This window comes from Aulonocara sp. 'chitande type north' Nkhata Bay, linkage group LG18 (assembly GCF_057382095.1).
Source record: "Aulonocara sp. 'chitande type north' Nkhata Bay isolate Kocher_YH1m ecotype deep benthic linkage group LG18, A_spYH_male_GT1.1, whole genome shotgun sequence".
In the NCBI taxonomy this organism is placed as follows: domain Eukaryota; kingdom Metazoa; phylum Chordata; class Actinopteri; order Cichliformes; family Cichlidae; genus Aulonocara; species Aulonocara sp. 'chitande type north' Nkhata Bay.
The window spans coordinates 35,728,045-35,800,133 of NC_141361.1; the positions used below are offsets into that span (position 1 = coordinate 35,728,045).

At 45.4% G+C, this 72,089-nt stretch overlaps 2 protein-coding genes across 7 annotated transcripts; one reads left to right on the plus strand and one right to left on the minus strand.

The window, feature by feature from the left end:
• Window positions 1-30,414: 30,414 nt before the first annotated feature.
• On the minus strand, window positions 30,415-39,447 carry LOC147309080 (uncharacterized). 5 transcript variants are annotated; one of them, XM_086271283.1, is made up of 10 exons: window positions 34,869-39,444; window positions 34,630-34,736; window positions 34,153-34,271; window positions 33,634-34,050; window positions 33,324-33,549; window positions 32,995-33,144; window positions 32,084-32,301; window positions 31,842-31,995; window positions 31,651-31,760; window positions 30,415-31,087 (listed from the first exon to the last, which is right to left on the minus strand). In XM_086271283.1, exons 1-10 carry the CDS (start codon window positions 34,997-34,999, stop codon window positions 30,776-30,778), a joined length of 1,944 nt encoding a protein of 647 aa, XP_086127409.1. In that variant the 5' UTR covers window positions 35,000-39,444; the 3' UTR covers window positions 30,415-30,775. The 5 variants fall into 5 exon arrangements, with proteins under 5 accessions (XP_086127409.1, XP_086127408.1, XP_086127410.1 ...); XM_086271282.1 differs by having other exon boundaries at window positions 31,651-31,995; window positions 32,084-32,298; window positions 34,869-39,447; XM_086271284.1 differs by having other exon boundaries at window positions 31,651-31,995; window positions 34,630-34,719; window positions 35,162-39,445.
• Window positions 33,806-39,154, plus strand: LOC147309081 (uncharacterized). Of its 2 annotated transcripts, XM_086271279.1 has the most exons (3): window positions 33,806-35,631; window positions 36,603-36,701; window positions 36,834-39,154. In XM_086271279.1, exons 1-3 carry the CDS (start codon window positions 35,251-35,253, stop codon window positions 38,958-38,960), a joined length of 2,607 nt encoding a protein of 868 aa, XP_086127405.1. In that variant the 5' UTR covers window positions 33,806-35,250; the 3' UTR covers window positions 38,961-39,154. The 2 variants fall into 2 exon arrangements, with proteins under 2 accessions (XP_086127405.1, XP_086127406.1); XM_086271280.1 differs by lacking the exon at window positions 33,806-35,631 and adding an exon at window positions 35,657-36,046 and having other exon boundaries at window positions 36,603-39,154.
• Window positions 39,448-72,089: the final 32,642 nt, after the last annotated feature.

A 72,089-nucleotide genomic window follows, 5' to 3' on the forward strand; every position in this document is an offset into this window, starting at 1 on the left:
ATAATCCGCTGGAAGTTGCTGTAGTCCTGGTTCGGATGGAAAAATGGCACCGTTTCATAAAAAGTGAAAGTGAAACTGCTTTTAGCCGAATGGTGACCGTCGAAACGCTTCTCCCGCTCGTTCTTTGCTCGATGATCCACCGCTCGAGTCTTTCCTCCAACTCGGGCCACCTCGCCTTATGTCCGCGGAAACTCAGCTGCGTTTTCTTGACCTGCCGGAGCTTGTTTTCTAGCTTCCTCCATTTGCGAACCATCAATTCGTTAATCTTAAATTCTCTCGCCGCTGCTCGATTTCCATGTTCCTCCGCGTAGCTGATGGCCTTCAGTTTAAACTGTGCTTCATAAGCGTGTCTCTTTGCCATTTTCAGGGTTGCGCCCACCCTTCACCCTTTAGCGTTCTCATGGTGTTCTCTACTACGTCCTCCTTACAACACACAGGGCGCACTGCGCTATAGGGCGCGCCATACTTTTTGAAGAAAATCTAAGACTTTTAAGTGTGCCTTATGGTCGTGAATATACGGTAAATTAAAAAGCTCTCTTTCTTGTTCCTCCATTTTAACCAGAAAATTCGTTTCACAAGGTCCAAAAGATAATTGTTTAATACAAATGTTTCAAGTTGCAGCTCAGCATCTCGGTTGATCCAAACAAAGTTTCGCATTTACTCACGAACTTTGCGTCATTTTTTCAGTCCATTCTGCGAAGATCCAATCTTCCAAGTCCAATCTTGCAAGCTTTTCCATCTTCCAAGTTGACATCCAAGCCAGTCAAAATGATTTTTTGACTTAAATGTCGCGGCCTTTTACTTTCCAAACACCAAAAAAGTCCAAGAAAAGGCCATGGGTGGCAACGGGAGGTTTGTTTTAGAACGCACTTCTGACTCCATTGTTTAAAAATCATATGTGGTTTATTTCGTGCAAAATTATAAACAAAAATCAACCAAATAACTTCTTAAAACTTAAAATTAAACGAAAGTTAACTTAATTTGCTTTAACAACTTCAAAAGTGGTCAAAAAATCATTTTCTAACCCTCCCGTCTTCCCATCTGACATTTGGCAAACGAAAAACCTCTTTACCACACCCATCCAGGGTGCTCTTAATCTCTTGATTAATGGGAGGGTCCATAAGCTAATAAACCAATCACTTTCCAAAAGCTTCTCCAATAAAATTAATTACAAATTTACAGAACAAAACCAGGTCAGAATATTCTTACACCTTTAAAGAAAAAATAAAAATGAATACAAATTGCATTTTATAAACATTCAACAAAAATGGCCACAACATAAACAATGGGCAAATCAGAAGATTTCAGGAACGACACGAGCCCAGAGGATGGGTAACCACAATGAAAACACAACTGCAAATGATGAAGCAATAGTTCAACTGTATTTGAAATTTGTGCACTGTATTGCCTTTACAATAACAACCAAAATTGTGTGTGCGCGCACAGATACCCAAAATAAAAAAGAAAAGAATGTTAGACCCGGGTCTTTTAAAGTGTCATTAGGATCCAGATCAGGCCTGTTTGGTGATCTGGTGAGTTATTGGTGTGAGTTCAGTCCACGATCGATGTATGGTTTGCACTGTTTTGTCCTACCACAGTTCAGGCAACCAGACTTCAAGATTCAATTCCAAATGGGCTGTGGCTCGCCATCCATTGCAATGGAAAATTATTATTCTTCTGCGGATTTTCACAAAGTCTGTAATCCAATGTTCTCCGAGGAGTCTCGGCTCCTTTCTCCAACTCAAAAAACCTGACCTAAGAGTGAGGTCAGAATTACTTCAAATGAACATGGTTCACACTTAACTAACACTTCTGTTTAAAGTATAAATCATGAACAAAATGTGTTTCAATTTCTAATGTTGTACAACAAATCAAATTCTAAACGTTTTCATTACATGGCAATGTAGCTATCACCAATCATTAAAGCAATTCACACTGCTCATTAAAAGCAGCAAACTCAATATACTCTGCTCACGGTCAAGTAACAACAGTGATGAATAAAAAGTAACACAATAAAACATTTCAATACAACAGATAGACATACTGTTTTTTCCTTAACCTAACAACAGCTAATAAGTTCTCAACTAATGCTTAACAACGGGCGTGAGCGTTTAGCACACTCGCTAGCTACTAGCACACTCGCTAGCTACTTGCATAGTACCGTCACCATTAGCGTTTGTTTTTTTGAAGCAAACAACATTAACATTTCAGGATGCCGATCAGCGGCTATAACAGTTTCGTTACTCACCAGTGCAAAGCACTTCGTATTCATAAAACTAGCTTCGGCTATCCAAATCTGGCGGCTAATCAAGCAGACACCAACAGCTTCGCTGTTTCAACAGCTACCACGTTTTCCCCACAGGTACAGCTATGGCGCGTGTGGTCTAAGCAGCCTTAGCAGCGCAACCAAACATGAAAAAACAAGGCGGGACAAACAATCCCATTGGTTGGACTGCATTAGTATCCAGGTCAAAAAATAACGTTTGAGAAACAAAAATAAATGAATAACACAAATAATGCAGATCCATACAAAATAATTTGGATTTTTTTCTTTAGAGTCTCTCTCCAATCATGAGTGTTTTTAACTGAACAGAATAAAACACCATTAATAATAATTACAATAAACAGTCTCTAATTCCATCTGTTTGCCACTGGGCTACACCAGTGTTGTTAGATTATGCCACCCACATTACACCTGGTCCTGTGCTGCTGGCTGAGGCCATCCACATTGCATCGGGGCCATGGGGTTGGATGAGGACATTAACATTACACCAGCGACTGTGTTACTGGCTGAGGCCACCTGTATTTCACGAGGGCCTGTGTTGATGGCTGATGCCATCCACAATACACCAGGGCCAGTGATTTCTGTTTGGCCATCTTCACTAGACCAGGGTCTGTGCTGCTTGCTGATGCCATCGAAAATACACCAGGGCCAGTGATTCCTGTGAGGCCATCTTCACCAGACCAGGGCCTGTGCTGCTAGCTATCCAAATTACCCAAGGGCCTGTGGTGCTGGCCGAAAACAACCCCATTTCACCAGGGCCTGTGGTGTTGCTGAATGAGGCCATCGACATTACACCAGGGCCTTTGCTACACGTTGATACCATCCACATTTCTCCAGGGCTTGTGTTGCTGGCTGATGCAATCCACAGTACACAAGGGCCTGTGCGACTGGCTGAAGACATTCACATTACAACATGGCCTGTTGTGCTTGCCAATACCATCTACATTTCATCAGGGCCACTGTTGTTGGCTGAGGCCATACGCTTTACATCAGGGACAGTGCTTCCTGTAAGGCCATCTTCACCACAACAGGGCCTGTGCTACTGGCTGAGGCAGACTACATTTCACCAGAGCGCATGTTGCCGCCTGAGGCCATCTAAATTTCACCAGGGCCTGGCTGCTGTCTGAGGCCATCCACATTACACCATGGCCTGTGCTTCCTGTGAGGCCATCTTCACCACACCAGGGCCTGTACTGTTGGATGAGGCCATCCACATTACACCAGGTACAGTTCTTCCTGTGTAGCAATCATCACCAAACCAGGGCCTGTGGTGCTGGATGAGGCCATCCACATTTCGTCAGGGATTGTGTTGCTGCCCGATGCGTTCCACAAAACACAAGGGCCTTTACTACTGGCTGAGGATATTTACATTACACCAGAGCCTGTGGTGCTGGCCAATATAATCCACATTTCACCAGGGCCACTTGTTGTTGGCTGAGGCCATACACATTACACAAGGGACAGTGCCTCCTGTGAGGCCATCTTCACCACATCAGGGCCTCTGCTGCTCGTTGATGCCATCCGCATCACACATGGGCCTGTGGTGCTGACCAATATCATGCAAATTTCAACAGGGTGTGTGGTGCTGACCAATACCATCCATATTTCACCAGCGACAGAGTTGTTAGATGAGGCCAACTACATTACAACAGGGCCTGTGCTACTGGCTGAGGACATTTATATTTCACCAGGGCCTGTGGTCATGTCTGAGGACATTTATATTTCACCAGGGCCTGTGGTCATGTCTGAGGCCAACTACATTTCACCAGGGCCTGTGGTCATGTCTGAGGCCAACTACATTTCATCAGGGCCTGTGGTCATGGCTGAGGACATTCACATTACACCAGGGCCAGTGGTGCTGGCCAATACCATCCACATTTCACCAGGGCCAGTGTTGTTGGATGAGGCAATTCACGTTACACCAGGGCCTGTGGTGCTAGCCAATACCATCCACATTACACCAGGGCCAATGGTGTTGGCTGAGGACATTCACATTACACCAGGGCCTGTGGTCCTGGCCAATACCATCCACATTTCACCAGGGCCACTGTTGTTGGATGAGGCCATCCAAATTACACCAAGGACAGTGCTTCCTGTGAGGCCATAATCACCACACCAGGGCCTGTGGTGCTGGCTGATACCATCCACATTACACAAGGGCCTGTGCTACTGGCTGATGCCATTTACATTACACCAGGGCCTGTGGTGCTGGCCAATACCATCCACATTTCACCAGGGCTTGTTTTGCTGGCTGATGCCATCCATACTACACCAGGGCCAGTGGTGTTGGCTGAGGCCATTCATATTACACAACGGCCTGTGGTGCTGGCCAATACCATCCACATTTCACCAGGGTCAGTGTTGTTGGATGAGGCCATCCGCATTACACCAGGGACAGTGCTTCCTGTCAGGCCATCATCACCACACCAGGGCCTGTTGTGCTGGCTGAGGCCATCCACATTACACCAGGGCCTGTGGTACTTGTTGATACCAACAACATTTCACCAGGGCTTGTGTTGCTGGCTGATACGATCCACAATACACAAGGGCCTGTGCTTCTGGCTGAGGACATTCACATTACACCAGGGCCTGTGGTGCTGGCCAATACCATCGATATTTCACCAGGGCCACTGTTGTTGGCTGAGGCCATACACTTTACACCAGGGACACTGCTTCCTGTGAGGCGATCTTCACCACCCCAAGGACTGTGCTGTTGGATGAGGCCATCCACATTACACCAGGGCCTCTGCTACTCGATGATACCATTCACATTTCACCAGGGATTGTGTTGCTGGCTGATGCGTTCCAGAAACCACAAGGGCCTTTACTACTGGCTGAGGATATTCACATTTCACCAGGTCCTGTGCTTTTGGCTGATGCCATCCACATTACATCACGGCCTGTAATGCCGGCTTCTACCATCCACATTACACCAGCGACAGTGATTGCTGTGTGGCCATCTTCACCCCACCAGGGCCTCTGCTGCTCGTTGATGCCATCCACATTACACCTGGGCCTGTGGTGCTGACCGATATCATGCACATTTCACCAGGGCCAGTGGTGTTGGGTAAGGCCATTCACATTACACCAGGGTGTGTGGTGCTGACCAATACCATCCATATTTCACCAGGGACAGGATTGTTAGATGAGGCCATCCACAATACAAAAGGGCCTGTGCTGCTGGCTGAGGACATTTGCATTTCCCCAGTGCCTGTGGTCATGGCTGAGGACAACTACATTTCATCATGGCCTGTGGTCATGGCTGAGGACATTCACATTACACCAGGGCCAGTGGTGCTGGCCAATACCATCCACATTTCACCTGGGCCAGTGTTGGTAGATGAGGCCATCCACATTACAACAGGGCCTGTGCTACTGGCTGAGGCCATCCACATTATACCACGGCATGTGCTCCCTGTGAGGCCATCGTCACCACACCAGGGCCTGTATTGCTTGCTTAGGCCATCCACATTGCACCAAGGCTAGTGCTCCCTCTGAGGCCAGCTTCACGACAGCAGGGCTTGCGCTGCTGTTTGAGGTCATCTACATTTCACCAGAGCCTGTGTTGCTGGCTGATGTGATCCACATTACACAAGGGCCTGTGCTACTCGTTGATGCCATCCACATTAAACCAGGGAGAGTGGTGCTGGCCAATATCAACCACATTTCACCAGGGCCAGTGTTGTTGGATGAGGCCATCCAAATTTCACCAGGGCCAGTGTTGTTGAATGAGCCCATCCGCATTACACCAGGGACAGTGCTTCCTTTCAGGCCATCATCACCACACCAGGGCCTGTGGTGCTGGATGATGCCATCATCACCACACCAGGGCCTGTGATGCTGGCCAATACAATCCACATTTCACCAGGGCCAGTGTTGTTGGATGAGGCCATCCACATTACACCAGGGACTGTGATGCCGGCTTCTACCATCCACATTACACCAGGGACAGTGAGGCCATCTTCACCACACCAGGGCCTTTGCTTTGGGCTGAGGCCATCCACATTACACCAGGGCTTGTGATGCCGGCTTCTACCATCCACATTACACCAGGGACAGTGCTTCCTGTGAGGCCATCTTCACCCAACCAGGGCCTCTGCTACTCGTTGATGCCATCCACATTACACCTGGGCCTTTGATGCCGACTTCTACCGGTATCACAGGCCGGTAGAAGCCTGGTGTAATGTATCCTGGTGTAATGTGGATAAGTTACACCAGGGACAGTGCTTCCCTTGAGGCAATCTTCACGCCACCAGGGCCTCTCCTTCTCGTTGATGCCAACCACATTAAACCTGGGCGTGTGGTGCTGGAAATCAAGCACATTTCGCCAGGGCCAGTGGTGTTGGGTAAGGCCATTCACACTACACCAGGGTGTGTGATGCTGACCAATACCATCCATATTTCACCATGCGACAGTATTGTTAGATGAGGCCATCAACATTACAACAGGGCCTTTTCTACTGGCTGAGGCCAAGTACATTTCACCAGTCCCTGTCTTGGTGGCTGATCCCATCCACAATATACAAAGGCCTGTGCTACTGGCTGATCCCATCCACATTACTCCAGGGCCAGTGCTCCCTGTCAGACCATATTCACCACACCCGAGCCTGCGTTGCTGGCTGAGGCCAACTACATTTGACCAGGGACTGTGCTACTCGTTGATTGCATCCACATTACACCCGGGCCTGTTTTGCTGTCCGAAACCATCCAGATTTCACCAGGGCTAGTGTTGCTGGCTGATGACACTCATAAAACACAATGGCCTGTGATACTGGCTAATGCCATCCACATTAAACCAGGGCCAGTGGTGTTGGCTGAGGACATTCACATTACACCAGGGCCTTTGCCAATACCATCCACATTTCACCAGGGCCAGTGTTGTTGGATGAGGCCATCCACATTACACCAGTGCCTGTGCTACTCGTTTATTCCATTCACATTACACCAGGGCCGTTGGTGCTGGCCAATACCATCCACATTTCACAAGGGCCAGTGTTGTTGGCTGAGGTCATCCAGATTACACCACTGCCAGTGCTTCCTGTGATGCCATCATCACCACATCAGGGCCTGTGCTACTCGTTGATACCATCCACATTTCACCAGGGCTTGTCTTGCTGGCTGATGCGATCCACAATACACAAGGGCCTCTGCTACTGGCTGAAGACATTCACATTACACCAGGGCCTGTGGTGCTGGCCAATACCATCGATATTTCACCAGAGCCACTGTTGTTGGCTGAGGCATAAACTTTACATCAGGGAGAGTGCTTCCTTTGAGGGCATCTTCACCACACCAGGGCCTGTACTGTTGGCTGAGGCCATCCACATCATACCAAGGCCTTTGTTGGTGGCCAATACCATCCACATTTTCACATTTACATTACACCAGGGTGTGTGATCTTGGCTGAGGTCAAGTACATTTCACCAGGGCCTGTTTTGGTGGCTGATTCCATCCTCAATATAAAAAGGCCTGTGCTACTGGCTAATGCCATCCACATTACACCAGGGCCTGTGTTGCTGGCTGAGGCCATCCACATTGCACCAGGGCTAATGCTCCCTGTGATGCCATATTCACCACACCAGGGCCTGCGTTGCTTGCTCATGCCATCCACTTTACACCGGGGCCTGTGCTATTCGTTGATGCCATCCACATTACGCCAGGGCCAGTGGTTTTGGCTGAGGACATTCACATTACACCTGGGCCTTTGGTGCTGGCCAATACCATCCACATTTCACCAGTGCCAGTGTTGTTGGCTTAGGCCATCCACATTACACCACTGCCAGTGCTTCCTGTGAGGCCATCATCACCACGCCAGGGCTTGTGTTGCTTTCTGATGCGATCCACAATATAGAAGGTTTCTTTACTACTGGCTGAGGCCACCCACATTACACCAGGGCCACTGTTGTTGCCTGAGGCCATACATTTTACATCAGGGAGAATGCTTCCTGTGAGGCGATCTTCACCACACAAGGGCCTTTGCCCTGGGCTGAGGCGATCCACATTACACCTGGGCCTGTGGTGCGGACCGATATCATGCACCTTTCCCAGGGCCAGTGGTGTTGGCTAAGGCCATTCACATTACACCAGAGACAGTGCTTCCTGTGAGGCCATCTTCACCAATCCAGTGACCGTGCTTTTGGCTGAGGCCATCCGCATTACATCAGGGCCTGTGATGCCGACTTCTACCATCCACATTACACCAGGGACAGTGCTTCCTGTGAGGCCATCATCACCACACCAGGGCCTGTGGTGCTGGATGAGGCCATCCACATTACACCAGGGACTGTGCTACTCGATGATACCATCCACATTTCACCAGGGCTTGTGTTGCTGGCTGATGCGTTCCACAATACCCAAGGGCCTGTGCTACTGGCTGAAGCCATTCAAATTACACCGGGGCCTCTGGTGCTGGACAATACCATCCACATTTCACCAGGGCCACTGTTGCTGGCTTAGTCCATCCACCTTACACCAGAGACTGTGATGTCGGCTTCTACCATCCACATTACACCAGGGCCTGTGCTTCCTGTTAGGCCATCTTTACCCCACCAGGGCCTTTCATGCTCGTTGATGCCATCCACATTAGGGCCTGTGATGCTGGCCGATATCATGGACATTACACCAGGGCCAGTGCTGTAAGCTAAGGCCATCACACCAGGGTGTGTTGTGCTTACCAATACCATCCATATTTCACAAGGGCCAGTGTTGTTAGATTATGCCATCCACATTACACCAGGTCCTGTGCTGCTGGCTGAGGCCATCCACATTGCAACGGGGCCATGGGGTTGGATGAGGACATTAACATTACACCAGGGACTGTGTTGCTGGCTGAGGCCATTCAAATTACACCAGGGCTTGTGGTGCTGGCTGATACCATCCACATTACACAAGGGCCAGTGCTGCTAGCCTTCCACATTACCCAAGGGCCTGTGTGGCTGACCGAAACCATCCACATTTCACCTGGGCCAGTGTTGGTAGATGAGGCCATCCACATTATACCACGACATGTGTTCCCTGTGAGGCTATCGTCACCACACCAGGGGCTGTATTGCTGGCTTAGGCCATCCAAATTGCACCAGGGCTAGTGCGCCCTCTGAGGCCAACTTCACGACTGCAGGGCCTGTGCTACATTTCACCAGAGCCCGTGTTGCTGGCTGATGCGATCCACAATACACAAGGGCCTGTGCTACTTGCTGATGCCATCCCAATTACACCAGGGCCAGTGGTGTTGGCTGAGGACATTCACATTACGCCAGGGCCTGTGGTGTTGGCCAATACCATCCACATTTCACCTGGGCCAGTGTTGTTGGCTGAGGAATTACACATTACACCAGGGACAGTGCTGCTAGCCTTCCACATTACACCAAGGGCCTGTGTTGCTGGCTGATGCCATTCACAATACTCAAGGGCATGTGCTACTGGCTGATGCCATCTACATTACAGAAGGGCCTGTGGTGCTGGCCAATACCATCGACATTTCACCAAGGCCAGTGTTGTTTCCTGAGGCCATCCACATTACACCAGGGAGAGTGCTTCCTGTGAGGCCATCTTCACCACACGAGGGCATGTGCTGCTGGCTGAAGCCATTCATATTACACCAGGTCCTCTGGTGCTGGCCAATACCATCCACATTTCACCAGGGCCAGTGGTGTTGGCTAAGGCCATTCACATTACACCAAGGTCTGTGGTGCTGGCCATTACCATCCACATTTCACCTGGGACAGTGTTGGTAGATGAGGCCATCCACATTACAACAGGGCCTGTGCTACTGAATGAGGCCATCCACATTATACCATAGCTAGTGCTCCCTCTGAGGCCCACTTCACGACAGCAGGGCCTGCGCTGCTGTCTGAGGCCACCTATATTTCACAAGGGCTTGTGTTGCTGGCTGATGCGATCCACAATACACAAAGGCCTGTGCTACTGGCTGATGCCATCCCCATTACACCAGGGCCAGTGGTGTTGGCTGAGGACATTCACATTACGCCAGGGCCTGTTGTGTTGGCCAATACCATCCACATTTCACCAGGGCCAGTGTTGTTGCCTGAGGAAATACACATTACACCAGGGACAGTGCTTCCTGTGAGGCCATCTTCACCACAACAGGGCCTGTGCTACTGGCTGAGGCAGACTACATTTCACCAGAGCGCATGTTGCCGGCTGTGGCCATCTACATTTCACCAGGGCCTGGCTGCTGTCTGAGGCCATCCACATTACACCATGGCCTGTGCTTCCTGTGAGGCCATCTTCACAACACTAGGGCCTGTACTGTTGGATGAGGCCATCCTCATTACACCAGGTACAGTTCTTCCTGTGTGGCACTCATCACCAAACCAGGGCCTGTGGTGCTGGATTAGGCCATCCACATTTCACCAGGGATTCTGTTGCTGGCTGATTCGTTCCACAAAACACAAGGGCCTTTACTACTGGCTGAGGATATTCACATTACACCAGGGCCTGTGGTGGTGGCCAATATAATCCACATTACACCAGGGCCTCTGCTACTCGATGATACCATCCACATTTCACCAGGGATTGTGTTGCCGGCTGATGCGTTCCAGAAAACGCAAGGGCCTTTACTACTGGCTGAGGATATTCACATTACACCAGGGCCTCTGGTGCTGGCCAATATAATCCACATTTCACCAGGGCCACTGTTGTTGGCTGAGGCCATACACATTACACAAGGGACAGTGCTTCCTGTGAGGCCATCTTCACGACACAAGGTCCTGTGCTTCTGGCTGAGGCGATCCACATTACATCACGCCCTGTGATGTCGGCTTCTACCATCCGCATTACACCAGCGACAGTGATTGCTGTGAGGCCATCCTCACCCCACCAGGGCCTCTGCTGCTCATTGATGCGGTCCACATTACACCTGGGCCTCTGGTGCTGACCGATATCATGCACATTTCACCACGGCCAGTGGTGTTGGGTAAGGCCATTCACATTACACCAGGGTGTGTGGTGCTGACCAATACCATCCATATTTCACCAGGGAAAGAGTTGTTAGATGAGGCCATCCACATTACAACAGGGCCTGTGCTACTGGCTGAGGACATTTACATTTCAACAGGGCTTGTGGTCATGGCTGAGGCCAACTACATTTCATCAGGGCCTGTGGTCATGGCTGAGGACATTCACATTACACCAGGGCCTGTGGTGCTGGCCAATACCATCCACATTTCACCTGGGCCAGTGTTGGTAGATGAGGCCATCCACATTACAACAGGGCCTGTGCTACTGGCTGAGGCCATCCACATTATACCACGGCATGTGCTCCCTGTGAGGCTATCGTCACCACACCAGGGCCTGTATTGCTGGCTTAGGCCATCCACATTACAACAGGGCTAGTGCTCCCTCTGAGGCCAACTTCACGACAGCAGGGCCTGCGCTGCTGTCTGAGGTCATCTACATTTCACCATAGCCTGTGTTGCTGGCTGATGTGATCCACATTACACAAGGACCTGTGCTACTTTTTGATGCCATCCACATTAAACCAGGGCCTGTGGTGCAGGCCGAAACCATCCACATTTCACCAGGGCTTGTGTTGCTGGCTGATGCGATCCACAATACACAAGGGCCTGTGCTACTGGCTGATGCCATCCTCATTACACCAGGGCCAGTGGTGTTGGCTGAGGACATTCATATTACGCCAGGGCCTTTGGTGTTGGCCAGTGCCATCCACATTTCACCAGGGCCAGTGTTGTTGGATGATGCCATCTATATTACACCAGGGCCTGTGGTGCTGGCCAATACCACCGACATTTCACCAGGGCCAGTGTTGTTTGCTGAGGCCATCCACATTACACCGGGGACAGTGCTTCCTGTGAGGCCATCTTCACCACACCAGGGACTGTGCTGTTGGCTGAAACCATCCACATTACATCAGAGCCATTGGTCCTTGCCGATGTCATCCACATTTCACCAGGGTGTGTGGTGTTGGCTAAGGCCATCCACATTACACCAAGGTCTGTGGTTCTGGCCATTACCATCCACATTTCACCTAGGCCAGTGTTGGTAGATGAGGCCATCCACATTACAACAGGACCTGTGCTACTGGCTGAGGCCATCCACATTATACCACGGCATGTGCTCCCTGTGAGGCTATCGTCACCACACCAGGGCCTGTATTGCTGGCTTAGACCATCCACATTGCACCAGGGCTAGTGCTCCCTCTGAGGCCAACTTCACGACAACATGGCCTGTGCTGCTGTCTGAGGTCATCTACATTTCACTAGAGCCTGTGTAGCTGGCTGATGTGATCAACAATACACAAGGGCCTGTGCTACTGGCTGAGGACATTCACATTAAACCAAGGCCTGTGGTGCTGGCTAATACCATCCACATTTCACCAGGGCCAGTGTTGTTTGCTGAGGCCATCCACATTACACCAGGGACAGTGCTTCCTGTGAGGCCATCTTCACCACACCAGGGACTGTGCTGTTGGCTGAAACCATCCACATTACATCAGGGCCATTGGTCCTTGCCGATGTCATCCACATTTCACCAGGGCCAGTGGTGTTGGCTAAGGCCATCCATATTACACCAAGGTCTGTGGTGCTGGCCATTACCATCCACATTTCACCTGGGACAGTGTTGGTAGATAAGGCCATCCACATTACAACAGGGCCTGTGCTACTGAATGAGGCCATCCACATTATACCATAGCTAGTGCTCCCTCTGAGGCCCACTTCACGACAGCAGGGCCTACGCTGCTGTCTGAGGCCACCTATATTTCACGAGGGCTTGTGTTGCTGGCTGATGCGATCCACAATACACAAGGGCCTGTGCTACTGGCTGATGCCATCCCCATTACACCAGGGCCAGTGGTGTTGGCTGAGGACATTCACATTACGCCAGGGCCTGTGGTGTTGGCCAATACCATCCACATTTCACCAGGGCCAGTGTTGTTGCCTGAGGAAATACACATTACACCAGGGACAGTGCTTCCTGTGAGGCGATCTTCACCACACCAGGGACTGTACTGTTGGATGATTCCATCCACATTACACCAGGGCCTGTGCTACTCGATGATACCATCCACATTTCAGCAGGGCCACTGTTGTTGGCTGAGGCCATATACTTTACATCAGGGACAGTGCTTCCTGTCAGGCCATCATCAGCACACCAGGGCCTGTGGTGCTGGATGATGCCAACAACAACAACAACAACAACAACAATCTTTATTGAAGGGAATCATTGCCATGGTAACAACAAATGGTAGTTAAAAAAAATGTAGCATTAACAAAGATGAGGAGATACATTTACTGAATACCAAATTAAAAAAAAAAAAAAAAAAAAAAAAAAAAGCTGCACTGTAAAAGTAATTAAAGGGCACCAAGCAACCCAGCTAAAATGAATTTAACATTTTGAAACTCCGTTGCTTATTCAGTCAGTCAGTAAGTCTGACAGAGACACGTTGTGCTTTACTTGGTGAGTTTAACAGGTGCAGCCAGCACCCGTCACGTAGTTTCCACAGTTTCTGGTCTTTAAGCTAAGTTGCAATTTTTAATCATTGCCAAAATAAAATTTTAACAGTGTTTCTTTAAAGGCAGGTGTGTCAAACACAAGGCCCGGCTCCAGAATCGACTGATCAAGGTCTCTACACTGGGAATAAAATTTTGTTTGGCAGCTTTTCCTATTGATGAAGAGCTCTCCCAATGCTAGTAATACTAGCAAAGTACTTAAGTGATAAATAAACAATTATATGACACAACATTTCCCATTTTTTCACCACCTACAATAAAAATGTCTATTTTCTTTTACAATGCGTAGTTCATATGTAGTTAAACTTTCTTAGAATGATGGATTGGAGAGCTTCTTTGGTAAAAAAAAAAAAAAAAAAAAAAAAAAAAAAAAAGAATACCAAATAAAGACACCTTCAATGCTAAAGATATCACAGGTGTAATGTAATGTTGCTATGGTTTAGATTTTATTTTCTATCATTCATAGACTATGATGTGTTTGTAGCCACATGGACATCTCACACTGATTTCAGGACCTGCAAAGAAAACAACATGGCCACCATGTTGGATTTTTGGAGTCACAAATCTGGGCTAACGTTAGCAAGCTGCATTCAGAGAAACTATGGATTTTGGGACTTGTGAGCCATACTTTTCGCTGGCAGCTTTATCTACATTTAAATTAAATCAATGTCTCTCCCAGAGCTCCAGTTCGGTGCCGTCTTATATGGCTCGATCACCTTACACTGGTACCAAGATCAAAGCTTTCAAAGTACGGACATCTACATGCGTTTTCGATCTGGATGGGTAAATATGGTTGTCATCAGAGAGGTGAAGAACAAGAAATTGTTGTTTGCTGAAATGAATGATCACGTGTAAATCTTATATTTTGTTGACTTGGAATTTTACAGTGAATCAGTCCTACAGTCCCTCACGTCATACTGGGCTCTTTTTGTGCCACTTTTTTCATTCGTATGAACGCCATTTCCGCTGTGTTGGGTGTAGCATAGCCAAACTTGCCAGCCGGTTTCGTTTTTGTAAAATCTTCAAATTTTCAGTCTGATTTTCTTACATCAGCCTAACACGGCTTAGCAGCAAAAATACTCACACTCAACACCCTAGGGACCGTTTTGTGCCCCATTGAAACCCATTATAAACGCTATTTTTCACGGCAAAAAAAATACGGTCAAATCGATCATCAGGTCTCCAGCTTAGGTTTTGTTTTGGACTACAGGCCTTAGAGTTGTAATTTTTTTATTTGTCCACCGGGTGGCGCCCTTGCTCCACATGTGACGCCTGCTGGAACATACACATGTTCTCCAGCGGCCTGCTCGAGACAGATACCCGGAAAAGGCAGACTAATTTCCCGCGTACAGCAGCAGCCTGCCCCGCTGCTCGTTCCGGACCATTTTCTACCCTTAGGTTCGTTTGATTTTTTTATTTTTTTTTTAATCAACAGGAAATGACGTATTTGTTTTCACGTGGTAGCGGAAGTGTGTGCTGCAGACACGGGAACCGAACCATATGCTCCGGCGCTGCGCGAAGCACACCCGCGGCAGAGGCACTCCTCCCCGGGGGAGCAGGAGCAGCAGCGCCGCCTGGGGACATTTTTGGCTTCTGGAAAAAAAATTAAAACCAGATCGAAATTAATGTTCGTGCCAATCTTTTGTCCATCTAAAGGCCTAATTATAATAACAATAAAATATTACTTCAAATGTTTTTTTTGGAAAATATTTTATGTTTTATGTCTTATGTTTTTGGGGCAAAACAAGCAGTGCACTCATGTGACGAAACCGGGATATAAAGGGTTAAAATCCGCGAAATGTAATTAAAACTTGACATGAATATTTCAAGGAGAAGTAGGTCTAAAAGATTGGCTAATTTAAAGTGGAATAAAATATTAATATATAAATTTTTTATAGCACTTTTTGGGCGTGGTCGATAGTGTGCATTTTATGAAATGCGCTCCTGGAAAAAAAATAAAAGGCGATCGAAATGACTCTTGGTGCCAATCTTTAGTCCATCTAAAGGCCTAATTAAAATAACAATTGAATATTACCTCAAATGTTTTTTTTGGAAAATATTCAAGTTTTTTGTTTTTTGGGGCAAAAAAAGCAGTGCGCTCATGTGACGAAACCGGGATATAAAGGGTTAAAATCCGCGAAATGTAATTAAAACTTGACATGAATATTTCAAGGAGAAGTAGGTCTAAAAGATTGGCTAATTTAAAGTGGAATAAAATATTAATATATAAATTTTTTATAGCACTTTTTCGGGCGTGGCAGAAAACGGTCCCTAGGGTGATGAACGTAAGTTTTTTAAAGGATGACGTGAGGGTTTTAAATGAGCCTCCATTGACAGACTAGGTTACTGTGGAAATGCAGGGATTGGCGTGATTTGACCTGTAAGGCAGGGTCAGGAGGGGTGTGTTCACATGTTGGTGCCATATTCTACGCCCTTCTGGCCGCTGTAAAGAAACACGAAAAGGCAGCAGCTATCCGGCATTTTGGCTAAACTCAAAGACGTTCATAAGATGGCTGGAGAGCAAAGGACTGCACTACTGTTTTGACTTTCATGTGTGCATGTCCCAGTAGCTCTGATGTCACGTGAAGACTCTTTTAAAGCAAAGAAACAGATGAATAAAATACTAGCATTTTACTCAGCAAAACTGAAGTGGATGGTTTGTGGATGGTTTGTAGCAGTTAGCAGGCCAGACTATTTGTCATAAAAAAAAATACTCCAAAAGGCACCATGAGCACAAACACAGTTGAGAGGTTCAGTTCAGCCACAGTGTATTAGTGGAAGCCAAAGAGTTCATCAAAGAGGACATGTACCCAAACTTTAAGCCTCAGCAAAACTGAAGCAGTTTAGTTCTGAGAAAGAGTTCAGTTATCATAGACAGAAACTATCCATGTTTAAAGTTGGACATTTTAACATGGGACACCCATGATTCCCAGCCTCAAGTGGCCACTATTGGAACTGCATCTTTCAGCACCTCAGTGCTGCTTTTCTTTTCCAGCCCCAGATGATGTAGCTTTGTGTACCTATCTACACCCTAATTACAAACATTGGTAAAAAAAAAAAGAAAAGGAAAAAAAAAGTTTTTTCTTAAGTTTCTAACTTTGGCTTGATTCATGGCTTCCTCTTCATTGGTCCATACATGATGTAAGTATGTATTCTAGTTGTCAACTAGAAAGTGCATTTTCTGAAGAAACTGCAGCATTTTCTGAAGAAACTGCAGTGTGAATGCTTGAATCTGAATGTATGCATTGAAATGAATTAATTGCTGAATTTTAAGTTAAAAAGTTTTAATGAGATAAAAAGAAAAAGAATTTAATCTGAAAACAAAAGTGCTGAAGTGCTAAAAGCTGACGTTTACACAGAAGAAGAAGTTGGAAAAAAGCTGAAAATGTTTTAATTGTAAATTAGAAAAACCTTAGAAATGAGAAAAGAAAATTTAGAGTCAGAAAACCTCTGAATGAATATTAAAAGTTCATATTCTTTGAGTCACTGAATGACTAAAATGTGATCCCTCCACTTGGATCCACACAGTTTAAAAATTTTAAATGTCTGAGCTTTGAAAGACAAGGTGTTGGAAAGAGAACAACGATGGCAACGTTTTGAGGGTAAAATCATACCTGTAGAGCAAACACTGAGGACACAGCAGCAGTTGAAAGAGAAGTGTTTAAGATGAATCTTGGCAGAGTGAGAGACAGAGCTAGTTAAGCAGGCAGGTGTGAGCCTGGTTGCTATAGTGACTGCACCCAATGGCTCCATACACATGCACACAGACATGCGCCTCACTTCTGCTGCTTAAAATGAACAGAAAAGTCATGTGAGTGAAGTTGGCCCCCCCACCTTCTTCAAATCCAACAAAAGTGGTATCAAACGTTTGTGCTACGTTTGTGCTGGTTTGTGCTGCAAAAATTTTCATTTGTGCTACTATCATTTTAAAGATTTTAATCAAAATTTCTAGAGGTCATCAGAGGTCAACCAGCCCCCCCACATTACCCAAATCCAACAAAAGTGGTATCAAACGTTTGTGCTACGTTTGTGCTGCTAAAATTGTCGTTTGTGCCGCTTTCATTTTAAAGATATTAATGAAAATGTAAAGGTCAAAAGGTCAACCAGCCCCCCCACATTAATGGAATCGAACAAAATTGATGTCAAATGTTTGTGCTACGTTTGTGCTGGTTTGTGCTGCTAAAATTGTCGTTTGTGCCGCTTTCATTTTAAAGATATTGATAAAAATTTCTAGAGGTCATCAGAGGTCAACCAGCCCCCCCACAGTAATGGAATCAAACAAAACTGGTGTCAAACGTTTGTGCTACGTTTGTGCTGGTTTGTGCTGCTAAAATTGTCCTTTGTGACGCTTTCATTTTAAAGATATTACCAAAAGTTTCTAAAGCTCAACCAGCCACTTTCTTTACCGTAAAGAAATTGAGAGATATTAACCAGCATTGGATATTTTTTTCTTATGATCACACTCTTAAACCTAGTAATCAAACTGCAATAACTTATTTAAAAACTAGGTTAAATATAGCATTTAAAATAATTAATGCATTCGGTTAGAGAAAAAAACTTTATTTGCTGGTAACAAAATACAAAACTACGAGAACAATGTAGTATATATGTTTCCTGTTAGAAAAGGTAAATACATTGAACTGTCTGAGCCTCACAAGTCTAATACAATAACTGAAAAATAACAGCTATTTCCATCATCTAACTCACAAACTAGAAAAGGACTTTCTTTCATGAGATCTTGCCATCATTCCTTTGTGTAGAGCACAGTGTGCGGACATACGCTGGTGTTTTCAGATGCTATGGTTATATCCTTTCTTAGGTCATCATACAGCTCCCAGATGTACGGGGTCCTGTTACAGAATGTCAGATAATGCCCGAGTGTTTCTGGTGTTGGGCCCTCCTGAAATGTAATGACTGCTTTCAGTGTGAATTTCTCTCCTTGAAGTAAGCAAAAACCTTTTTGGACTGTGAAAACTGTGCTCCAGAGTTTCTGTAGAGCATTTTCCAAGGTCTGTGTCAATCCATACAAGCTCTCTCAGGGTGAAACTGTGACAAACAGTCCCTGTGCAAAGTTGCTTTCCTGATGAATCTGTTTTAAATGCTGTTGGAGATGCATCAGGACTTTCGATTGGTCTTAGGCATGGCGATGCTGGAAGGTTGAGCCCTTGTTCAACAGCAGACTGAAGGTGAGCTATGCCAGAAGCTGAGAGGACTGACAGATCAATGGAAACAAAAGGTATTTGCCTTGTGTTTGGTGTGTAAAGTTTGCAGTACTGGGAGGAACACTGTCTTGTGAAGTGAACACTTGGATTTTCCGTCATTGTTTTTTTAATTACTGTGGACACATGGCACTGTGCATCAACACGATGAACACCAGTCTTCAACTGAACAGGGCAGAATATTGAGCTCAGCACCTCTGCCCTCAATGAATACGCATGTTGAGTGACACCCTTTGAAGCAAGGGATTTCACAAGCTGGAATACTTTGTTCTCCTCTGAACTATTCAACATGTTTTGAGCAGTACGACTGTCACAGTAAGCGCAGCACAGACTTTGACAGAAGGCATCAAAGGCACAGGTGTTCATGACACAGTATTGTCCTTTGCCAAGTTTTACTGCACTGTAAAGCCCAACAGTCTACCTGACATATAAAGTTTGTGGATATAACAATTGAAATTCCTCAAAGTTGAAACAACTTAAAACTTTTGTTCTGTTAACGATTTAAACAGTTATAATTGTACATGGCTTAGAAGTTAAGAGTAAATACTGCTTTCTTAATTATGATTTTTGAGTAAAAGGACAGAAGAAAAAAAAAATTCAGACTGCAATTAATTTCAGGTGGAGACAGTAAACACAGGTGAGTTGAAAGATCTATTGAAGAGTCCTTTCTTCATGGCCATTAAAACATTTTTAGGTTAAAAGACCCGTGTCATGAATCGCTGTGCGGCAGGCAGGAGTTGGACCCAATTCAATTCAATTTTATTTATATAGCGCCAAATCACAACACAAGTCGCCTCAAGGCGCTTCATAGATACAGAGAAAAACCCAACAATCATATGACCCCCTATGAGCAAGCATTTTGGCAACAGTGGGAAGGAAAAACTCCCTTTTAACAGGAAGAAACCTCCGGCAGAACCAGGCTCAGGGAGGGGCGGCCATCTGCTGCGACCGGTTGGGGTGAGAGAAGGAAGACAGGATAAAAGACATGCTGTGGAAGAGAGACAGAGGTTAATAACAGATATAATTCAATGCAGAGAGGTGTGTTAATACATAGTGAGTGAGAAAGGTGACTGGAAAGGAAAAACTCAATGCATCATGGGAATCCTCCGGCAGCCTATGTCTATTGCAGCATAACTAAGGGAGGATTCAGGGTCACCTGGTCCAGCCCTAACTATATGCTTTAGCAAAAAGGAAAGTTTTAAGCCTAATCTTGAAAGTAGAGATAGTGTCTGTCCCCTGAATCCAAACTAGAAGCTGGTTCCACAGAAGAGGGGCCTGAAAACTGAAGGCTCTCCCTCCCATTCTACTTTTAAATACTCTAGGAACAACAAGTAGGCCTGCAGAGCGAGAGCGAAGTGCTCTAATGGGGTGATATGGTACTACAAGGTCATTAAGATAAGATGGGGCCTGATTATTTAAGACCTTGTATGTGAGGAGCAGGATTTTGAATTCAATTCTGGATTTAACAGGAAGCCAATAAAGGGAAGCCAAAACAGGAGAAATATGCTCTCTCTTTCTAGTCCCTGTCAGTACTCTTGCTGCAGCATTTTGGATTAGCTGAAGGCTTTTCAGTGAGTTTTTTGGACATCCTGATAATAATGAATTACAGTAGTCCAGCCTGGAAGTAATAAATGCGTGAACTAGTTTTTCAGCGTCACTCTGAGACAGGATATTTCTAACTTTAGAGATGTTGCGCAAATGGAAGAACGCAGTCTTACATATTTGTTTAATATGTGCATTGAAGGACATGTCCTGGTCAAAAATGACTCCAAGGTTCCTCACAGCGTTACTGGAGGCCAAGGTAATGCCATCCAGAGTAAGAATCTGGTTAGATACCATATTTCTAGGCTTTTCAGGGCCGAGTACAATAACCTCAGTTTTATCTGAATTAAGAAGCAGAAAGTTAGCGGCCATCCAGGTCTTTATGTCTTTAAGACATTCCTGCAGTTTAACTAATTGGTGTGTGTTATCTGGCTTCATGGACAGATAGAGCTGGGTGTCATCTGCATGGCAGTGAAAATGTATGCTATGTCTTCTAATGATGCTGCCTAAGGGAAGCATGTATAATGTAAACAGAATTGGTCCTAGCACTGAACCCTGTGGAACTCCATAATTAACCTCAGTGTGTGAAGAGGACTCTCCATTTACGTGAACAAACTGGAGTCTATTAGATAGATATGATACAAACCACTGCAGTGCAGTACCTGTAATACCTACAGCATGTTCTAATCGCTCTAATAGGATATTATGGTCGACAGTATCGAATGCTGCACTAAGGTCTAGCAGGACAAGCACAGAGATGAGTTCACTATCAGAGGCCATAAGAAGATCATTTGTAACCTTCACTAAAGCTGTTTCTGTGCCGTGATGAACTCTGAAACCTGACTGAAACTCTTCAAATAAACCATTCCTCTGCAGATGATCTGTTAGCTGTTTGACAACTACTCTTTCAAGGATTTTTGATATGAAAGGAAGGTTGGAGATTGGCCTATAATTAGTTTCATCAGTTGTTCAGTTCTTATAAAATGTTGTATAATTGTACCAAATCACTGAGGATACATCCAATGGGTAAATCACAATCAACAATTTTACTGTGATATTTGCTCGTGTTTAGAGAATCTCCATTATCTTTGTTACTGAGTTTCCATTTTTGTAGGGCCAAATTTGTATTAAAAATTAATATTTTCATATGATGTGAAATGACTCAATCATTTCTAATTTTTAGAAGAAACCATTCATTAAGTCCCTTAAGGTGAAGATTTCATATATTGATAATGATAAAATTAACACAAATTAAAGGTTTCACTGATAAACACACAATTTTTCCTTGCTTTAAACCCCATGTTCTATATAGATTACAGCTCTGATCTGGAGAACACTATTTTAAAATACTGTGTAGGGTTTTTGTCAAATGATTAAGAAACAGACTCTCTGTCACAAGAGACAGAAAGGTTGTATCTTAAAAGAAAAGTCTCCAAAATTTGGTAGAGTCTGATGTCATGCAGTTTCATAAACATGTATTCTTCCCAAAGAATGACACCTGAAAACTTTGCGTTAAATGAACTTTTCTTTTCCCTTTTTAGGAGGCGCCTGATATCAACGTGAAACGCACTGCAGTACTTCGTGCCCTTCCTGTATGTCTATGTCTGTGTCAATTTTGGGCTCCTGAGAGGGGTTATCATCCACTTCCTGCTCCACAAAGGCTTTGTGTGGATACTGACGCTTCACTGTACCATCCTGTCTGGCAACCTCTGCTTCTTTTCGTATTTGTTTTGCAGAACAGATCCGCATGTTCCCTTCAATAAAACCAAGATGACGTGCAATGAATTTATCTATCCTTATTGGGAGATTTTCATGCTTGAACAGACCATGTTTAATGTTCTTGAACTCTGCTTCAACATTAGCTGAAGTTGCAGTGAGTTTTTCGCTCTGAAATAGGGGAACCATTTCTCCAGTCCAGAGTGGTAGGTATCCTCCCAATCTAATTAGGTGTGGGACGAGCTCAGGTAGATAGTGCATATTGTCTCGATAACCATGATCTTCAGCATGGCACCTGCTCCCCTCACAAATATCTGCCACCCACTGCCTTAAGTCGGTGTTTATTTCTGTGCATGGATCCAATCTAATGTCTTCTTCTTCCTTGTCATCAGAAACAGATATATGGTAAATGGCCTGCATTTGTATAGCGCTTTTCTAGTCCCTAAGGACCCCAAAGCGCTTTACACTACATTCAGTCATCCACCCATTCACACACACATTCATACACTGGCGATGGCAAGCTACATTGTAGCCACAGCTGCCCTGGGGCGCACTGACAGAGGCGAGGCTGCCGGACACTGGCGCCACCGGGCCCTCTGACCACCACCAGTAGGCAAACACGGGGTTAGTATCTTGCCCAAGGATATTTGGCATGCAGCGAGGAGGCAGCCTGGGATCGAACCACCGACCTTCTGATTAGTGGCTGACCTGCTCTGCCACCTGAGCTACAGCCACCCTATATATATAGTCTCATCTGCAATTTTTCTTTTCAGATTTGATTTGGACACTTCTGACATAATGGGGTTTCCAAAACTGTCACAGCCTTCTGTCTCACTTAATGCCACAATAGCAATGCTATTAGGACCTTTGCTTCTTCCAAGGATTGGGACTTGACAAGTTGTGCCATTGATCGCACGTAGAAATCCCTCACCCGATGAGGCTTTTTTCTCAAACAGTCCCACTGGCAAATCATTTTGAATAAGTGTGTCACATCCACTCTAATGAAACATTCAATTCAATTCAATTTTATTTATATAGCGCCAAATCACAACATAAGTCGCCTCAAGGCACTTCATAGATACAGAGAAAAACCCAACAATCATATGACCCCCTATGAGCAAGCACTTTGGCAACAGTGGGAAGGAAAAACTCCCTTTTAACAGGAAGAAACCTCCGGCAGAACCAGGCTCAGGGAGGGGCGGCCATCTGCTGCGACCGGTTGGGGTGAGAGAAGGAAGACAGGATAAAAGACATGCTGTGGAAGAGAGACAGAGGTTAATAACAGATATAATTCAATGCAGAGAGGTGTGTTAATACATAGTGAGTGAGAAAGGTGACTGGAAAGGAAAAACTCAATGCATCATGGGAATCCCCCGGCAGCCTACGTCTATTGCAGCATAACTAAGGGAGGATTCAGGGTCACCTGGTCCAGCCCTAACTATATGCTTTAGCAAAAAGGAAAGTTTTAAGCCTAATCTTGAAAGTAGAGATAGTGTCCATCTCCTGAATCCAAACTGGAAGCTGGTTCCACAGAAGAGGGGCCTGAAAACTGAAGGCTTTTATTCGATTCCATTACTGTGGGGGGGCTGGTTGACCTTTTGACCTTTACATTTTCATTAATATCTTTAAAACAGAGGCAGCACAAACAGCACAAACGTAGCACAGTTGATTGACACCAGTTTTGTTTGATTCCATTAATGTGGGGGGGCTGGTTGACCTCTGATGACCTCTACAAATTTTCTTGAATATCTTTAAAATGATAGCGGCACAAACGTAAATTTTTGCAGCACAAACCAGCACAAACGTAGCACAAATGTTTGACATCAATTTTGTTCGATTCCATTAATGTGGGGGGGCTGGTTGACCTTTTGACCTTTACATTTTCATTAATATCTTTAAAACAGAGGCAGCACAAACGACAATTTTAGCAGCACAAACCAGCACAAACGTAGCACAGTTGATTGACACCAGTTTTGTTTGATTCCATTAATGTGGGGGGGCTGGTTGACCTTTTGACCTTTACATTTTCATTAATATCTTTAAAACAGAGGCAGCACAAACCAGCACAAACGTAGCACAGTTGATTGACACCAGTTTTGTTTGATTCCATTAATGTGGGGGGGCTGGTTGACCTCTGATGACCTCTACAAATTTTCTTGAATATCTTTAAAATGATAGCGGCACAAACGTAAATTTTTGCAGCACAAACCAGCACAAACGTAGCACAAATGTTTGACATCAATTTTGTTCGATTCCATTAATGTGGGGGGGCTGGTTGACCTTTTGACCTTTACATTTTCATTAATATCTTTAAAACAGAGGCAGCACAAACGACAATTTTAGCAGCACAAACCAGCACAAACGTAGCACAGTTGATTGACACCAGTTTTGTTTGATTCCATTAATGTGGGGGGGCTGGTTGACCTTTTGACCTTTACATTTTCATTAATATCTTTAAAACAGAGGCAGCACAAACCAGCACAAACGTAGCACAGTTGATTGACACCAGTTTTGTTTGATTCCATTAATGTGGGGGGGCTGGTTGACCTCTGATGACCTCTACAAATTTTCTTGAATATCTTTAAAATGATAGCGGCACAAACGTAAATTTTTGCAGCACAAACCAGCACAAACGTAGCACAAATGTTTGACATCAATTTTGTTCGATTCCATTAATGTGGGGGGGCTGGTTGACCTTTTGACCTTTACATTTTCATTAATATCTTTAAAACAGAGGCAGCACAAACGACAATTTTAGCAGCACAAACCAGCACAAACGTAGCACAGTTGATTGACACCAGTTTTGTTTGATTCCATTAATGTGGGGGGGCTGGTTGACCTCTGATGACCTCTACAAATTTTCTTGAATATCTTTAAAATGATAGCGGCACAAACGTAAATTTTTGCAGCACAAACCAGCACAAATGTTTGACATCAATTTTGTTCGATTCCATTAATATGGGGGGGCTGGTTGACCTTTTGACCTTTACATTTTCATTAATATCTTTAAAACAGAGGCAGCACAAACGACAATTTTAGCAGCACAAACCAGCACAAACATAGCACAGTTGATTGACACCAGTTTTGTTTGATTCCATTAATGTGGGGGGGCTGGTTGACCTTTTGACCTTTACATTTTCATTAATATCTTTAACACAGAGGCAGCACAAACGACAATTTTAGCAGCACAAACCAGCACAAACGTAGCACAGTTGATTGACACCAGTTTTGTTTGATTCCATTAATGTGGGGGGGCTGGTTGACCTTTTGACCTTTACATTTTCATTAATATCTTTAAAACAGAGGCAGCACAAACCAGCACAAACGTAGCACAGTTGATTGACACCAGTTTTGTTTGATTCCATTAATGTGGGGGGGCTGGTTGACCTTTTGACCATTACATTTTCATTAATATCTTTAAAACAGAGGCAGCACAAATGATAATTTTAGCAGCACAAACGTTTGATACCACTTTTGTTGGATTTGAAGAAGGTGGTGGGGCCAACTTCACTCACATGCTTAATGGCTCAAAACACCTTATGCAATTATAAACTGATACGCACCTACTGGCATGCCCCTTTTAATTTCTTCATAAATGTTATTTAATGTTATTATTACGGCAGCACGGTGGTTAGCACTGTTGCCGCACAGCAAGAAGGTCCTGAGTTCAATTCCACCATCACGCCAGGGTCTTTCTGTGTGGAGTTTGCAGGTTCTCTCGTCATGTTTGCGTGGGCTCTCTCCGGGCTCTCTCCAAAGACATGCAGCTTGTGGTGATAGGTTAATTGGTTAATCCGAATTGCCCATAGGTGTGAATGTGAGTGCAAATGGTTGTCTGTCCCTGTGTGTTGGCCCTGTGACAGACTGGCAACCCTGCCTCTTGCCCTATGACAGCTGGGATAGATTCCAGCACCCCCTGCGACCCTTAAAAGGATAAGCAAATGGATGGATGGATGGAATTTTATTAATATCTTTAAAATAATAGCACCACAAACAAAATTTTTTGCAGCACAAACCTGTGACATCAACTTTTGTTTGATTTGGGTGATGTGGGGGGGCTGGTTGACCTTTTGACGTTTGCATTTTCATTAATATCTTTAAAACAGAGGCAGCACAAACGACAATTTTAGCAGCACAAACCAGCACAAACACAGCACAGTTGATTGACACCAGTTTTGTTTGATTCCATTAATGTGGGGGGGCTGGTTGACCTCTGATGACCTCTACAAATTTTCTTGAATATCTTTAAAATGATAGCAGCACAAACGACAATTTTTGCAGAACAAACCAGCACAAATGTTTGACATCAATTTTGTTCAATTCCATTAATGTGTGTGTGTGTGTGTGTGTGTGTGTGTGTTTGGGGGGGGGGGGGGGGGGGGGGGGCTGGTTGACCTTTACATTTTCATTAATATCTTTAAAACAGAAGCCGCACAAACCAGCACAAACGTAGCACAGTTGATTGACACCCATTTTGTTTGATTTGATTAATGTGGGGGGGCTGGTTGACCTCTGATGACCTCTAGAAATTTTGATTAATATCTTTAAAATGATAGCAGCACAAACCAGCACAAACGTTTGATACCACTTTTGTTGGATTTGAAGAAGGTGGGGGGGCCAACTTCACTCACATATGTCATGTCTACAGAATTCTCATTTTTCATGCCTGTGGAGTTTATTATATGGACATGGTGACAGTGTAAAGACAGCCTGCTCTTCTGATTTAACTTTTCAAGCATTCACACCAATTAGTGTTTAAACCTCCCATGGTTCTATATCTGGGGATGTGGCTTTGGTTTGCACTGATGAAAGCTTATAGTTGAAATGTGTTTGACGGTAAATGGTCAATAAAGAAGACAGCATTTTGTTTTGTTTTTACACAATGATTTTGTCATGTGCTGTGTGCAGGCAGGAACTGTGGACCCAATGTGCAGACACTTGGAGGTAAAAGTGTGAACTCAAAACAGCTTTAACGCTAAACACAAATATAACAAAAGCAAGAATACCAAAAGAAACTTACACAGGCAGCCAAACAGAACACACAGCATAGGATGAGGGAGATCGCAACAAAGACCAAAGAAAACTCAGGGCTTACATACCCAGAGAGAGCCATCAGGGAATGGGAGACAACAGAGAAACCCAGCTGGGACAAATAAGGGTAGCGAGACAAGGGAAGCAAATCCAGATACATTAACATGAGACATGGACTTTCAAAGTAAAACAGGAAACATAACACAGACAACGCGGACTTGACGAGGGGATACAGCAGACAGGGGGAGACAGAACAACTATGTAACACAGAGACAGAAACCAGAAGACAGAACTCTAAGAAACCAAAAGACTAGAAATGATAAATAATGGCAAAATCAAAGTTCAATAATAATGTAAAACTCAAAATTTTGGGTCAACGAACCCAGGCACCCTAACAGATTTATTGTTACAGTTAATTTTTTTCTATTTAGTTATTTAGTTACAGTCCACCATACCTCTGATCCCCTGTCAATCCATCCACCCCCTTTTTAATGGTGTATCTGATTCAGGGTCATGAAGGGCTGGAGCAGCTGTCACAGACTGAGCAAGGTACACCCTGTACAGGTCACCAGTCTATGGCAGTGTCCCACTGTGTGTATTTTAAAAAGTACCGCATCTTAAAAACCACGGCTGCAGATAGATGGCCTTGGCAACTCTTCACTACATTATGAGGGGGATTTTATTATAGCAAATGACAAAAAAAATGGACCACTCATGATCTATTCAAAATACAATCTAGAGATGTTTTAGTCCCTTAAAGAGAGCTAATTATCTTTGTTTCCAGCTCCATACTTTAATTTGTGCACTACAGCAAATTTGTGTGATTCATTGCTGAAAATATGCTTATTTATCCTATACTGAGTCTTGGTGCAGTCCTTCAATTTATCTTCCATTTGAAATATGCCAGTTTAGCTGTCCTCTCTTTGAGCCAACCTTTGTCTTATTGGCTGCTCCTCAGAAGTTTTGAATAGCAGGTGGGTGGTACTTCTGTGCTTGGAGCAGGGATTACTTGTACATATACTGACCTCATTATTTGAAACTTGGCCCATGTTCGATATGAGCATTCACCATTTATATATACACAATATCTGTTGGTGTGTGTGTGTGTGTTAGAAAATATGGAAAAGGAATATTAAGTATTGGTCAAGGAGTTTGATTTCCAAACCAAATGCAAATCTTACTTTCATTCAGCAGTCCACCTTTTCTCAAAGCTCAGTTAAAGACACTTTTGACAATGTCATCTGGGTTGTAGCTTTGTTCCTGAAGATGTGCATGTCTTCAGGAATGAAAAGAAAGAAAGAAAGAAAGAAAGAAAGAAAGAAGTCCAGGAGATCTGAGTAGTTATTATGTCTGATGAAAAGAACAATCGAAAACAACCAAGGCACTTTGTCTTCAGGTATTTGTATTAGGATCAGCACAGATTTCACTCTCTGGCTTTATTTATAGCATAATAAGACATTTTACTTTTAAAAATCAAGGACACCAACAAGGCAGATAGGGCACATGCACTGGGGCCACAAATGTCCCAGGTTTAGTCCGTAATTCAATTCAATTCAATTTTATTTATATAGCGCCAAATCACAACAAAAGTCGCCTCAAGGGGCTTCATAGATACAGAGAAAAACCCAACAATCATATGACCCCCTATGAGCAAGCACTTTGGTGACAGTGGGAAGGAAAAACTCCCTTTTAACCCTTGTGTGGTGTTCGTATTTTTGTTACTCAGCCAGTGTTCATGGGTCTGGTGGACCCGCTAGAGTTTTGGCTTTCCAAATTAACACTATCAAACAATTTTATGTTAAATTACTCAACAGATGTTTACTTCATCCCAATTACAAGACATATGAACAGCAAACATGGTTAATTTTTTCCCTTTACCTTTGTTAGATCACATTTATGAATTAATGTGCTTCTCGTTTTTCTTTTATATAAAATGTTATAAATAAATCAGTTATAATCAAGTGGAGTGAGTGGAAAGACAACACATTTACACGTGAAAAAATAATTAATTGTTTAATTTTTCTTTTGAAAAAAACTGAACACGGGTCTCACAGACCCGAACACCATACAAGGGTTAACAGGAAGAAACCTCCAGCAGAATCAGGCTCAGGGAGGGGCAGGGCCATTTGCTGCGACCGGTTGGGGTGAGAGAAGGAAGACAGGATAAAAGACATGCTGTGGAAGAGAGCCAGAGGTTAATAACAGATATGATTCAATGCAGAGAGGTCTATTAACACAGCGGTCCCTAAGCGCCACGGACCGGTTCATGCCCGACAATATTTTTACGGACCGGCCTAGTACCGGTACCGTAAAAAAAGAAGATTTATTCATAACACACGTGAAAAGACCCAGGAAAACCGAGTTAACGATAAAAACGATAACAAAATAACACTAAAAAAACGATAAAAATCCTGAAAACCATACATTTCACACCTGAGCCTCAACTCTCAACTCTCGTGGCCCGGTACCAAACGACTCACGGACCGGTACCGAGGCCCGGGGGTTGGGGACCGCTGTATTAATACATAGTGAGTGAGAAAGGTGACTGGAAAGGAAAAACTCAATGCATCATGGGAATCCCCGGCAGCCTACGTCTATCGCAGCATAACTACGGGAGGATTCACACTGCAAAAATGGCTAGTCTATATTTAGGAAAAAAATACTACATTTGATACAAAAAGCACTGAAAACAAGTGAAATTATCTGTCCATGCAGCAAGTTTATTTTACTTAATAAGAAATCTTGAAATAAGATTTTTTAATCCAGAAATAAAAGAACACATTTGAGAATTGAAGAGGGTTAAAATAAGCTTTAAAGAGCTCAATTTAAGATAAAATTACTTGATATCAAGTCCCAAATATTAGTTAAATATGCTAAATTACAGTCTTTTTTTATGTTTTGAATTCTTACTTGCAGCAAATGAATGCACTGCAACGAGAAAAATAGTTCTAATACTATGAAAAACTACTCAATATTAGTGAAATATGATTAATTTGTTTCTTGATTCAGGTTGGCTTATCTTAAAATAGAGCCGAATCAATATTAAATCCAGGCAAAAAAACCTTAAAACAGACCTTTTTCCTACTCCTTGGCTTCTACTGAAATCACAACCAGGACAAGAGTGATATATTTCTCTCATGAGAACAAAATCCTTTTTTTTAAACAAAATAGGGCTGCTGCACAATCCCTAAAAGTCTAAATCAACCCTTTAAAAGGCCTAAACACAGAAAAAAAATTACAGTTTTGGCCTTAAACTTTTGTGACAGTCACATAGTCTCACAATGTTATAAATAATGGCATTACTGACTTAAAACTTTACATGCCTCAGGTAAAGTGTCACTAAGAAAAAAAAACAACAACTTTCATTTGTAAAGCATCTTAAGTAAAGCCGTTTCTCAGGACATTGCTAGGCAAATTAGGAACAAAGTTGTACAAACGTACTACAAAACTAAACAAACTGCAAATGACCTGATAAAATCCTGCTTGGTATTCACCTATTTTTCAAAGAACGACTTCCACTCAGCTATTGCTTTCTTATATGCACTAGTGGCATCTTGATCATGGATGGCATCAGTGATTACCTCAGTTTGTATGACAGAGAGGACCGTTGCAACACATTTTGGGTATGTTAAGTGCAAGGTGTAGTAATATGCCATCAACACCAACATTCCTTCCCAGAAATCCTCCAAGGGGAGAGTGGTCACTGGTATGTTTCCTACAGCAACAATGCTGGTTGTTCCATCAAAAAGCAGCACTGGGGAGGAGAGAGGCCGCTTCTCCAGGTATAGCATTGCATCTTCACCTGGCTAGAAGAAGCACAAAAAAAGGACAAATTCTTCAAGATTTTAAATGAAAGGGTTGCTGTGCATCCAAACAGCTTAAGACACAAATAGCAATATCAAGAGTTTAGAATGCTCCAACTGATTTACTGTTGGAATAGAAGAAATAAATATAAAATATCTGACTTACATAAATATGAAATTTTGGAAATGTATTAATTCTGAGCATGAATTTTCTCTAATTTGCAGCATTTTTATCATGTCTATTTGTGCTTTTTTTCTCATTTGTTTTTTAAAACAATTTCTTTTAACTTTGTTACATATTCTAGTTTTTGAAGGCCTTTTTAAATATATCATTTTACTGCTTCTACTTGTATCCTAACTGCAATGTGCTTTTGCTCTGTGCTGCCTCTCTGGAGTAGGTTTTGAATAACAATTAAGAAATCCTGAATAAGGAGTAATTTAATCCCTGCTGAATTGAACTTCGACCTACTCTTATTAAGCAGGAAAAGCAAAATAATAATATTAATAATAACAATACAAGTAAATGGAGTACAAGTTACAGTGGCTGGTATTGCAGCTGTTCTCACCTTGAGGATATGAAGGAGAGCCTCACTGGCACTTCCCAGCCGCTTTGGTGGTGTAGTTTTTGAAGGAAAAAGAGATGGAAGTGCATTGAAGAGAGTGACAGTAAAATCCACTGTGAACAGAGAAAAGTATCTCAACAAAGCAATCCGAACATATCTGATGTGTGGATTTAATGTATGAAAAGGCCACTTACCTCCACGTACATCCAAGGGGAGAGGAGGTTTCAGGACCTTCTTCCAAATGCCATAGAACTGCACTTTCGAACAAAACTCTGCCCATCGACCCTTCATTTGATCTATGTATTTGCAGTTGGAGCCACCAATGATGCGACGCAGTTCATCCATCGCCTATGACAAAGTTGTGCTCAGTTAGTCAAGAACTAACTAAACCTATCCAGAGAAAGCAAGGAATTTAACTGAAGGTAGTTGAACTTACATTTTGTATGTCTTTGAAGCACGGGTATGCTTCAAATATTTTTCTGGGCCTGTCTTCTTCCCTTGTAATATCTGCGTCAATAAAAGTTCGTCTGGCCTCAAACTCCAGGTCCAAAATTTGAGCAACGTCACTTTGGTTGGGTTTTGCATTGGGTTTCCTGTACATGTTGCTCAAGGTTTTGTAATGTCTTGCCTGCATCTTCAGGCTGTCATGGTCTGCTAGGGAAAGCAAAGAGCAATTGTAAGACATGGTGTAACTAGACTTCACAAAATTCAGATTTTTCTAATCAGTCATTTCTAGTTGCATGGTTGTTTTTAAGTATAATATTTCTGAGAATTAATGTTTAGGTTAAATATGTTTGAGTAATGAACTGACCCTATATGTCCTGATCATTTCCCTTTGTGTCCTTTTCTTATAATGATCATGGATTTATGTTAATTGTTAGTTTGAACAGAATCAAATATTAAAACGACAGTTTAAGATGCCCGTGAATAAAGCTGTGGTGAAAATAAGGTAAAGGTTGTTTACTGTGTATATCGTTCACATCAGTGTGAACAGTGATTATGAGCTGATGGATAAAAATATTTTAGGTAATTTGATCTATGACAGAAACACTGTGATAAGGCATGATAGATGTGACCAGCATGAGGATTTACATGTGTAAATAATCAGCACTGAGTAACACCCATTACAACACAAAGTGTTAAAATACTTACTATGGCTAACTGGCAAACTGGAATGAGGGATCTATCATATGTTGATTTTACACACCAACTCGAGTTAATGCCAAACCACTATGATTTATGGAATAAACACTTAGAACGGGGTTCATTGCTGCAACCATATTTTGGAAAGAGCTGTAAGAGGAACCACAGTCAGACAGAGGTAGATAAGGGTGATGGTGGACTTACCAACAACATCATCTGGAGGTGCAGTTGAAGGACCTATATCAGCCCTGGGTGCAGAGCATGAGGCTGACTTGGATAATAGTGGTAAAGCCAGGGTAGTATTGTTTGACGTAGTTGGTACAGTGGAGGGTAGCGGCAATTGGGATTCTTTCTCTGAGGAAAAAACAGAAGATGAACAGAATGTAATAACAGGGAATAGCTAGAAAGTTAAGGAAAATACTCAACACTGTATAAATCTTGTGATGCACTCTGAACAGAAAACTGAGGGCAGGTGGTCTCTTTGAAGTTTTAGATGTCCAAAAGTCATTAGTACAGCAGACCAAAGTACACACCTGCATTTGAGTTATCCTCACTGAGGTCATCATTGCTCTCAAGAAGTATGGTATAGTCACTTGAACCACTTGCTTCACCACTTAGGTCACCTTCAGTCCCGTTGTCTGTGTCATCTGAGCTGAAAAGAGTCTTCCTGGGCCTGCCTCGTTGTGGCATGGAGCCCTGCCTCTTCCTTGGAGACTTCATATTTTGGAGTCGTTTGTACAGTTTGGTGTAGATGGTCAGCTGTGGTAAAATAATATATATTTGTACATTCTTTTTTTTATCTCGCTCAATTTTAGATATTGTAGTGAGTAAAGAATGACTTACGTATGGCATGTGTGTGTCAGCATCACGTAACATGGGGTAATAGTCGACAATCTTCTGCGACATTGCTCTCATTTCGAGTTTGGAGGGGTATGTTACTTCTTTCCCCATGGGACTAGCACGGAAGATTGCAACCATGCTGGTGACGGTGTTCCTTACAAGTCTGCAACATAGCTCCTTCGACATCCTACAGTCCTTTTCCTTTCCACTGTGGAGCAATGCAAAGTACTGACTGCGCACCATGTCCAACTCTGAATCTGTATACACCACATACTCTGGTGGGTCTGGCATTTTCATTTTTTTGTCAGCAGTGTAGGAAATGGGAGTGGAAGTTTGAGGCTGACATTGTGACACATCAAAGCCTAAGGGGTTACTCTCGCTTCGATGGAAAGTGTTGGCATCTTGGTCAGTACTCTTAAACTATAACAGTTGTGGGATATAAACAAAAATACACAATTAGGCAAATTAATGCTAGACAATATGGACAGTAATCATCTTCTTAGTGGTATAATGTGTATTTACCTTTTGGCTGATAAAATCCCAAATCTTCTTTCTACGGAAGAAATTTTCATGGCCCGGAAAAAGATCCTTTAGGTCATCCCGGGTAAAGCTCCTCAAAGTTTCCTCATCAATATTCGCAGCTGTAAAAGAGAAAAACAACTTCAAAAGTGATATTTATTTCTCTTTTCCTGGGCGTGGCTTATTACATATTGAGGTCATTTTTTTTGTCAATAAATGTATTTTAGCAATAAGTAATATTAACAGGATAAAATGTCAAACTTAAAACAGTTTATCAAATATTTGGGAATGCAATAAAACTATTTTTGGCTGTCTTCAAGAATGATGTTCCAAGTCTATTTTGGCAAAGACAGCTCAAGGCTATAATGTGGATAAAGTTCAGAGTAGAGTGCAATCCTAGCTCCAAGTTTCAGAAATGATGCTAACAGATGCTAAGGCTGCTTAGCTAACGTACCAAAATAACTGAAAAATAAGACTTACCCTGCAACACAGACAGTATGGCATCGTCAAAGTTGTCCATGCCGTGACAGCAGTTCTCTAGTTCGGTTCCAAAGCCTCCACTCACAGTGCCTGGAAATATCCTACAGCTTAAATAAGATCATTTAGCTAAAGTTAACACATTAGCTAGATTGCTAACTAGCAGCCCTCACAAAACACGACTTTATCTTAATAACACCGTTGTACCATAGTATTTTTCAAATCAACTTAATGTTACCAACCTTAAATTACTGTTCACTTTGTTTAGATAAATAATTTTGATCTTCCTAACGGTCCTGATGGTTAACAAAGCAGGGGAAAAGAGTTTGTCCCGCGTGAAAGTAACGTCACGACAGGAACTGAGAATGCGCATGCAGAAAATTATTTATATTTAATTTTTTTTAAGTAAAAAAAAAGAAAATAAAAATATAAATTCAGTCTTAAACACTTATTGCCTAAAAATAAATATAACTGATGTAATTTAAACCTGAAAAATTGGATAATTAAGGATGCATATATTTTTAAAATTGCCTACCTTTCCCATGGTCCCACACTCTCATCTGTGGCCTTCAGTGGAGAGCGGTAAAGTAAAGCTGCATTGCTACTGCGCGAAAACAGTTCACCATGGCGCTCTGGAGATGTATGATCTGTTTTATCTTTGTTTCTTTAACTCTGAAGGTGCTCCTTAGCCACATAAATGCAGCTCATGGTCGAAGGCAGGATTTTTGGGTTTACTGTGGAATAGATGGCTGTGAACAAGATTTCAGAGTTTTTAACTCATTCTTTCGCCACATTAAACGGACGCACCCTCTGTATTTGACGAATGGAAGCCCACCAAGAGGATGGAGGATCCCCCCAACATCCCACTCTTTAGGATCGGAAAATTTTGGTGTTTCAGTCTTTGCCAACTGTAGTACTGCAACAACAACCAGCACCGTGGAAATATCAACTGGTGGATCTTGGCCTGAAGTGCAGGAGCCTCAGGTTGTTGACAGCCCGAGCGCGGTAAGTGTTAAATTAAATAAAATGTAGTGTGGCTTCTGATGACAAATTTAGCTATGTCTAACTCCTCGTATTTGGTCCTATATTACTTTTAATCATTTTCTCCATTTTTAATCAAGAGAAATTTAACGAGATCTCGCGATATTATACCGCTAGATATTGTTCTTCAAACTGTTACAAGCGATTTCCACCATGGTTGGATTTTAAATCACAATTTCATCCTGCAGGATGAAATGAAAAACAAATAAACAGAATAGCAGTTCAGTGTAGATAGTACAGGCTATGCTGCAGCCGGAGAAGGCACACACTCTGCGGCTGGCATGTCTCCTGGTGAAGTTTGCATCAAAGACACTCTCAGCGCGTTTAAATCGTTCAATGTGACAGCAATTTGGGTATCTCGTAGGAATTACAGTTTCAGGTAAGACACAGAGTATTTGGAAGCACTGTAAAAAAAATCTGTTGGCTAGAAATACTGCCAAAACATGGATAAGAATGATTTTTTTGAAAATTAAATAAATTAATAAATGCATACAATAAAATATATCCATATACTAATACTAACATAAATTCTAAGTGCAAATCTAAATTACGTGATTTAAAAATACATAAATAATTTAATAAATACAACAAACATGTAAAGAAACTAATATCTAAGTGCGAACAAAAATTCATTATTTAAAAAGATAAAATCTCATTCTCATGAATCCAATCCCTAGCCTCATCAAAACAATGGACAACCCCTTTTTTATTGTTTCTTTGTCTTTGATTTCTTTTCCATTTTTTTTCTTTATTCCAAAGAATGAATATTATATTATCTTATATTATATTGAATATTCACAACTGTAACACTAATCACTGTCATGCACTTTGTTTTTTAATGGACCAATCATTAGGTGTAACTGATTATACCTGTTATGTAAGAATTTCTATAATTGGCCAGGAGTTTGGACTAACTTTGTTTTTCTGCTCTAAAGGAAGAAGCTGTTGCTAAAACATCCTTTACCAGACACGATATTACCAGATCTGCTGCAGCTTTTGCTATCAGTGTTCAAGAACAGTGCCACTTATCACAGGTATGTTATAGTCTTAATTGATCAATACATTACATAAGGCAATCAATGTCTTACTTGTTCATAATGGAATTCAGAATTTTTTTTTTAATATAAATGCAGAATAAGTTACTTTTGTTTCAAATGTTTTCACAGAGAACGGTCAAACATATCATCTCAGGAGTGCAACAGTATCAGGCTGTTCTTTTGGATACGCTCAAGGAAAGAATGAAGACAGTGTTTGAAGATAATGCCGAGGGAACCACTCAGCTTCAAGATGAGGCTTTGGCTACATTTGATAAATTCATGGATCCTTTCTCCACCATTGCATATGGACAGCGTAGAGCCATAGGGGAAATGTTCTGTCCAGTCAACGCCGAGGAAGTAGTAGTATCCCAGAAGATATGTTGGGTAAAGCAAGGTCTTTCAAGGGTCATGTCCTTAAGGAACAAAAGTTTTTACTATGTACCATTAATTGAAAGTCTAAAGCAGTTAATGACTAATGAGAGAATCTTTACCATGTTGAACACTGCACCACAAAGAAGCAGAGAGGGATTCTTCTATGATTTTAGAGACGGGTCCCTCTTTACATCTCACCCCTTGTTTTCTCAGAGGCCAAATGCATTGCAATTAATACTGTACACAGATGAAATTGAAATATGTAACCCCTTAGGGTCCCATGCTTCTGCAAACAAATTGGTCATGTTTTATTATACTTTAGGAAATATTGATCCAAAATTTAGGTCAAAGTTAGCTGCAATACGACTTCTTGCTATTGCTAAAGCAAGTGACATTTCTCAGTGGGGTATTGATGTTGTACTGAAAAGAATACTTCAAGATCTATCACTGCTTTACAATGGTGTAAGGATTGAAATGTCAAATGGTGAAATTGAATTGTTTGGTGCTGTTATAGCCATTTGCGGAGACACGCTAGCCCAGCATGAGATTGCTGGCTTTAAAGAAGGGATTGGTTTTGCTTATAGCAAATGTAGACACTGTGAATGCAACTTTGATGATATGCAAAGTGTTTTTGAGGAGAAGAAGTTTGTTCAAAGAACTCTGGAGAAACATATCAGGCAGTGTTTTGAAATAGATAAAGCAAGCACAGATTTATTGAAAGCGTCCCTCAAAACTACTTATGGAATTAATAGAAGAAGCAGACTAGTTGATGTTCCTGCATTTGACCTGATCAAACAAACTCCACAGGACATAATGCATGTTATTTTTGAAGGTGTTGCATCAATGGAAGTTAAATTTGTATTAAAACACCTAATTCTCTCAGGACAATTGGAATTAGACAAGTTTAATTCAGACATTCAAAATTTTCCTTACTCACCTCTTGAAATACGGGATAAACCATGTCCTATTAGCTTTGGCACTTTAGCGGCTAACGACAACAAATTGAAACAGTCTTGTGGACAGATGCTAATTCTTTTAAAAATATTACTTTTTCTTTTGTATGGTGTGGAGAGTGAGTATGTTGTATTTATTAGAAAGTTAATTATGATAGTTCAAATAGTTCTTGCTCCCATTATTTCTTTACAAACTGTATTGCAACTGAGAAATATGATTGAAGAACACCTGTATCAGTTCAAGCAACTTTTTCCCGAAGCCAATATAATACCTAAGCAACATTATATGTTGCATCTTCCCAGTCAAATCTTATCCCTTGGACCTTTAATAAGGAGTATGTGCATGCGCTTTGAGGCAAAGCACTCCTATTTTAAACAGTGGGCTTCTAAGTTAAATTTTAAAAATGTTTGTAAATCCCTAGCAAACCACAATCAATTTCTTGAGTGTTGTCAAAATGAAATAGGCACTGAACATCCTATTTTTGCGAAAGAAAAGGAATCCGGGCCAGTATCAGCTGTTAAAAATAATGAATATGTTAGGAAAAAAATTAAAGAATTTTTTGGAATAGATGTCATGCAGTCTGTTGTCTCAGTGAAATGGTATGTTCTAAATGGCAATAAATACATTGCTGGGAAGTCCATGATTATTGCAGATGTGGATGGCACTTTCCCTGTGTTTGGACTGATAAAGGATATCTTTTTGATTGACTCATCTTTTATTGCTTTTGAGTACCAATGCTATGAAACTTTGAATTTAAATGAAGACTTATTGGCATATGAAGTAACTGTGCCCATTGTTGCTCAAGCTACAGAATTAGCCCATGAGCTCATTGATTACACTTCATACTTTTCTATTAGTTTTAAGGACAGTGTGTTTGTTCCAATCAAATACAGTCTTTCTGATATTATTTCCCATAGAAATCACCCTTAAGATTAGGGTTGCACCAAGTATTGGCTTAGTGTAGTTTGTGATGATATCAGTTGACAGTCATTAAATGTTCCCTAAACCAATGTCAATGTTGTACCACATAATGCTGGCATGCTGGGACAAACAGCTGTCTTTGAAATGTGATTTGTATCATAAATTGTGGTTAATTTTTTTCCCTTATATGTACAACTTTGAAGTCAGACATGATTTTGAATAAATAATATTTTCAACAGATGCCTTGTGTGAATTTCCTAAATCAAGCAAATTGAGTTTGTCACTCTATCTTGAAACAAGTGATATTTTGAGAGACATCTGGTGAGAGACCTAATGTAGGCTATTTTAAGAGTTATTCTTCCCATTTCTGGATTTCTGTACTAATATAGACACAATTATATGGTTATTCTCGATTTAAGTTTATTATCTAAAATCCAGACTTAGAAACAAGTAAATCTTTTTTAAAACAAGGCAAATAATCTGGCCTGTCTAAAAATAAGATTTTAAATCATGGCAAGCACCAGATAATTTGCAGTGCAGGATCAGTGCTCTAAGTGCTCTAATGGGGTGATATGGTACTACAAGGTCATTAAGATAAGATGGGGCCTGATTATTCAAGACCTTGTATGTGAGGAGCAGGATTTTGAATTCAATTCTGGGTTTGAAGGGAAGCCAAAACAGGAGAAATATGCTCTCTCTTTCTAGTCCCTGTCAGGACTCTTGCTGCAGCATTTTGGATTAGCTGAAGGCTTTTCAGTGAGTTTTTTGGACATCCTGATAATAATGAATTGCAGTAGTCCAGCCTGGAAGTAATAAAAACATGAACTAGTTTTTCAGCGTCACTCTGAGACAGGATATTTCTAACTTTAGAGATGTTGCGCAAATGGAAGAACGCAGTCTTACATATTTGTTTAATACGTGCGTTGAAGGACATATCCTGGTCAAAAATGACTCCAAGGTTCCTCACAGCGTTACTGGAGGCCAAGGTAATGCCATCCAGAGTAAGAATCTGGTTAGATACCATATTTCTAGGCTTTTCAGGGCCGAGTACAATAACCTCAGTTTTATCTGAATTAAGAAGCAGAAAGTTAGCGGCCATCCAGGTCTTTATGTCTTTAAGACATTCCTGCAGTTTAACTAATTGGTGTGTGTTATCTGGCTTCATGGACAGATAAAGCTGGGTGTCATCTGCATGGCAGCGAAATTGTATGCTATGTCTTTTAATGATGCTGCCTAGGGGATGCATGTATAGTGTAAACAGAATTGGTCCTAGCACTGAACCTGTGGAACTCTATAATTAACCTCAGTGTGTGAAGAGGACTCTCCATTTACATGTACAAATTGGAGTCTATTAGATAGATATGATACAAACCACTGCAGTGCAGTACCTGTAATACCTACAGCATGTTCTAATCGCTCTAATAGGATATTATGGTCGACAGTATCGAATGCTGCACTAAGGTCTAGCAGGACAAGCACAGAGATGAGTCCACTGTCAAAGGCCATAAGAAGATCATTTGTAACCTTCACTAAAGCTGTTTCTGTGCTGTGATGAGCTCTGAAACCTGACTGAAACTCTTCAAATAAGCCATTCCTCTGCAGATGATCTGTTAGCTGTTTGACAGCTACTCTTTCAAGGTTTTTGATATGAAAGGAAGGTTGGAGATTGGCCTATAATTAGCTAAGACTGCTGGGTCTAGAGATGGCTTTTTGAGTAAAGGTTTAACTACAGCCAGCTTGATGGCCTGTGGTACATAGCCGATTATTAGAGATAGGTTGATCATATTTAAGATTGAAGAATTAATTAATGGAAGGACTTCTTTGAGCAGTTTTGTAGGAATGGGGTCTAAAAGACACGTTGATGGTTTGGAGGAAGTAATTATTAAAGTTAACTCAGAAAGATCAATTGGAGAAAAAGAGTCTAATATAACATCAATGGTACTAAGAGTAGCTGTAGATAATATTACATCTGTGGGATGATTATTGGTAATTTTTTCTCTAATGATAAAAATTTTATTTGTGAAGAAGTTAATGAAGTCATTACTAGTTAACGTTAAAGGGATGGTTGGCTCAAAAGAGCTCTGACTTTTTGTCAGCCTGGCTACAGTGCTGAAGAGAAACCGGGGGTTATACTTATTTTCTTCAATCAGTGACGAATAGTAAGATGTTCTGGCTTTGCGGAGGACTTTCTTATAAAGCAACACACTATTTCTCGAGGCTAAATGATGATCCTCTAAATTTGTGACACGCCATTTCCTCTCCAGCTTACGAGTCATCTGCTTTAGGCTATGTGTTTGAGAATTATACCACAGAGTCAGGTACTTCTGATTTGAGACCTTAGTTTTCACAGGAGCTACAGTATCCAGAGTTAAATGGCAAATGGCCTGTATTTATATAGCGCATTACTAGTCCCTAAGGACCCCAAAGCACTTTACATATCCAGTCATCCACCCATTCACGCACACATTCACACACTGGTGATGGCAGCTACATTGTAGCCACAGCCACCCTGGGGCGCACTGACAGAGGCGAGGCTGCCGGACACTGGCGCCACCGGGCCCTCTGACCACCACCAGTAGGCAACGGGTGAAGTGTCTTGCCCAAGGACACGACGACCAAGACTGCCCAAGCCGGGGCTCGAACCGGCAACCTTCCGATTACAAGGCGAACTCCCAACTCTTGAGCCACAGTTGTATGTAGTGAGGAGGTGAAATTATTAACAAGATAATCGACCTCTGTTGGAGTAGTATTCAGATAGCTGCTCTGCTCTATGTTGGTACAGGGCATTGAAGATGATAACAGTGGTTGGATTATATTCTTAAACTTAGTTACAGCACTTTCAGAAAGACATCTACTTTGATAAAGTCTACTTTCCACTGTTGTGTAATCAATTATTTTAAATGTAAATGTTATCAGGAAATGATCAGACAGGAGAGGGTTTTCAGGAAACACTGTTAAATGTTCAGTTTCTATGCCATATGTTAAAACAAGATCTAGAGTGTGATTATTAAAGTGGTGGGTGGGTTCTTTTCCTTTTTATGAAAAGCCAATTGAGTCTAATAACAGATTAAATGCCATGTTGAGGCTGTCATTTTTAGCATCTACATGGATGTTAAAATCACCCACAATAATTATTTTATCTGAGCTGAGCACTAAATCAGATAAAAAGTCTGAGAAATCAGACAGAAACTCTGTGTAAGGAGATTTGGGGGGGGGGGGGGGGGGGGTAGCAGGAGGAGAGAAGCTGCAGAGATGCGTGTGAGACTGCAACTCTGCTTCCTGGTCCCAACTCTGGATAGTCATATTTTGGGGGGTTTAATAAATCTGTCCATATTTCTAGAAATGAGAGCTGCTCCATCCAAAGTGGGATGGATGCCGTCTCTCCTAACAAGATCAGGTTTCCTCCAGAAGGTTTGCCAATTATCTATGAATTCCACATAGTTTCTGGGACACCACTCAGACAGCCAGCAATTTAAGGAGAACATGCGGCTAAACATGTCACTCCTGGTCTGATTGGGGAGGGGACCAGAGAAAACTACAGAATCTGACATTGTTTTGGCAAAGTTGCACACCGATTCAATATTGCTTTTAGTGACCTCCGATTGGCGTAACCGGGTGTCATTACTGCCGACGTGAATTATGATTTTACTGAATTTACGTTTATCCTTAGCCAGCAGTTTTGCATTTCCTTCAATGTCGCCTGCTCTGGCCCCTGGAAAACAATTGACTATGGTTGCCGGTGTCTCTAGCTTCACATGTCTGAGAACAGAATCACCAATTACCAGAGTTTGACCCCCGGCGGGCGTGTCGCCGAGTGGGGAAAAACAGTTAGACACATGAACGGGTTGGTGGTGTACCTGGGGCTACTGTTTAGGACTATGCTTCCTCCTCACCGTCACCCAGCCACGCTCCTTCCCCAGCTGCTTGGGGTCTGCCGGGGAACAGCTAGCGGGGCCTACGCTATCTTCGGCTGCACCAGTTACAGGGGCCTGGCTAGCTACGGGTGAATGAAGGGTGCGAAGCCGAGTCTCCCTTCCAATGTGGATCACATCAGCCAGAAACAGGCTCTTGTGAAATGTAGATGACCTCAGACAGCAGCGCAGGCCCTGCTGTCGTGAAGTTGGCCTCAGAGGGAGCACTAGCCCTGGTGCAATGTGGATGGCCTAAGCCAGCAATACAGGCCCTGGTATGTTGACGATAGCCTCACAAGGAGCACATGCCGTGGTATAATGTGGATGGCCTCAGCCAGTAGCAAAGGCCCTGTTGTAATGTGGATGGCCTCATCTACCAACACTGGCCCAGGTGAAATGTGGATGGTAATGGCCAGCACCACAGACCTTGGTGTAATGTGGATGGCCTTAGCCAACAGCACAGTCCCTGGTGTGGTGAAGATGGCCTCACAGGAAGCACTGTCCCTGGTGTAATGTGGATGGCCTCAGCAAACAACACTGGCCCTGGTGAAATGTTGGTGGTATTGGCCAGAACCACAGGCCCTGGTTTAATGTAGATTGCATCAGCCAGCAGCACAGGCCCTTGAGTAATGTGAATGTCCTCAGCCAACACCACTGGCCCTTGTGTAATATGGATGGTATCAGCCAGCACCAAAGGCCCTGGTGTGGTGATGATAGCCTCACAGGAAGCACTGTCCCTGGTGTAATTTGGATGGGCTCATCCAAAAACACTGGCCCTGGTGTAAAGTGGATGGCATTGGCCAGCACCACAGGCCCTGGTGTAATGTGAATGGCCTCATCCAACAACACTAGCCCTGGTGAAATGTGGATGGTATTGGCCAGCACCGCAGGCCCTGTTGTAATGTGGATGTCCTCAGCCAACACCATTGTCCCTGGTGTAATATGGATGGTATTGGCTAGCACCACAGGCCCTGTTGTAATGTGGATGGCCTCATCTACCAACACTGGCCCAGGTGAAATGTGGATGGTATTGGCCAGCACCACAGGCCCTTGTGTAATGTGAATGTCCTCAGCCATGACCACAGGCCCTGATGAAATGTAATTGGCCTCAGCCATGACCACAGGCCCTGGGGAAATGTAAATGTCCTCAGCCAGTAGCACAGGCCCTGTTGTAATGTGGATGGCCTCATCTAACAACTCTGTCGCAGGTGAAATATGGATGGTATTGGTCAGCACCACACACTCTGGTGAAATGTGCATGATATCGGTCAGCACCACAGCCCCAGGTGTAATGTGGATGGCATCAACGAGCAGCAGAGGCCCTGGTGTGGTGACGATGGCCTCACAGGAAGCACTGTCCCTTGTGTAATGTGTATGGCCTCAGCCAACAACAGTGGCCCTGGTGAAATGTGGATGGTATTGGCCAGCACCACAGGCCCTGGTGTAATGTGAATATCCTCAGCCAGTAGTAAAGGCCCTTGTGTTTTGTGGAACGCATCAGCCAGCAACACAATCCCTGGTGAAATGTGGATGGCCTCATCCAGCACCACAGGCCCTGGTTTGGTGATGATTGCCACACAGGAAGAACTGTACCTGGTGTAATGTGGATGGCCTCATCCAACAGTACAGGCCCTGGTGTGGTGAAGATGGCCTCAAAGGAAGCACAGGCCCTGGTGTAATGTGGATGGCCTCAGCAAGCACCACAGGCCCTGGTTTGGTGATGATGGCATCACAGGAAGCACTGGCAGTGGTGTAATGTGGATGGCCTGAGCCAACAACACTGGACCTGTTGAAATGTGGATGGTATTGGCCAGCACCAAAGGCCCTGGTGTAATGTGGATGGCATCATCCAGCACCACAGGCCCTGGTGTGCTGATGATGGCCTTACAGGAAGCACTGTCCCTGATGTAAAGTGTATGGCCTCAGCGTAATGTGTAATGTGGATGGTATTGTCTAGCACCACAGGCCCTTGTGTAACGTGAATGGCCTCATCCAACAACACTGGCTCTGGTGTAATGTGGATGGTATTGGCCAGCACCACAGGCCCGTTGATTCCATCCACATTAAACCAGGGCCTGTGGTGCAGGCCCAAACCATCCACATTTCACCAGGGCTTGTGTTGCTGGCTGATGCGATCCAAAATACACAAGGGCCTGTGCTACTGGCTGATGCCATCCCCATTACACCAGGGCCAGTGGTGTTGACTGAGGACATTCACATTACGCCAGGGCCTGTGCTTTCCTGTGAGGCCATCTTCACCACAACAGGGCCTGTGCTAGTGGCTGAGGCAGACTACCTTTCACCAGAGCGCATGTTGCCGGCTCAGGCCATCTACATTTCACCAGGGCCTGGCTGCTGTCTGAGGCCATTCACATTACACCAAGGCCTGTGCTTCCTGTGAGGCCATCTTCACCAAACCAGGGCCTGTGGTGCTGGATGAGGCCATCCACATTTCACCAGGGAATGTGTTGCTGGCTGATGCGTTCCACAAAACACAAGGGCCTTTACTACTGGCTGAGGATATTCACATTACACCAGGGCCTGTGGTGCTGGCCAATATAATCCACATTTCACCAGGGCCACTGTTTTTGGCAAAGGCCATACACATTACACAAGGGACAGTGCTTCCTGTGAGGCCATCTTCACCACACCAGGGCCTCTGCTGCTCGTTGATGCCATCCACATTACACCTGGGCCTGTGGTGCTGACCGATATCATGCACATTTCACCAGGATGTGTGGTGCTGACCAATCCCATCCATATTTCACCAGCGACAGAGTTGTTAGATGAGGCCATCTACATTACACAAGGGCCTGTGCTGCTAGCCTTCCATATTACCCAAGTGCCTGTGTTGCTGGCTGATGCCATTCACAATACTCAAGGGCCTGTTTTACTGGCTGATGCCATCTACATTACACCAGGGCCTGTGGTGCTGGCAAATACCATCGACATTTTACCAAGGCCAGTGTTGTTTGCTGAGGCCATCCACATTACCGTATTTTCACGACCATAAGGCGCACTGTGCTAAAAGGCGCAGTCTCAGTTATGTGTGCCCTTACTGTATTTAACACACACATAAGGCGCACTGGACCATAGGGCGCATACAAGTACCGTATGCGTATTTAAAAATAAAGCGGGAGCAAACCTGAATTTGGTACCTTACTCACATTTCTATTGCCGGTAATCGTCATCATCAACAACACACAAGCATACAAGTGTGCATATTTAAAAATAAAGCAGGAGCAAAACTGAGTTTGGTACTCACATTTTTATTACCAATAATTGTCATCATCAACAACACACAAGCATACAAGTATGCGTATTTAAAAATAAAGCAGGAGCAAAACAAAGTTTGGTACTCACATTTTTATCATCAATCAAACCCATCGAAGTCCTCATCCTCTGTGTCTGAATTGAACAGCTGCGCTAAATCTCCATCAAACATGCCAGGTTCACTGTCTTCACCGTCAGAGTCACTTTCCGTGCCGTGCGGCTCCTCGGAAACGATGCCGGCTTTTGCGAAAGCTCGAACAACAGTGCCAGCAGACATGTTAGCCCAAGCATCTACAATCCATTGGCAAATTGTGGCGTAACTCGCCCGGCGCTGCCTTCCACTCTTAGTGAAACTGTGGTCTTCACCGGTCATCCATCGCTCCCAGGCCGCTCGCAGCCTTACTTTGAACGGGCGGTTCACACCGATGCCCAGCGGTTGGAGTTCCTTTGTCAGGCCTCCCGGAATGACAGCAAGCTCACAGTTCATTTGCTTCACAAGTTTTTTCACATCGGCTGTGAGATGGGCACGCATAGAGTCACAGATCAACAGCGATGGTGATGCGTGGAAAAAACCACCTGGTCTCCTTACATACACCTCCCTCAGCCACTCTTTCATCATTTCCTCATCCATCCAGCCCTTTTCATTTGCCTTAATGATGATTTCTGCTGGAAACTTCTCTTTAGGCAAAGTCTTTCGCTTAAAAATCACCATAGGCGGCAGTTTCTGTCCATTAGCATGGCAGCCAAGCACAACAGTAAAAGAAGACTTTTCATACCCCGTTGTGCGTATCGCTAGCGTGCTGGTCCCCTTCTTCTCCACAGTGTGACTCACCGGGATGTCAAAAGTGAGCGGGACCTCGTCCATGTTTGTGATGTGGCTGGGCTGGATGTTTTTGTCGCCGATGTGTTTGCTGCAGTAGGAGCAGAAGATGGCCAGCTTTTCCTTATAATCCGCTGGAAGTTGCTGCGCTACCGTAGTCCTGGTCCGGATGGAAAAATGGCACCGTTTCATAAAACGAAAGCACCAAGACGGACCTCCTTGGAAATGTTCAATGTTCATCTCTTCAGCTAGTGAAACTGCTTTTAGCCGAATGGTGACCGTCGAAACGCTTCTCCCGCTCGCTCTTTGCTCGATGATCCACCGCTCGAGTCTTTCCTCCAACTCGGGCCACCTCGCCTTATGTCCGCGGAAACTCAGCTGCGTTTTCTTGACCTGCCGGAGCTTGTTTTCCAGCTTCCTCCATTTGCGAACCATCGATTCGTTAATCTTAAATTCTCTCGCCGCTGCTCGATTTCCATGTTCCTCCGCGTAGCTGATGGCCTTCAGTTTAAACTGTGCTTCGTAAGCGTGTCTCTTTGTCATTTTCAGGGTTGTTAAAACAACGATGTCCTGCATAATGCACATACCTGTTCTTTTATACAGGTATGTGCGATTGTCCCGGTATATACGATCAACGCCCACACTTCACCCTTTAACGTTCTCATGGTGTTCTCTACTACGTCCTCCTTACAACACATAGGGCGCACCGCGCTATAGGGCGCGCCGCACTTTTTGAAGAAAATCTAAGACTTTTAAGTGCGCCTTATGGTCGTGAAAATACGGTACATCAGGGACAGTGCTTCCTGTGAGGCCATCTTCACCACACGAGGGCCTGTGCTGGTGGCCTATGCCATTCAAATTACACCAGGGCCTCTGGTGCTGGCCAACACCATCCACATTTCACCAGGGCCACTGTTGTTGGCTTAGGTCATCAACATTACACCAGAGACTGTGATGCCGGCTTCTACCATCCACATTACACCAGGGCCTGTGCTTCCTGTGAGGCCATCTTTACCCCACCAGGGCCTTTGATGCTCGTTGATGCCATCCACATTAGGGCCTGTGATGCTGGCCGATATCATGCACATTACACCAGGGCCAGTGGTGTAAGCTAAGGCCATCCACATTACACCAGGGTGTGTGGTGCTTTACCAATACCATCCACATTTCACAAGGGCCAGTGTTGTTAGATTATGCCATCCACATTACACCAGGGACTGTGTTACTGGCTGAGGCCATTCACATTGCAGTAGGGCCTGTGCTGCTGGCTGAGGCCACCTATATTTCACTAGGGCTTGTGTTGATGGCTGATGCCATCCACAATACACCAGGGCCAGTGATTTCCGTGAGGCCATCTTCACTAGACCAGGGTCTGTGCTTCTTGCTGATGCCATCGAAAATACACCAGGGCCAGTGATTCCTGTGAGGCCATCTTCACCAGACCAGGGCCTGTGCTGCTAGCCATCCAAATTACCCAAGGGACTGTGTTGTTGGCCGAAAACAACGACATTTCACCAGGGTTTGTGTTAGTGGATGATGCGATCCACATTTCACCAGGGCCAGTGTTGTTGGCTGAGGTCATCCAAATTACAACAGGGCCAATGCTCCCTGCGAGGCCATATTCACCACACCAGGGCCTGTGCTGCTGGCTGATACCATCCACATTTTACCAGGGCCTGTGCTTTTGGCTGATGCCATTCACATTACACCAGGGCCTGTGGTGCTGGCCAATACCATCCACATTTCTCCAGGGCCAGTGTTGTTGGCTGAGGCCATCCACATTACACCAGGGCCAGTGCTTCCTTTGATTCATTCATCACCACACCAGGGCCTGTGGTGCTGGCCAATACCATCCACATTTCACCAGGGCCACTGTTGTTGGCTGAGGCCATACACTTTACACCAGGCACAGTGCTTCCTGTGAGGCCATCTTCACCACACCAGGGCCTGTACTGTTGGATGAGGACATCCACATTACACCAGGGACAGTTCTTCTTGTGCGGCCATCATCACCACAACAGGGCCTGTGCTATTTGCTGATGCCATCCACAATACACCTGGGCCTGTGGTGCTGACCAATATCATGCACAATTCACCAGGGCCAGTGGTGTTGGCTAAGGCTATTCACATTACACCAGGGTGTGTGGTGCTGACCAATACCATCCACATTTCACCAGGGCCAGTGTTGTTGGCTGGGGCCATCCACATTACACCAGGGACAGTGCTTCCTGTGAGTCCATCATCACCACACCAGGGCCTGTGGTGCTGGCCAATACCATCCACATTTCCCCAGGGCCACTGTTTTTAGCTCAGGCCTGTGACAAAGTGGCTAGGACAGAATTCATTTGCCATTTGTCACTTGCGTATATTGTTATTCTGTGTTCTGTTATTTTACAGTCAGCCATAATGCTTTCATTTAGACATTGCTGGTGTAACTTCTCTTAACACACAATATCCCGGGTTTTGTTTGTGGTAGCAGTAGTTACATTCTTTACATCCATGCATGTGTTTTAAAGCAAACACTACTAACCATCAGATCATCTGAATTCTCTTCTGTTTACAGGCACATGTCTAGTAAATTATGTTTCTTTATGTTGCTTTGGTTATACTTACCATGGTGTCCATGTTGTGCTTGCAGGTCCTATATGTGAGACAGGTGTATGGGAAGGGCCGCCCACTACTTCCTGTTTATATAGGGTCATGAGGTCAATGATTGGATCACTGGGTGTAACCAAATGGAGGGTTTTTCATTTTGTATAGTATTGTTTGTTTTCTTTAAAGTAGCCTTTTGAGTTATATTGTATCCAGTGTTTTACTTTACAAACTATTTAGTTGCGTAAATGAGTTTGTCAGTTTCATGCATGACTTTATTCCTGTTCTTTGTTTAGAATTGTATTATTTGGTTTGACCTATTTTGTTCAATGGTAGGGACTAACGAGGTCAGGTGTGGGCAAAGTCTTGTATAAAGCCAGTGGGATTTTTGCATGCCTGATTGATTGTTTTATGGTAAAAGGGAGATGCTAGCAATAAAGTATGCGTAAAAAGAACTTCAATTGTCTGCTAATGCTATTTACTTATCACCTTCCTTGCTGCTTAAGCTATGCTACATCACAAATGGTGGCAGCAGTGGCTCCAGGCCAATAGGTTATAGCAATGCAGAAACAGCCAAGTCAAGGAAACCTCAAGGGCCAACAGAATTTCCCCCAGAGGAGGCCCAAGATGATGGCAACCTGCCAGAAGCTACGGGTGAGCACAGCACGGAAGCACAAAGTCTCTCAGAGCTCTCAACTTTATTAAAAGGCCTGATGCAACAGCATGCTGACCGTGAGGCAAAATGGGAGCAGGACAGACAACGCCAGGATGAACGGTGGCATAGAAGGCAACACCAGTTCAGCCAACTGCAACAGGAGGTCCAGTCGGAGCGCCGGGAGCATCAGATGCTGTGGGAAGGTGCAGTAGCTGATTCCGGAGTGCCTCTGAGTTCCTCAGTGCGGCAAAAGGTGCAGCAACCTGTTCAACAGCGAGGAAACCCCCCTGAATCTTCCACAGCACCACATTCATCCAATCTGGGCAGAGTAAGCGTTTGGAAAGGCCTGAAGATGCAGCCCTATGGTGAGGATGAAGATATTGAACATTATTTAACCACTTTTTAGAGGATTGCAACAGGATGTCAGTGGCCACAAGAAGAATGGGCACTGCATCTGGCTCCACTTCTTAGTGGTAAAGCACGTGCGGCATATGTTGCTATGGACACTGAAGAAACAATGGACTATGATAAGGTAAAAACCGCCGTTCTTGAAAAATTTGAAATAAGTGCTGAGACTTACCGAACCAGATTCCGCAACATGACGGTGAAGGACGATGAGACACCCAAAGAGCTGCGAACCCGCCTTAAAGACCTATATGAAAAGTGGATGCTTCCAAAGGAGAAGACAAAGGACCAAATAGGAGATGTCATAGTGATGGAACAGTTTCTCAGAGTTCTTAACCCAGAGCTGAGGACCTGGGTGAAAGAGCGCAACCCCACCACTTCAAAAGAAGCTGCAGAGATGGCAGAGGCTTTTCTTGCAGCCCGACGCCCACAAAAAGGGTACATGGTAGGAAAATCCAGTTCAGCCAATGTTTTTGTGGGTAGGTCAGGGGGTGGGAATGGGTACAAAGCTAAAAGCCCTAAACAAAGTTCCCCAATCACTAGCAGTAGCCGCGCTAGAGAATTAAAGCAGAGAGGCCCGTTGGTGTGTCATGCCTGTGGTCAAGCAGGTCACTTTAAGGCAGATTGCCCAGGTCAGCAAGTCAGTAAGACTTACATGTGTCTTTCACCACAGTGTTTTGACTTGCTAGAGGAAGAAACAGAGTCTCTAGTACCCTCCAGTGATCAGGAGCACACCATCTGTGTTTTCATTGAGGGAAAACCGTGTGTTGCCCTCTTGGATTCAGGCAGTAGCCGCACACTTGTCAGGCAAGATTGCCTCCCTAGCGACACCACATTTTGTGGTAAAGTTAAAGTCTGGTGTGTTCATGGTGATAATGTTGATTATCCTATTGCCAATGTTTGCCTGCAAGTTAATGAAAAGGAGTACGTACTTACAGTTGGAGTAATGGATAAACTTCCCTACCAGATTGTGTTGGGCCGGGACATGCCAATTCTTGGGGAGTTATTAGCAAAGACAGAGAAGGACAGAGAAGAGAAGAATCTGCATGTTGCATGTGAAGGTCTGCTAGTAGTCACTAGGTCTGGTAATAAAGCTTCTCAGTCAGAGCCAGGTTTGAGTGAGTTGCCCTATGCAGACAGTGAAATTCCAGATATTGACAGACCAAGTAGGCCGCATATAAAGAAAAGTAAAATGCAGAGAAGACAGGAAAAAGTGAGGGGGACAGAAATTGCTGAGTCACTTCCTGAACCAGAGATCGATGAGCTCCTCGTTGTCCCGAGCAATATTGTCCAACTCCAAAGGGAGGACCCCTCTTTAGCACCCCTGTTTGCTAAGAGCACCCAAGAATCAGCACAGATTACAGACAGAGTACGGAAAGTATTCATTGTTAAGAATGAACGACTATATCGTCGTAGCAAAGTTGGTGACCAGTTGGTTGTTCCCAAAAGCTTAAGGCCTGTAGTCTTGCAGTTGGCTCATTCAGTTCCTTGGGCAGGCCACTTAGGACATCTTAAAACCTTTTCCAGAATGGTAACTCGGTAGTTTTGGCCACAGCAATTTTCAGACACTGCCCAGTTTTGCAAATCATGTCCACAGTGTCAGTTGACAGCCCCAAGTAGGAAAGGAGACAGAGCCCCACTCATTCCTATGCCTGTAATAGACGTCCCCTTTTCTCGTGTTGCCATGGATATTGTCGGCCCATTGGAGAGAAGTGGTTCAGGGCATAGGTACATTCTAGTGATTTGTGACTATGCAACAAGGTATCCTGAAGCTTTCCCATTGAGAAGGGTCAAAGCCCGCCAAATAGCTAATTGTCTGATACAGATGTTTTCAAGGGTGGGTATTCCCAAAGAAATCTTGACAGACCAAGGCTCAAACTTCACTTCCAACCTGTTGAAAGAAGTCTACAAACTTCTGGGAATTACCGGAATCAAAACGAGCCCTTATCATCCACAAACTGATGGACTTGTTGAGAGGTTTAATAAAACCCTGAAATCAATGCTGAGGAGGTTCGTAAGAGAATCGGGAAAATACTGGGACCAATGGCTTCCATTTTTGCTTTTCGCCTATAGAGAGGTTCCACAAGCATCAACTGGATTTTCTCCGTTTCAGCTCTTGTACGGCCATAATGTCAGAGGTCCACTGGATGTACTTCGGGAAGCTTGGGAGGAAGCTAGCCCTGAAAAACAGTGCTCTTCCCTCTCTTATGTGTTGAAAATGAGGGACAAGCTTGAACAGTTTCAGGAACTGGCTCATTGTCACCTAGTAAGTGCCCAGCGACGTCAAAAACAGAACTATGATAAGACAGCTCGCAGGAGGACCTTTAAAGAAGGACAAAAAGTGTTGCTCCTTTTGCCAACCACTGAAAGCAGTCTCTTAGCCAAATGGCAGGGGCCATTTGTGATAAACAGGAAAGCAGGTCCTGTCACTTATGAGCTCAACATGCCGAATCGTCGGAAAAAGCAACAGGTGTTTCATGTCAACATGTTGAGGGAGTGGATTGAGAAGCCAGAGCAATCACTTCAGTTGTGAGCTCGTGTTGTACTGCAGGAAGAAGAGCCTCAAGAGCAATTCTTTCCCACCAGTGCTGAAGAAAAGCTATTTCCGGATTTGAGCCATCTATCACCAGAACAGCAGGAGGAGCTCGCGGCCATAATGCCACAGGAGCTTTTCAGCACAAAGCCAGGCTACACCCATCTTATTCAGCATGACATACACCTGCGTTGTTCGAATCAACCACCCATCAGGGATACCACCTCCAGAGTTCCAGCAAAGCTAATGCCAGCATTGAAACAGGAGGTGGAAGAAATGCTTGCAACAGAGATTATAGAGCCATCTAGAGGTGAGTGGTGTAGCCCTGTGGTACTCGTCCCCAAGAAAAATGATGCAAGACAGAGATTTTGTGTTGACTTCTCAAAACTTAATGCTGTCTCTGTTTTTGATGCATATCCTATGCCAAGAGTGGATGAATTGATTGAGTGCTTGGGTAATGCCAAGTACCTCACAACACTCGACCTTTGTAAAGGTTATTGGTGGAACAATCTCCCGATTGGCATCCGGGCATCTGATTCTATTCATTCTTTTAAATCACAGCTTAAAACATATCTTTTTAAACTTGCCTTCTCCACCTTTTAATTGCTGGTTTGTTTGTTTGTTTGGTTGCTGTGACCTATTGACCTCTTGTATTAATTCCCTCCTATCTTTCTATTGGTGTCTTTTATTATGGTGGTACAGCTTTTATCTTGCTATTACCCATGTGCTGTAGTCATTCTTATTGGTAGCTTTTATCTATGAACATAACTCGTTATTTTTTATTTTTTTTTATCCGTTATCAATGTTTGAACCTTTTATTGTTTTATGTAAAGCACTTTGGTATGCCCAAGGCTTTTAAATGTGCTCTATAAATAAAGATTGTTGTTGTTGTTGTTATTGGCAAGTCCCCCTAACAGAGTCCTCAAGGGATTTAACTACATTCAGGGTTCCCAGCGGACTTTATCGTTTCAGAACTATGCCTTTCGGACTACATGGAGCTCCAGCCACGTTCCAGAGGCTGGTGGACTTGGTTCTGAAAGGAGCTGATGGCTATGCAGCAGCGTATATTGACGACATTGTGGTGTTCAGCGAGACATGGGAGGACCATGTGAAACATCTGGCTGATGTCCTGCAACGCATCAGAACAGCTGGACTAGTCATCAACCCTGGGAAGTGCCACATTGCACAGACCGAGGTGGAGTACCTGGGTTACGTCATTGGGGGTGGGGTCATCCACCCTCAGGTGAGTAAGGTCGAGAACCTTGCCTCTTGTCCTCCTCTAACTACAAAGAAAAACTTGAGATCCTTCCTGGGTTTAGCTGGCTGGTATCGTCGTTTCATCCCTAATTTCTCTACCAGATCAGCTATTCTTAGTGATTTAACTCGTAAATCATGCCCCAACAAAATTAAATGGATTCCAGAGTGTGAGGCTGCATTCATGGATTTGAAAAACTGTTTGTGTAATGGGCCTGTGTTACAGTGTCCAGACTTTACGTGCCCGTTTATGGGACGGGCCGCCCACTACTTTCTGTTTATATAGGGTCATGAGGTCAATGATTGGATCACTGGGTGTAACCAAATGGGGGGTTTTTCATTTTGTATAGTATTGTTTGTTTTCTTTAAAGTAGCCTTTTGAGTTTTATTGTATGCAGTGTTTTACTTTACAAACTATTTAGTTGAGTAAATGAGTTTGTCAGTTTCATGCATGACTTTATTCCTGTTCTTTGTTTAGAATTGTATTATTTGGTTTGACCTATTTTGTTCAATGGTAGGGACTAACGAGGTCAGGTGTGGGCAAAGTCTTGTATAAAGCCAGTGGGATTTTTGCATGCCTGATTGATTGTTTTATGGTAAAAGGGAGATGCTAGCAATAAAGTATGCTTAAAAAGAACTTCAATTGTCTGCTAATGCTATTTACTTATCACCTTCCTTGCTGCTTAAGTTATGCTACATCACAAGGCCATACACATTACACCAGGGACAGTGCTTCCTGTGAGGCTGTCAGGGTCCTGGGTCTCCTGACCCAGCGTTTTAGTTCTTTGTGATTTTTGTATTTGGTGTGAGTTATTCTATAGTTTCTAGTTTCGATCCCTTGCCCTTCTCGTTTCTCTGTGTCCCCTCTGTTCTGTAAGTCTGTGTCTGCATGTTTGAGTTCCCCTCCGTGTCTATCGGTTCTTAGAGTCCTCTGCCTTATGGTTTATGTCTCTGTGTTTCTTAGTTGCTGTCTCCACGGTGTCAAGTTCGCGTCTCTGTGTGATCCTTCCTGTTTTACTTTGAAGGTCCGTGACTTATGTGAATGTGTCCTGCTTTGCTTGTCTCGTCTGTTCTAATTTCCCCCAGCTGTGCTCTCCTTCTGTGTCTCATTCTCCCCGTTACTTCCCAGTGTATTTAGACCCTGTGTTTCTCTGAGTCGGTGTTGCGTCGTACCCTCAACAAGCTGTGTGTGTTTTGCCTCCGTGTTGCCAGTGTTTTGTTTCCAGTTCCAGTTCAGTGTTTTGTTTCCAGTTCAGTGTCTTCTGCTTCAGTGTTTTAGTCCACCAGCGTTTTTGTTTGTCTTTTGATGCCTTTAGTTAGTAAGAGGGTTTCCAGCAATAAAGCTGCGCTTTAAGTTGAACTTCTGTGTCTGAGTCCTGCATTTTGGATCCACCACTCCTGCTTGCCCGCCTGCCACACAGCCAACCATGACAGAACGACGCAACCATCAAATGGATCCTCTCATTCTCCTCGTTACTTCCCAGTGTATTTAGACCCCGTAGCCACTCTCAGCTCAGTCTCCAGAGTCACCAGTGTCACTGTCAGTTCAGTCACCAGAGTCACCAGTATCACTGTCAGCTCAGTCTCCAGAGTGACCCTCAATTCAGTCTCCAGTGTCACCCTCAGTTCAGCCTCATGACAGAGGCCATCTTCACCACACCAGGGAGTGTGCTTTTGGATGAGGCAATACACATTACACCAGGGCCTGTGGTGCTGGCCAATACCATCCACATCTCACCAGGGCCACTGTTCTTAGCTGAGGCCATCCACATTACACCAGGGACAGTGCTTCCCTTGAGGACATCTTCACCCAACCAGGGCCTCTGCTGCTCGTTGATGCCATCCACAATACACAAGGGCCTGTGGTGCTGACCAATATCATGCACATTTCACCAGGGCCAGTCGTGTTGGTTGAGGACATCCACATTACACCAGGGCCTGTGGTGCTGGCCAATACCATCCACATTTCACCAGGGCCACTGTTGTTGGCTGAGGCCATACACATAACACCAGGGACAGTGCTTTTGGCTGAGGCCATCATAACCACACCAGGGCGTGTGGTGCTGGATGAGGCCATCCACATTACACCAGGGACAGTGCTACTCGTAGTTGCCATCCACATTACACCAGGGCCTGTGGTGCTGGCCAATACCATCCACATTTCACCAGGGCCACTGTTGTTGGCTGAGGCCATCCACATTACACCTGGGCCTGCGATGCTGGGTCATGCCATCCACAATACACAAGGGCCTGTGGTGCTGGCCAATACCATCCACATTTCACCAGGGCCAGTCGTGTTGGCTGAGGACATCCACATTACACCATGGACAGTGCTTCCTGTGAGGCCATCTTAACCACACCACTGCCTGTGTTAGTGGCAGAGGCCATCCACATTACACCACTACCAGTGCTTTCTGTGAGGCCATCATCACCACACCAAGGCCTGTGGTGCTGGATGAGGCTATCCACATTACACCAGGGTCTGTGGTGCTGGCTGAGGCCATCCACATTACACCAGGGCCACTGTTGTTGGCTGAGGCCATACACTTTATACCAGCGACAGTGCTTCCTGTGAGGCCATCTTCACCACACCAGGGCCTGTGCTACTTGCTGATGCCATCCACATTACACCAGGGCCTGTGGTGCTGACCAATATCATGCACAATTCACCAGGGCCAGTGGTGTTGGCTAAGGCTATTCACATTACACCTGGACATGTGGTGCTGACCAATACCATCGACATTTCACCAGGGCCAGTGTTGTTGGCTGAGGCCATCCACATTACACCAGGGACAGTGCTTCCTGTGGTTCCATCATCACCACACCAGGGCCTGTGGTGCTGGCCAATACCATCCACATTTCACCAGGGCCACTGTTGTTGGCTGAGGCCATCCACATTACACCTGGGCCTGCGTTGCTGGGTCATGCCATCCACATTAAACCAGGGCCTGTGCTACTGGCTGAGGCCAACTACATTTCACCAGGGCCAGTGGTGTTGGCTGAGGACATCCACATTACACCAGGGTGCGTGGTGCTGACCAATATCATGCACAATTCACCAGGGCCAGTGGTGTTGGCTGAGGACATCCACATTACACCAGGGACAGTGCTTCCTGTGATTCCATCATCACCAAACCAGGGCCTGTGGTGCTGGCCAATACCATCCACATTTCACCAGGGCCACTGTTGTTGGCTGAGGCCATACACATTACACCACTACCAGTGCTTCCTGTGAGATCATCATCACCAGACCAGGGTATGTGGTGCTGGATGAGGCCATCCACATTACACCTGGGCCTGCGTTGCTGGGTCATGCCATCCACATTACACCAGGGCCTGTGCTACTGGCTGAGGCCAACTACATTTCACCAGGGCCAGTGGTGTTGGCTGAGGACATCCACATTACACCAGGGTGTGTGGTGCTGACCAATACCATCCACATTTCACCGGGGTTTGTGCTGCTGTCTGATGCGATCCACAATACACAAAGGCCTGTGCTACTGGCTGAAGACTTTCACATTACGCCAGGGCTTGTGTGGTGCTGGCATATACCATCCACATTTCACAAGGGCCAGTGTTGTTGGATGAGGCCATCCACATTACACCAGGGACAGTGCTTCCTGTGAGGCCATCATCGCCACACCAGGGCATGTGGTGCTGGATAAAGCCATCCACATTACACCAGGGCCTGTGCTACTCGATGATACCATCCACATTTCACCAGGTCTTGTTTTGCTGGCTGATGACATCCACAATACCCAAGGGCCTGTGCTACTGGCTTAGGACATTCACATTACACCAAGGCCAGTGGTGCTGGCCAATAACAACCACATTTCACCAGGGCCACTGTTGTTGGCTGAGGCCATCCACATTACATCACGGTCTTAGATGCCGGCTTCTACCATCCACATTACACCAGGGACAGTGCTTCCTGTGAGGCCATCTTCACCCCACCAGGGCCTCTGCTGCTCGTTGATGCCATCCACATTACACATGGGCCTGAGGTGCTGACAGATATCATGCACATCTCACCAGGGCTTGTGATGCTGGCTGATGACATCCACAATACGCAAGGGCCTGTGCTACTGGCTTAGGACATTCACATTACACCTGGGCCAGTGGTGCTGGCCAATATCAACCACATTTCACCAGGGTTGTGTTGCTGGTTGATTCGTTCCACAACACGCAAGGGCCTGTGCTACTGGCTGAGGACTTTCACATTACACCAGGGCCAGTGGTGCTGGCCAATACCATCCACATTTCACCAGGGCCAGTGTTGTTGGATGAGGCCATCCACATTACACCAGGGACAGTGCTCCCTGTGAGGCCATCATCACCACACCAGGGAATTCTTTTAAATCACGTTTAAAAACGTATTTGTTTAACCTGGAATTCAAGGCGAATTAGGGTAATTTACATCTGGCTTTGCATTTAGATTATGTAATTATTTTATACTTTATTTATATCTGTAATTTATATTTTATATTGTGATTTTTATCTGTATCATGATTTTACTGGAAAGCACTTTGGTGTACTTCGGTCTTTAAAAATGTGCTATATAAATAAATTTTGATTGATTAATTGATGTGGTGCTGGATGAGGCCATCTTCACCACACCAAGGCCCGTACTGTTGGATGAGGCCATCCAAATTACAGCAGGGAAAGTTCTTCCTAAGAGGCCATCATCACCACACCAGGACTGTGGTGCTGGATAAGGCCATCCACATTACACCAGGGCCTGTGCTACTCGATGATACCATCCACATTTCACCAGGGCTTGTGTTGCTGGCTGATGACATCCACAATACGCAAGGGCCTGTACTACTGGCTTAGGACATTCACATTACACCAGGACCAGTGGTGCTGGCCAATATCAACCACATTTCACCAGGCTTGTGTTGTTGGATGAGGCCATCCACATTACATCACGGTCTGTGATGCCGGCTTCTACCATCCACATTACACCAGGGACAGTGGTGTTGGCTAAGGCCATTCAAATTACACCAGGGTGTGTGGTGCTGACCAATACCATCCACATTACAACAGGGCCCGTGCTACTGGCTGAGGACATTTACATTTCACCAGGGCCTGTGGTCATGGCTGAGGCCAACTACATTTCACCAGGGCCTGTAGTCATGGCTGATGCCATCCACATTTCACCATGGCCAGTGGTGTTGGCTGAGGACATTCACATTTCACCAGGGGCTGTGGAGCTGGCCAATACCATCCACATTTCACCAGGACCTGTGATACTGGCTGATGCCATCCACATTATACCAGGGTCAGTGGTGTTGGCTGGGGACATGCACATTACACCAGGGCATGTGGTGTTGGCTGGGGACATGCACATTACACCAGGGCATGTGGTGCTGGCCAATACCATCCAAATTTCACCAGGGCTTGTGTTGCTGGCTGATGCGTTCCACAATACGCAAGGGCCTGTGCTACTGGCTGAAGACTTTCACATTACGCCAGGGACAGTGGTGCTGGCCAATACCATCCACATTTCACCAGGGCATGTGGTGCTGGATGAGGCCATCTTCACCACACCAAGGCCCGTACTGTTGGATGAGGCCATCCAAATTACACCAGGGACAGTTCTTCCTAAGAGGCCATCATCACCACACCAGGGCCTCTGGTGCTGGATGAGGCCATCCACATTACACCAGGGCCTGTGCTACTCGATGATACCATCCACATTTCACCAGGGCTTGTTTTTCTGGCTGAGGACATCCACAATACGCAAGGGCCTGTGCTACTGGCTTAGCACATTCACATTACACCAGGGCCAGTGGTGCTGGCCAATATCAACCACATTTCACCAGGACCACTGTTGTTGGCTGAGGCCATCCACATTACATCACAGTCTTTGATGCCGGCTTCTACCATTCACATTACAGCAGGGACAATGCTTCCTGTGAGGCCATCATCACCCCACCAGGGCCTCTGCTGCTCGTTGATGCCATCCACATTACACCCGGCCGTGTGGTGCTTTCTGAAACCATCCACATTTCACCAGGAATTGTGTTGCTGGCTGATGACATCCACAAAACACAAGGGCCTGTGATACTAGCTGAGGCCATTCACATTACACCAGGGCCAGTGGTGTTTGCTGAGGACATTCACATTACACCAGGGCCTGTGCTGCTGGCCAATACCATCCACATTTCACCAGAGCAAGTGTTGTTGGCTAAGGCCATTCACATTACACCAGTGGTGTGTGGTGCTGACCAATACCATCCATATTTCACCAGGGACAGTGTTGTTAGATGAGGCCATCCACATTACAACAGGGCCAGTGCTACTGGCTGAGGACATTTACATTTCACCAGGGCCTGTGGAGCTGGCCAATACCATCCACATTTCACCAGGAAAAGTGTTGTTGGCTGAGGCCATCCACATTACACCAGGGCCAGTGCTCCCTGTGAGGCCATATTGACCACCCCAAGGCCTGTGCTGCTGGGTGATACATCCTCATTTCACCACGGCCTGCGTTGCTGGCTGAGGCTATCCACATTTCACCAGAACTACGTTGCTGGCTCATGACATCCACTTTACATCAGGGCCTGTGCTACTCGTTGATGGCACCCACATTACACCCGGGCCTGTGGTGCTTTCTGAAACCATCCACATTTCACCAGAATTTGTGTTGCTGGCTAATGTCATCCACAAAAAACACAAGGGCCTGTGATACTGGCTGATGCCATTCACATTACACCAGGGCCAGTGGTGTTTGCTGAGGACATTCACATTACACCAGGGCCTGTGCTGCTGGCCAATACCATCCACATTTCACCAGAGCAAGTGTTGTTGGCTAAGGCCATTCACATTACACCAGTGGTGTGTGGTGCTGACCAATACCATCCATATTTCACCAGGGACAGTGTTGTTAGATGAGGCCATCCACATTACAACAGGGCCTGTGCTACTGGCTGAGGACATTTACATTTCACCAGGGCCTGTGGAGCTGGCCAATACCATCCACATTTCACCAGGAAAAGTGTTGTTTGCTGAGGCAGTCCACATTACACCAGGGCCAGTGCTCCCTGTGAGGCCATCTTCACCACACCAGGGCCTGTGCTACTGGCTGATGCCATCCACATTACACCATGGCCAGTGGTGTTGGCTGAGGACCTTCACATTACACCAGGGACAGTGCTTCCTTTGAGGCCATCTTCACCACACCAGGGCCTGTGCTTTTGGCTTATGCCATCCACATTACATCACGGCCTGTGACGCCGACTTCTACCATCCAAATTACACCAGGGACAGTGCTTCCTGTGAGGCCATCATCACCACACCAGGGTATGTGGTGCTGGATGAGGCCATCTTCACCACACCAAGGCCCGTACTGTTGGATGAGGCCATCCAAATTACACCAGGGACAGTTCTTCCTAAGAGGCCATCATCACCACACCAGGACCTGTGTTGGTGGATAAGGCCATCCACATTACACCAGGGCCTGTGCTACTCGATGATACCATCCACATTTCACCTGGGCTTGTGTTGGTGGCTGATCCCATCCACAATACGCAAAGGCCTGCGTTGCTGGCTGAGGCCATCCACATTGCACCAGGGCCACTGCTCCCTGTGAGGCCATATTCACCACACCAGGGCCTGTGCTTCTTGCTGATACCATCCTGATTTCACCAGGGCCTGCGTTGCTGGCTCCTGCCATTCATATTACACCAGGGCATGTGATGCTGGATGATGCCATCCACATTTCACCAGGGTCAGTGTTGTTGGCTGAGACCATCCACATTACACCACTGCCAGTGCTTCCTGTGAGGCCATCATCACCACACCAGGGCCTGTGGTGCTGGCTGAGGCCGTCCATGTTTCACCAGGGCCAGTGCTCCCTGTGAGGCTGTCTTCACCACACCAGGGCCTGTGCTACTGCCTGATGCCATCAACATTACACCAGATCCAGTGCTACCTGTGAGAACATCTTCAGCAGACCAGGGTCTTTGCTAGTGCCTAATGCCATCCACATTATATAAGGGCCAATGCTTCCTGTGAGGCCATCTTCACCACACCAGGGCCTGTACTGTTTTCTGAGGCCATGGTAAATGGTAAATGGCCTGTATTTATATAGCGCTTTACTAGTCCCTAAGGACCCCAAAGCGCTTTACACATCCAGTCATCCACCCATTCACACACACATTCACACACTGGTGATGGCAAGCTACATTGTAGCCACAGCCACCCTGGGGCGCACTGACAGAGGCGAGGCTGCCGGACACTGGCGCCACCGGGCCCTCTGACCACCACCAGTAGGCAACGGGTGAAGTGTCTTGCCCAAGGACACAACGACCGAGACTGTCCAAGCCGGGGCTCAAACCGGCAACCTTCCGATTACAAGGCGAACTCCCAACTCTTGAGCCACGGTCGCCCCCGGCCATCTACATTACACAAGGGCCTGTGTTGCTGGCTTAGACCAATTAAATTTCACCAGGGCCTGTGCTACTCGTTGATGCCATCCCCATTACACCAGGGCCTGTGGTTTTGGCGGTTACCATCCACATTTTTACCAGGGCCAGTGTTGTTGGATGAGGCCATCCACATTACACCAGGGACAGTGCTTCCTGTGAGAACATCATCACCACACCAGGGCATGCGGTGCTGGATGAGGCCATCTTCACCACACCAAGGCCCATACTGTTGGATGAGGCCATCCACATTACACCAGGGACAGTTCTTCCTAAGAGGCCATCATCACCACACCAGGGCCTGTGGTGCTGGATAAGGCCATCCACATTACACCAGGGCCTGTGCTACTCGATGATGCCATCCACATTTCACCAGGGCTTGTGTTGCTGGCTGATGACATCCACAATACGCAATGGCCTGTGCTACTGGCTTAGGACATTCACATTACACCAGGGCCAGTGGTGCTGGCCAATATCAACCATATTTCACCAGGGACAGTGTTGTTAGATGAGGCCATCCACATTACACCAGGGCCTGTGCTACTGGCTGAGGACATTTACATTTCACCAGGGCCTGTGGCCATGGCTGAGGCCAACTACATTTCACCAGGGCCTGTGGTCATGGCTGTGGAGAGCATCCTCACACAGAACATGACATAGTGGTTTGGGAACAGCTGTGTGAAGGACCAAAAAGCTCTCCAGAGAGTGATCCGTACAGCAGAACGCTGCTGCAGGATTGCTCTCCCCCCGCTTCAGGACACCTACACCAGGAGATGCCGGACTAGAGCAGCGCAGATACTGAAGGACCCGTCCCATCCTGGCAACAAACTGTTCCAACTTCTGCAATCTGGTAGAAGGTTCAACATCTTCCGGGCAAGGACAGAGAAACTCAAGAGGAGCTTCTATCCCCAAGCCATCCGTGCCCTAAACACACACACCCGCCCTCTCACATCATCTATAATTGACTGAGACAGGACTCTTCCAGACACTAAACCAAGGCACAATGTACATTTCAATTCCTTTAATTTTAAATATGTTTATATTGTCTATCATGTAAAATAGTCAGATGTCTATTCATATTAATGTACAGAATTCACCTGCTTGCTGCTACTACTGCACATTCACCCAATGTATATACTATATATATATATATATATATATATATATCATGTTCTTCCTCTACACCCCCCCCCCCCCCCCCCCAATTTTTTTGCACATGTCGTGGAGCGTGTCAGGCTAAATTTCACTGTGTCTTATACTTGTATAACTATGCATGTGACAAACAAATAACCTTGAACCTTGATGCCATCCACATTACACCAAGGCCAGTGGTGTTGGCTGAGGACATTCACATTTCACCAGGGCCTGTGGTGCTTGCCAATACCATCCACATTTCACCAGGGCCTGTGGTGCTGTTCCCAAAACATCCACATTTCACCAGGGCCTGTGATACTGGCTGATGCCATCCACATTACACCAGGGCCAGTGGTGTTGGCTGGGGACATGCACATTACACCAGGGCCTGTTGTGCTGGCCAATACCACCCACATTTCACCAGGGTCAGTGTTGTTGGCTGAGACCATCCACATTACACCACTGTCAGTGCTTCCTGCGAGGCCATCATCACCACACCAGGGCCTGTGGTGCTCGCTGAGGCCGTCCATGTTTCACCAGGGACAGTGCTCCCTGTGAGGCTGACTTCACCACACCAGATCCAGTGCTACCTGTGAGAACATCTTCACCAGACCAGGGTCTTTGCTAGTGCCTGATTCCATCCACATTATATCAGGGCCACTGCTTCCTGTGAAGCCATCTTCACCACACCAGGGCCTGTACTGTTTTCTGAGGCCATCTACATTACACAAGGGCCTGTGTTGCTGGCTTAGACCAATTAAATTTCACCAGGGCCTGTGCTACTCATTGATGCCATGCACATTACACCAGGGCCTGTGGTTTTGGCAGTTACCATCCACATTTTTACCAGGGCCAGTGTTGTTGGATGAGGCCATCCACATTACACCAGGGACAGTGCTTCCTGTGAGGCCATCATCACCACACCAGGGCATGTGGTGCTGCATGAGGCCATCCACATTACACCAGGGCCTGTGCTACTCGATGATACCATCCACATTTCACCAGGGCTTGTGTTACTGGCTGATGCGTTCCACAATACGCAAGGGCCTGTGCTACTGGCTGAAGACTTTCACATTACGCCAGGGACTCTGATGCTGGCCAATACCATCCAGATTTCACCAGGGCCAGTGTTGTTGGATGAGGCCATCCACATTACACCAGGGACAATGCTTCCTGTGAGAACATCATCACCACACCAGGGCATGCGGTGCTGGATGAGGCCATCTTCACCACACCAAGGCCCATACTGTTGGATGAGGCCATCCACATTACACCAGGGACAGTTCTTCCTAAGAGGCCATCATCACCACACCAGGGCCTGTGGTGCTGGATAAGGCCATCCACATTACACTAGGGCCTGTGCTACTCGATGATACCATCCACATTCCACCAGGGCTTGTGTCTGGCTGATGACTTTCACATTAAGCCAGGGCCTGTGGTGCTGGATAAGGCCATCCACATTACACTAGGGCCTGTGCTACTCGATGGTACCATCCACATTTCACCAGGGCTTGTGTTGCTGGCTGATGACATCCACAATACGCAAGGGCCTGTGCTACTGGCTTAGGACATTCACATTACACCAGGGCCAGTGGTGCTGGCCAATATCAACCACATTTCACCAGGGCCATCCACGTTACATCACGGTCTGTGATGCCGGCTTCTACCATCCACATTACACCAGGGACAGTGCTTCCTGTGAGGCCATCTTCACCCCACCAGGGCCTCTGTTGCTCGTTGATGCCATCCACATTACACCTGGGCCTGGGGTGCTGACAGACATCATGCACATTTCACCAGGGTCAATGGTGTTGGCTAAGGCCATTCACATTACACCAGGGTGTGTGGTGCTGACCAATACCATCCATATTTCACCAGGGACAGTGTTGTTAAATGAGGCCATCCACATTACAACAGCCTGTGCTACTGGCTGAGGACATTTACATTTCACTAGGGCTTGTGGTCATGGCTGAGGCCAACTACATTTCACCAGGGCCTGTGGTCATGGCTGATGCCATCCACATTTCACCAGGGCCAGTGGTGTTGGCTGAGGACATTCACATTTCACCAGGGCCTGTGGAGCTGGCCAATATCATCCACATTTCACCAGGGCCTGTGGTGCTGTCCGAAAACATCCACATTTCACCAGGGCCTGTGATACTGGCTGATGCCCTCCACATTACACCAGGGCCAGTGGTGTTGGCTGGGGACATGCACATTACGCCAGGGCATTTGGTGCTGGTCAATACCATCCACATTTCACCAGGAAAAGTGTTGTTGGCTGAGGCCATCCACATTACACCAAGGCCAGTGCTCCCTGTGAGGCCATATTGACCACCCCAGCGCCTGTGCTTCTGGGTGATACATCCTCATTTCACCAGGGCCTGCGTTGCTGGCTGAGGCTATCCACATTTCACCAGAACTAGGTTGCTGGCTCATGCCATCCACTTTACATCAGGGCCTGTGCTACTCGTTGATGGCATCCACATTACACCCGGGCCTGTGGTGCTTTCTGAAACCATCCACATTTCACCAGGAATTGTGTTGCTGGCTAATGACATCCACAAAACACAAGGGCCTTTGATACTGGCTGATGCCATTCACATTACACCAGGGCCAGTGGTGTTGGCTGAGGACATTCACATTACACCAGGGCCTGTGCTGCTGGCCAATACCATCCACATTTCACCAGGGACAGTGTTGTTAGATGAGGCCATCCACATTACAACAGGGCCTGTGCTACTGGCTGATGCCATCCACATTACACCAGGGCCAGTGGTGTTGGCTGAGGACATTCACATTACACCAGGGACAGTGCTTCCTTTGAGGCCATCTTCACCACACCAGGGCCTGTGCTTTTGGCTGATCCCATCCACATTACATCACGCCCTGTGACGCCGACTTCTACCATCCACATTACACCAGGGACAGTGCTTCCTGTGAGGCCATCTTCACCCCACCAGGGCCTCTGCTGCTCATTGATGCCATCCACATTACACCTGGCCCTGTGCTGCTGACCGATATCGTGCACATTTAACCAAGGACAGTGTTGTTAGATGAGGCCATCCACATTACAACAGGGCCTGTGCTACTGGCTGAGGACATCTACATTTCACCAGGGCCTGTGTTGGTGGCTGATCCCATCCACAATATACAAAGGCCTGCGTTGCTGGCTGAGGCCATCCACATTACACCAGGGCCACTGCTCCCTGTGAGGCCATATTCACCACACCAAATCAAATCAAATCAAATCAAATCACTTTTATTGTCACATCACATGTGCAGGTACATTGGTACAGCACATGTGAGTGAAATTCTTGTGTGCGAGCTTCACAAGCAACAGAGTTGTGCAAAATGCAATAATGTAAACAAGCAAAATACAATAATGGCTACACCTGAAACTAATAAATATATGTACAATATATGATAGTATATGCATTTCTGGATGTGTATACTAAATATTTTTCTACGTGTGTGTGTGTGTGTGTGTGTGTGTGTGTGTGTGTGTACACATTATTTTACAAATTAAATAGAGTAAACAATAAATAAAATATATAAAAATATACAGAGTTGAGACATGTGCAAAACAGTGGCATTACTGTACAGTATGGAGTGCATAATGTTGAAGTTCCAGTAGTGAAGCTGAGGTGTCTATGACGTGTTCAGCAGTCTGATGGCCTGATGGAAAAAGCTGTCTCTCAGTCTGCTGGTACGGGACCGGATGCTGCAGAACCTCCTTCCTGAGGGAAGTAGTCTGAACAGTTTATGGCTGGGGTGACTGGAGTCCTTGATGATCCTCCCCGCTTTCCTCAGGCACCGCTTCCTGTAGATGTCTTGGAGGGAGGGAAGCTCACCTCCAATTATCCGTTCAGAGCACCGCACTACTCGCTGGACAGCTTTGCAGTTGTAGGCGGTGCTGTTGCCATACCAGGTGGTGATGCATCCAGTGAGGATGCTCTCAATGGCACAGTGATAGAAGGTCCTGAGGATGCGGGGGCTCATGCCAAATCTTTTCAGTCTCCTGAGAAAGAAGAGGCGCTGCTGCGCCTTCTTCACTGTTTTCACCAGGGCCTGTGCTTCTGGCTGATACCATCCTGAGTTCACCAGGGCCTGCGTTGCTGGCTCATGCCATCCACATTACACCAGGGCATGTGGTGCTGGATGATGCCATCCACATTTCACCAGGGTCAGTGTTGTTGGCTGAGACCATCCACATTACACCAACTGCCAGGGCTTCCTGTGAGGCCATCATCACCACACCAGGGCCTGTGGTGCTGGCTGAGGCCATCCATGTTTCACCAGGGCCAGTGCTCCCTGTGAGGCTGTCTTCACCACACCAGGGCCTGTGCTTTCTGTCTGAGACCATCTTCACCAGACCACGGTCTGTGCTACTGCCTGATGCCATCAACATTACACCAGATCCAGTGCTACCTGTGAGAACATCTTCACCAGACCAGGGTCTTTGCTAGTGCCTAATGCCATCCACATTATATCAGGGCCACTGCTTCCTGTGAGGCCATCTTCACCACATGAGGGCCTGTGGTGCTGGATGAGGCCATGCACATTACACCAGGGACTGTGCTACTCGATGATACCATCCACATTTCACCAGGGCTTGTGTTGCAGGCTGATGCGTTCCACAATACGCAAGGGCCTGTGCTACTGTCTGAAGACTTTCACATTTCACCAGGGCTTGTGTTGCTGGCTGATGCGTTCCACAATACGCAAGGGCCTGTGCTACTGGCTGAAGACTTTCACATTACGCCAGGGCCTGTGGTGCTGGCCAATACCATCCACATTTCACCAGGGCCAGTGTTGTTGGATGAGGCCATCCACATTACACCAGGGACAGTGCTTCCTGTGAGGCCATCATTACCACACCAGGGCATGTGGTGCTGGATGAGGCCATCTTCACCACACCAAGGCCCGTACTGTTGGATGAAGCCATCCACATTTCACCAGGGACAGTTCTTCCTAAGAGGCCATCATCACCACACCAGGGCCTGTGGTGCTGGATAAGGCCATCCACATTACACCAGGGCCTGTGCTACTCGATGATACCATCCACATTTCACCAGGGCTTGTGTTGCTGGCTGATGACATCCACAAAACGCAAGGGCCTGTGCTACTGGCTTAGGACATTCACATTACACCAGGGCCAGTGGTGCTGGCCAATATCAACCACATTTCACCAGGGCCACTGTTGTTGGCTGAGGCCATCCACATTACATCACGGTCTTTGATGCCGGCTTCTACCATTCACATTACACCAGGGACAATGCTTCCTGTGAGGCCATTTTCACCCCACCAGGGCCTCTGCTGCTCGTTGATGCCATCCACATTACACCTGGGCCTGGGGTGCTGACAGATATCATGCACATTTCACCAGGGCCAGTGGTGTTGGCTAAGGCCATTCACATTACACCAGGGCCAGTGGTGTTGGCTGAGGACATTCACATTTCACCAGGGCCTGTGATACTGGCTGATGCCATCCACATTACACCAGGGCCAGTGGTGTTAGCTGGGGACATGCACATTACGCCAGGGCCTGTGGTGCTGGCCAATACCATCCACATTTCACCAGAAAAAGTGTTGCTGGCTGAGGCTATCCACATTTCACCAGAACTACGTTGCTGGCTCATGCCATCCACATTACACCCGGGCCTGTGGTGCTTTCTGAAACCATCCACATTTCACCAGGAATTGTGTTGCTGGCTGATGACATCCACAAAACACAAGGGCCTGTGATACTGGCTGATGCCATTCACATTTCACCAGGGCAAGTGGTGTTGGCTAAGGCCATTCACATTACACCAGGGTGTGTGGTGCTGACCGATATAATGCACATTTAACCAAGGACAGTGTTGATAGATGAGGCCATCCACATTACACCAGGGACTGTGCTGCTGACCGATATAATGCACATTTAACCAAGGACAGTGTTGATAGATGAGGCCATCCACATTACAACAGGGCCTGTGCTACTGCCTGAGGACATTTACATTTCACCAGGGCCTGTGGTGTTGGCTGAGGACATTCACATTACACCACGACCTGTGCTGCTTGCCAATACCATCCACGTTTCACCAGGGCAAGTGTTGTTGGCTAAGGCCATTCACATTACGGGCGATCGTGGCTCAAGAGTTGGGAGTTCGCCTTGTAATCAGAAGGTTGCCGGTTCGAGCCCCAGCTTGGACAGTCTCGGTCGTTGTGTCCTTGGGCAAGACACTTCACCCGTTGCCTACTGGTGGTGGTCAGAGGGCCTGGTGGCGCCAGTGTCCGGCAGCCTCGCCTCTGTCAGTGCGCCCCAGGGTGGCTGTGGCTACAATGTAGCTTGCCATCACCAGTGTGTGAATGTGTGTGTGAATGGGTGGATGACTGGATATGTAAAGCACTTTGGGGTCCTTAGGGACTAGTAAAGCGCTATATAAATACAGGCCATTACACCAGGGTGTGTGGTGCTGACCAATACCATCCATATTTCACCAGGGACAGTGTTGTTAGATGAGGCCATCCACATTCCATCCTAGCCTTGCCGTAATGGTCCATTTGATTCACCTTTTATTGTTTATTTTATTTTCACTTACTGAATACGGGACAGACTTGACTGGGGGAAAGAAGGGGAGAAAGAAAGAGGGAAAGAGAAACAGCTGAGAAGAGGGACGGGGGAGAAGGGCAAAAAACAAAAACCAACAGAATGAGCAGAAAAAAAAAGAAAAAAAAGAAATAAAAAATGCATATATCAATCACCTGGATCACCTGCTGAGAAAGAAAAAAGAAAACAAGCAGAAGAGAACAAGAGTAATAGAATAAACAGCATCACAATGATATATGGGAATATGATAGTAAATACTAAATATTAAACATTATTGTGCAGCACATAAGATCAACAGAACACAGTGTGCTTTGAGGTAGGAGCCAAAAAGGGTGTAGTTTCTGGGTGTGATCACCCGTGTGTACACCTGTGAGCATGGACGCGCTTGTTTTTTTAAAAGGTTCCTTCATGTAATGATCTGCTAGAGGGTGTGGGGGGGCCACAGCCCCGTCCTCCAGGGCATGAAGCAGGTATGGAGGAGATCAAAACTCCAGACATCCAGAGGCCCCCAGAACACAAGAGACCAAGGAAGACCAACAGAGGGGCAGCCGCGCCACTGTCCCAGAAAGAGCTGAGGAGAGTCCCAGATGAGGGCTCACTCAGCAGCCGCGGAGCAGAAGCCAGGGGGAGTTGCAGTGACACGCCCGTGAGCTCCGCCGGCAGCCAGCCGTGCCTGAGTGACCGAGCCCCAGGCCGAGAAGCCGGGGCTCGGTCACTCAGGCACTCAGGGTCCTATACGCACAAAGGCACACAACAAACATCCTTGGTCAGGAAGAGAGTAACCCTAGATGGTTCACCCTAGATAACACGATGAGGAAGTCCAACAGTTCATTTATAAACAAAGAGCACTTAGACTAAAACAGACATACGTGTGTTTGCTATACCATAAATCAATAAGAAAAGATAAACCCTCTCCTAGGGGGTATGTGATTTATAGCAGGACACTCGTGTCGAGGAATGTACACAGAGTTAATACAGACCTCTTTTAGGATGAGACATCCTTTCAATCTACCAATGATTATATACTTCTAAGCATATATAAGTAAATGTTTCTAAGCATAAATGACAATCAACAATACAAAATCTAACATTCCCCCCTTATTGACGTTTATGCTTGAAAAGTTCCCAGTTATGAATACCTCATGTCTGACAGTTTTAATGCAAACATTCTTATATTCCGCATATGTCAAATCACCCCAAATTATTGCAAATGTATTAGCGGCTATCCCATTCATCGATCTCATTTCATAGCAAACTGCATCCTATGAGCAAACAGAGAAATTGTTAATTTAACAGTGAAAATAAGAAAGTAACATTTTCAAAAACATCTCAGCTTGGTGATGCTTCCTCCGGGTGTGCAAATCACATGTCTCTCTGCAGAGTGGTCTGAGTTCTGCAGGGCGTCACAAATGTCTCTTCCAGTTGTTTCCATCACTGTCCATAGGACCAGAGTCCAAATGTATGTAGAATAGACATTCAAACATACCAGTTGGTTTTGTTGTTCGTCAACATGGTTCTCAGCTATCTCCAAGGCTGC

Coding starts and splice junctions, on each gene's coding strand:
- LOC147309080 (XM_086271281.1), bottom strand. CDS start 34,999: ATGCGCATTCTCAGTTCCTGTCGTGACGTTACTTTCACGCGGGACAAA. Junction 31,996..32,083: donor GCTTCAAAGACATACAAAAT/GTAAGTTCAACT, acceptor ACTTTGTCATAG/GCGATGGATGAACTGCGTCG. Junction 31,088..31,650: donor CTCTCCTTCATATCCTCAAG/GTGAGAACAGCT, acceptor TGCTTCTTCTAG/CCAGGTGAAGATGCAATGCT.
- LOC147309081 (XM_086271279.1), top strand. CDS start 35,251: ATGGCGCTCTGGAGATGTATGATCTGTTTTATCTTTGTTTCTTTAACT. Junction 35,632..36,602: donor TTGTTGACAGCCCGAGCGCG/GTAAGTGTTAAA, acceptor TCTGCTCTAAAG/GAAGAAGCTGTTGCTAAAAC. Junction 36,702..36,833: donor AACAGTGCCACTTATCACAG/GTATGTTATAGT, acceptor ATGTTTTCACAG/AGAACGGTCAAACATATCAT.